A 66,723-nucleotide genomic window follows, 5' to 3' on the forward strand; every position below is an offset into this window, starting at 1 on the left:
ATTAAAACTATAAAACTCAGAAAAAAAAATAAGAGTGAATATTTGTGGCAGCCTGGGCAACATGACAAAATCCTGTCTCTACAAAGAATACAAGAATTAGCCAGGGGTGGTGGCGTGCATCTGTAGTCCCAGCTACTTGGGAGGCTGAGGTGGGAGGGTTGCTTGGACCCGGGAGGTCAAGGCTGCAGCGGGCTGAAATTGTGCCACTATACTCCAGCCTTGGTGACAGTGAGACCCTGTCTCACCAAAAAAAGAAAAAGAAAAACATCTTTGTGCCCTTGGATTAGGCAATGATTTTTTTTTTTTTTTTTTTTTTTTTATTTTTTTTTTTTTTGAGACGGAGTCTTGCTCCGTTGCCAGACTGGAGTGCAGTGACACAATCTCTGCTCACTGCAACCTCCGCTTCCTGGGTTCAAGTGATTCTCCTGCCTCAGCCTCCTGAGTAGCTGGGACTATAGGCGTGCATCACTACACCCAGCTAATGTTTTGTATTTTAGTAGTGATGGGGCTTCACCATGTTGGCCAGGATGGTCTCGATCTCTTGACCTCAGGATCCACCCGCCTCAGCCTCCCAAAGTGCTGGGTTTTACAGCCGTGAGCCGCTGCGCCTGGCCTAATTTTTTTTTTTTTTTTTCTGAAACAGGATCTTCCTTTGTCACCCAGGCTGGAGTGCAATGGCACCATCTTGGCTCACTGTAACCTCTGCTTCCCAGGCCTAAGTGATTCTCCAGTCTCAGCCTCCTGAGTAGCTGGGACTAAAGGCATGTGCCACCAACATCTGGCTAATTTTTGTCTGTTTTGTAGAGATGAGGTTTTGCCATATTGCCAAGATTGATCTCGAACTCCTGGTCTCAAAGCAATCGGCCTGGCCTTCTTTTTTTTTGTTTCTTTTTTTTTTTTTTTTTGAGACAGAGTCTCACTCTATCTCCCAGGCTGGAATGCAGTCACGCGATCTCGGCTCACCACAACCTCCGCCTCCTCGGTTCAAGCAATTCTCCTGCCTCAGCCTCCCGAGTAGCTGGGACTACAGGTGTGTGCCCTCACACCCGGCTATTTTTTTTTTTTTTTTTTAGTAGAGACGGAGTTTCACTGTGTTAGCCAGGATGGTCTCGATCTCCTCACTTTGTGATCTGCCTTGGCCTCCTTAAGTGCTGGGATTACAGGCGTGAGCCACCGCGCCCCGGCCTGGCCTTCTTATTGATGACAGGATCCAAGCAGTCTAATTAAGTGACTGTCTGGGTGGCAGCAGATGACAATGTATCATTTTCTCCACCGGTGCTGCAGTTCTCATTGGGATGCAACCCTTTCCCTTGCCTGGCCAGTTGTGTCACCTCGGAGATACAAAACTACGAACAGGTGAGGCACTGATGAGAGAAGAGCCACCCTTCTCAAGGGAAAACAGGAATGGCCAGGAGGAGTGTGCGTTCCCGGCCCAGGCTGAAGCAAACCTTTTCTCCAGACCGAAACCACTGTAGGAAAGGTTCACTGTGGAAAGGCGCTTCCACAGACGCCAGGGCGGAGAGGAGGTGAGTGGGGGCTTCTGCCACAGCCCCCGGGGCCTGGCTCATTCTTATTTTACACACGAGCTCTCTCCCAGCGTGTTTTGCTCCTTCTCCAGGGGAACAGCTTGTGCAAAAGTGTGGAAATGAGAGAGTGAGCCCTGGTGAGCAGAACACAGGGTAGCTGGGGCCAGTGGAGCAGGGTGGGGGAGGGCGAGAGCGAGGCTGGAGAGGCCAGTGCACCACAACTGCCCAGGGTGCTGACTGCAGCCACGAGGTCTGGATGGTCTCCTGGGGTGCCCCTGGGCAAGTCACCCACATCTCCGAGCCCATTCCACATCTGTAACTTTCTTCCTAGTGTGGTAATAAGCATCCCATGAGACAGTACATTGTGACATGCTTACCAGGGCTCTTGGAACAGAGAAGGTGCTGGATACATATGAGCTGTTACAGTAATGATGATGTTTCGTTGGCTTTCCCAGATCGCCCAGTGTGAGCAAAGCGTAACTGAAATGGCAGAGAAACTGGAAATAAGCCTTTATCTCCTCTCCTTCTAAACCCCATTAAGGTGATGATAGAGAAATAAAAGGAGCTGTCAGAACAGGAGGGGAGATGGGAGGCGGCGGGAAGTGGAGCCTGGGCTGGTGGCAGAAGCAGCTGGAGACTGCCAAGGGGCACTGCCGGAAACAGGCAGGCCTCCCACAGAGCCCAGAAACACCCAGGACCCAGAGGCTCCAAGTCCCGAAGAAGGTGGGGGACAGGGTGGAGGAAAAAGAGGGGGCTGGGTGGTTGACCGTCAGTGTAAGAGCTATTAGACTCCCTAGGCACCCCCAAAACCAAGCAGCCAGTCCTCCCTCCGTCACTCACATCCCACTCCCAGAAGACCAGCAGGTGATGGCTTCTTTCCACAGAAACTGGACCCGAGGGTATCCTGATGCTGAAACACCAAGTGGTTATTTGTTCAGGAAGGTGGAGATGCTTCTCTGGAAAAGCTGACCTCCAGAAATGGGCATTTTGAGCCCACCCCAAGAAGCTGACTTGCCACCAGGTCACCCCAGCAAAGCTCACAGACAACAAGCCTCAGCTCCCAACCAGGCACACGGAGCTTCCCAGTGACTTTTTAGTGCCTCACTCTTATAGCAGTTCTCTGCCAAGGATCACCAGGAACAAACAGGAAAAAAAAAAAAAAAAAAAAAAAAACTGGGGGAAACAGCAATAATGCAGGCAGCAGAGAAAAACCAAAACCAACAAACAGAAACGACAACTGAAGTTAAAGCTCTGATAAAAAGTTTCAAAGTAAGAGAGTAAGCACAGCAATGAAGAATAGGAAAAGATTAATGAGAAGATTTGAATAGCAATCCTGGAAGTCAGCATCTGATGAATAAAAGTTACGAAAATTGGGAAAAGAGAAAACGGAAGAAAGAACGTTATCAAAGAAGCAATAGAAGAAAAATGTTGAAAACCAAGGGATGTAAGCCACCAGCTTGACAGGGCTCACTAAGTGCCCAGTGCCATGTATTAAAAGGGCCTGCGCCAAGGCATGGCATTCAAAAAGTTCTGAAGTGCAGGGATGAAGTGAGGATCTGAAAGGAGGAGGAGGAGGGGGAGGAAAAGAGAGCTTCTTACAAAAATATGGAACAACTTCTCATCACGTTTCTCAGAACAACGCTGGAAGATAGAAAACTATAAAGCAAAAGACTTAAAATTTCTCAATGAAAGCAATTGTTAACCAGGATTCTAGGCCCAGCTGAACTATTAGTTAAGGGTGAGCACAGAGTAAGGAGTTTTCAGACATGTGAGACATGTGAACACTACAAAAAAAAAAAAATTTCTTTTTGAGACAGGTCCCACTCCGCCACCCAGGCTGGAGTGCAGTGGCGTGGTCTCTGCTCACTGCAGCCTCTGCCTCCCAGGCTCATGCTCCTCCCGCCTTAGCCTCCCAGTAGCTGGGACTACAGGCTTGCATCACCACGCAATTTTTATTTTTTTATTTTTTATTTTTTTACAGACAGGGTTTCACATACTGCCCAAGCTGGTCTGAAACTCCTGAGCGCAAGCAATCCACCGGCCTGGAGTACTGGGATTATGGGTATGAGCCACCACAAACCGCCAGAAAGAAGTATTTTCTCATTTTTTTTCAAAAAGTTACCAGCGGAAAGTTCCCCTAAACTGAGGGAATAAGCCAAGAACTCTTGCGAACAAGGACCCCAGTGCAGGAGAGTGGCAAGGAGAGTCCAGGTGGACAGCTGGGCTGCAGGGAGCGGAGGGCTGGCCTGGGGCTAGGGAGCCAGGCGCTTGGATGCATTGGCTGGTGTGGACGGTGACGTGAGAGGTGTCAGGCATGGCTCTTAGAAGGGCTGGGGAAGAATCAGCAATAGAAACATAGACAGCTAGGCCAGTGAGAAAACAGGCCATTATTAATTCCAGAAAATGGTAAAAGCATGAGGAAAAGAAACTAATCAGATTACAGGACTTGGATTAGTAAATATTTACATAGCCATGACAACATAAATACAGATTATCGATTTAGTGAAAACGTATGTGCTCTAACTACCAGGAGCTGGGGGAGAGGCAGTGTGGGAGCGTCGGGAGAAAGGCAGATTCCCACTGCCCTGCCCTCAAAGCCGAGGGAGACGTCTCTCGGAGGGGCTGAGAAACAGCATTTGGAACACGCTGGACTGAGGCATGCCGGGGAAGGCGGGGCAGCTTGAGGGCATGAGTAGCTGCCTCTAGAAAGTGGAGCTGGGTTGGAACTGCTGAGATGGGGATAATTTGAGGACTGTTGGTTTTCTTTCTCGGCCAATAGTTCCATTAGATTTTCTGAAACAACATTTTTGTGTTAAAGAAAAATAGACATTAATGATCAGCAGGTATAATTAATCCATCCTGGCAGAGAAGACACGGAGGCTAATGGAGCCTAAGGGGCTTGCGCAAGACCCAGGCATGGCCACCTCGGGAGGGAGCCGGAGCCCTTCACTGCCAGGCCACTCTTGGCGCCAGTGACCAGAGCGTGATTGCAGGGAAGAGAAACACTGCAACTTTACCACACTGACTCTCAAGGGGCAAGTCCACTTGACCCTCCAGCCCTGGAAGAACAGCTTTGAAAAAGTTACTTCCATTTACATGATGGCTGGTGAAGTCAGCTGAGCTCAGAAGAAACGTATGACCATAATTTGTGTTTATTTGATCCAAAAGCTTTACTTTCAAAGAGAGGGAGAAACATGGGACCAGGGGAAATTCTTCTCCGTGACCGTGAATTCCTAGGCCACACAGCAAGGAGGACAATTTCCATAATATTCCACCTTATTCTGCACACGTTTCCAGGAAGCCTTTGATGCTGGGTTTAGAAAGCGACTCAGAGCCTCTTGCTCTAAAACAAATCAGCTGCGCCCCACCTCCCCTTCCCCACCACTTCCATCTCCATTCCCATGGAATTTTGCAACCTCAGCTCCCCCCCACATTGCCTCCTCCCCAACCCGAATTCCAGTGGGGACAGCTCAACACTAGAGTGTGGGGTTTGGGGGTGCCAGGGTTCCCGCCAAGAGTGGGTTCACAGAGTTCACCAGCCATGGGAGTCCTCAGGCCGGTGGGAGACTTTCAAGTAAAAGGACCGTTGCAGAGCTGAACGGTGTGAGACGTGCCCAGGCTCTCCCAGCCCCAGTTTAAGGTTCAGAGGCCTTGGCAAGGGCTCCGCCCCTCTGTATCCGAGCCCCGGCACACCTTCTGCCATGCTGTGGTCTCCCTGGTCCTACTCTTTTCAGCCTGGCCTCTTGCTTCCAGGTCTTTGTCCGTGCAGTTCCCTCTGTCTGGAACACTCTTCCTTCCCAAGTGTAGTGATCCCGTTGCACTCATTGCTTGCGGTAGGTGAGTGTCTCCCTTCTAGGCTGCGAGTCTTGGAGGCTGGACTGGTTGTAAATTCTCTCTGAGCCCCCTGGGCACAGCGAGGGCTCCCCATAAAGTGAAAGTGGGTTAATGCCTGTTAAAGGAAGAAAGGGACAAATGTGACTTTGGGGCTTGGCAGCAGCAGTCCAGCCTCATGCCTTGGACAAGCCACCTTCACCTACAGAGTGGCTTCTCATAGGGCTGTCTCACGCCCCAACCCTGCCTTCAGATCCACTTGGGGCAACTACTCCAAATGCAGATTCCTGGCCTCCTCCGAGAGCTTCTGCCATTGGAAGCCCCTGCACCAGGGCTGCATTTGGGCTCAATGCCCTTCCCGTAGGGCGATCGCCTTCCCCTGGGCTGGTTTGTGTATCTGCAGCCCCTAATCCCGGTCCCATGCGATTTCTGCCTGGATACTCACAGCGTGAAAGCATGCAGTGGCCTGTGCCTCAGTTTCCTCGCCAACACAGTCATGGTGACTTCCCAGGTGCTTGTGGGGGTCAGGTCGGTGAATAAACATCCTCGGAGCCGGGAGGCGACCTTGCAGGCAAGACACTCACGGGGCCCCACGGGGCACGGGTGGGGCAGGGCAGGGAAGCACAGGCCCCGTGGGACCTCTCTCAGTCCGCGCCTCCCACCCATGCCTCCACTTCCACACCATCCGGGCGAGGAGGGCACCGCCACGGACCAACGGAAACGGGGGCCCAGAGGGCACTGGCAGGACTGGCCGCAGGTCTCTGGCGGAGGACAGGAGAGCTCCTACCTTATGGAAACTGAGTTTGCCGTGGCAGCCCGCATCCCCGTGGAAACACTGAGCAGAGACTAGTGCGTCTAGGTTTCTGCGGCGGCAGAGCGCTGCTTGGGCTGGGTCCTGGCGCCCCCTCGCGGCCGCTCCTTTGCCTTCCCCACTGGACCAGCAACTGGGGTTTGAAGCGCTGTGGAGTGGGGGTCGGGTCCCGACGGGTGGTGGGGGGGCGCCTGACAGGCTGTGGGGGCTGTCCCTGGTGGTGAAAGGGGCTAGAAGCCTTGATCTTCCCTTGGTGTCACTGTGCGACCTTCGACAAGCCCCTGGTCATAATAAACCCAGTCGTCAGGAAAGATGAGCCGAAGCAACCTTGGAGGCTGCTGATCCCCGCTGGCCCCCACAGACCCCTTCTCTCGCCTCCTCCTCCCTCTTCCTGTCCCCCTGGTATAGCCTAATTTGTAAAGGCTGCGTTGACACTCACTTGTCTCTTCCTTCCTGCCTCATGGTCACCCAACACCCTAGTTCCCCTTAGTCCCACTCTCAGCCCACTCCCAGAACCCAGGCCCCTCCCGCCTGTCCCTGCTTTCTTCCCATCCTCTGGCTGCCTCCTTTTCAGGCAGACATCCCTGTCCACAGACACCCCGCCCCTTAGGACTCCACAGCACATCCGAGCGGACAGCACCCCCTCCATCCCCAGTGCGGGGTGCCCTCCTGAGCTCAGCCCCAGGAAGCCGTCCCCGCGTCTCCTGCACCTTCGCACACACATTCCTGCTCAGCACCCCAAAACCCTTCTCCTACTTTCCCATCCCAGCACGTCACCCACTTGGGCCAGAGATCTGGGCGTTGTCCTGATTCTTGGCTGAGACTCCCCTAAAACGGGGTCTCACTGGCTCCAAATGGCATCTGGGTCTCCAGAGCCCTCTCAGCAGACAGCACATCTCACCCCTGTGAGCTGGCTCCATAGCTGGGTGTGCTGAGTCTCCTGGCAAGGGAGACAAAGTGAAACTGTGCCCTCCTGACCGACAGACAGGGACGGGAGCTGGCCCAGCCCAGGCCCCCCGTGGCCTCGCTGTACGCTGTGCCTGCACTCTCTGGACTCCAGGCCTCTGCACATGCTGTTCCTCTGCCTGGGACACCCTTCTATGCATTACTAATGGCTTCTTGTTCCTCGACACCAAGCCTGTGTGTCATTTTTGAGAAAGCATTCGCCGAAGCCCAGGCTGGTAACCTCTAAGACAGCCCGCGAATCCATGTGACCTGGCCCCTGCCTCTCAGCCCCTGGGAGCTTCTGTTAGCTCCTCAAATATGAAAACTTCGTTCCCACCTCAGAGCCTTTACACATGCCACTTTTTCTGCCGAGACCCACCTCTGTCTACCCTGTGCCCAGTTTCCACCCAGGAAAGCTTCCCTGCCTCTTCCAGCAGACCAGGGGCCTCCCATGTCTCCCAGTCCCAGTCTCCCTGAATCCCAGCACTGGTCCTCGGGGGTCCGTCTGCACACATCTGTCTCCTATGGAAATAATGCTAACCCTCCCCAGCACCTGCTGTCCCACGGAGGCCTAAGCACTTTGCATACATTCATCCTCCATCACATGTCATAACCCCATCATTATCCTTGGTTACAGATGGAGAAGTGAGGGCCTAGGTCCTCCATCCAAGGCCTGAGTCCAGCACACGGTCTGTGATGGGGAGGGCTTCCCGACCCGGAGCTCTGACAGAACAGGCGCCTCCAAATCTGGTTTAAATGGAAAGCAGCCTTGGGCCACTCCTACCCCTGCCAGCCCTGGATGAAGGCCGGGCAGCCCCTTTTATGCTGTTTATTCTTTTGAACAAATTGTGAGTTTTACAAGATATGCAAGGCCCGTGGTGGCAAACACATGTTCCCATGGGCACAGGGCTGTGAGTGCTGAAAGCCCCCCAGGCCCCTTCTGCCCTGCTCTGCTGCACCTGGGCCCCCTTGAGCAGGGTCACATCCTAGCTGCCACATGGACCACTTGGACCACTCCAGAAAGAGGCCGCAACTCCCCCACCCCACCCCGGTGTCCCCTTCACACCCATGGCTCCCACACTCACGGGCATGAGTCCCTTCCACCTCCACAGGGGCTGCGGCCTCACAGCAGCCCAGGAGAGGGTGCCGCTATCATTCCACTGGCAGAGAAGCAGCTTAGAGAGGGGAGGTAAAATGTCCAAGGTCATGCGGTGGCTCATGCCTGTAATCCCAGTACTTTGGGTGGCTGAGGTGGGCAGATCACAAGGTCAGGAGATCAAGACCATCATGGTCAACACAGTGAAACCCCCATCTCTATTAAAAATACAAAAATTAGCTGGCCGTGGTGGCGTTCACGTATAGTCCCAGCTACTCGGAGGCTGAGGCAGGAGAATCGCTTGAACCTGGGAGGTGGAGGCTGCAGTGAGCCGAGATCATTGCCACTGCACTCCAGCCTGACTGAGGGTGGAAGGGTGACACAGCCAGACTCCGTCTCAAAAAACAAAAAAACAAAAACTTGCCCAAGGTTACACAGCTGGGGGAGATGCTGGGAATTAGAGCTCAGGTCTCCTGCCTCCAAAGCTGGTGCTCCCTGCAACGACGTCATCTGTGCCATCAAGGCCAGGAAAGCAGAAAGGCCTGTTTCCCTCGTGCCCAGCGTGTTGCCCTGCATTTACACTGAAAAAGCCGGAAGCCCTTGGAGGCAGAGATGCTGCATTCCAGACCTGGCTCTGCTCCTCGGGAAGTCACTCACCTCCCCAGGCCTTAGTGTGCCCTTCTGAAAACAAACGGGATGACCCCGCGCTCTGTGGCCCTCATGCTTCCAAGAGCGCAGCCTGGCTGAGTGGCCTCTGGCACCCTCACCCTTCCCAGTCACACCACTCCGGATGGCGACTGCCGGTGAGAAGGTTCCTCACTCCCTCCTTCCACCACTATTGCAGGTAGCCCTCAGAAGCGTCCAAAACACTGAGGATGTTTTAATCGAACACGCATTCTCCAGCCAGAACTTTCATTTTCAAAATAAAGTGTCAAGTGCCCCATAAACCGTGAAACTATATAAAGACTCAAAATGAGGCAACCCCCTCTTTTCTGAGGGCCATATTTGGGGAGAACCGCTTGCCTCATATGGAAGCACACGCAACAGCTGCCCCTCCTCAAGGGCCTAGTGGGGCGCTCTGGCCGCTGGGGGCCCCCTTTGGGGCTCGGATCCTGACACACTTTGAGGCCTGGGGCGTATTCAGACCTCCTTGGCACGGCATTCAAGGCCTTCCCGCATCTGCTCTCAAACCACTTCCAGGGCCTCTCTTGCCCCACCCTCTCACCCTGTGCTGCAGCCACACCTGCTGCAGCCCCGCCCTGAGCCCCAGGAAGACTTTGCCATCAAGGGGACAGACGCTTGGAGGTGAGGGCTACAGAGCCCGATGGGTTCAGGCAGGCATCTGCAAAGATGCCATCGAGCCCAACCAGAATGAGGACGAGCCAGGTGAGGAGAGCATTCCTGGGAGAGGAAACGGCAGGAGCAAAGGCCTGAGGTGGGGACGAGCTTAAGGGAGTGGAGAAGGGCCGGTGTGGCTGGTGTGTGGTGGGCGAGAGAGAGAGGAAGAGGAGAAGAAGGTGCGGGGACAGGTGGACCAACAAGGACCTGGGCAGTAGCGTCCGCAGCAGCCCTGCTCCCGCAGCATGCCCACATTGCAGAGGGAGAGTGTGGGAACCCTGGTACGCCCCCTGGAGCGGGCTGCAGCAGGGAAGGCAGCAGCACACGGCCACACTGCGCTATGGGGGAATATGAGCAACACCATATTCAGTGACTGCAGCCGAAAACAGCTGTTCAAAAGACTGTCTAGAAATACACATGGACGCAATGAAATCCAACAAGCAAAGCAAGTGCAGGAGGCATGGGGATTCCAGGTACTGGATGCCGAGCCTGATGAGGTGAAAGTCAATGGGGGCCCGATGGCTGGAAGTCAGTTACTATGTGGGCCTGGATTTTGTCTGGAGCAATGGATGTGTGGGTGTTTATCTCATTATTAAAAACAAACAAACAAATAAATAAGTGAAGGTGGGCCACGCCTGGACCAATGATGAGTTTGTCTCATGTACCAACCTGGTGGGGGCCAGATGGCCCCAAATCTCAAGTCCCAGGCCAAGGATTAAGGGGTTATTTGAAGAGTAGTAGGGTCCATTGGCAGGCTGGGGACAGGGGACTGACCTGACGTGTGGCATGTGGGGCTGGTTACTGTCCCTCTGCAGCTCACATGCAGATGCAGCCTCCACCCTGCTCTGTGTGCAAGGGGCTGACCCCACGGACTGCATCTCCTGGCTCCTGCACTCTCTGGCTCCCACTAGGAGACCAGCAGGCAGGAGGTGACTGAATTTGGAATTCTCCTCTGAAAGATACATGGCTAGACCTCGTGCCACCTGCCGGTAGATAAGAGGCATGGCACTGGCAGGACCTCTGGACTTCGCAGGCTGCCTACACCACACCTGGGGATGCAGCTCTGACCTACTTCCTGGGGAACAGGTGAGGTTGCCAGTTTTAGAGGGGCTCCAAGTAAGAAAGGGCTCTGCATTAGGTCCAGCTCCAGCGCGAGCTGCCGTGACACACGGGCCTGTGACCCAGCAATGCAAGGGAGTGTGGAGTGTCTTGGAGCGTCTCGGGAGGGCTGGGTGGCGGGTGGGCCTGGAGCGCCCCCCAGTGTCACAGCACAGACCCCTCCGGCTTGGAGCCCTGAATGCTGTACTCATCAGCCGCTCTTCCACTTTGGAAAGGCAGCTCAGTCTGGCGTCTGGCCCTGGTAGAGACCGACCCCGATGGCCATGGGACACCAAACAGCTGTGTCCTGAGCTGCTGGCCAGATGTCTTCCTGTTGCGCACCCACCTCTGCCCCCAACTACTCTCCTTTCTCCTCCCCATCTCTGTGGCCCAGGAGGCTGACCTTTAGGGACTGCATTAATGGGCGTTACAGATCTCTGGCTTCTGGGCGGGCTCAGCATTGAGGAGCCACAGCGGGGGACTGGAGGGTGGGGGAGAGAGAAGCTTTCTGCTCCCAGCGCCCTTCCTGCAGGCTGTCCCTGGATGGGAGTCACAGCTGACTTCTCTACAGGACTCTCTCTTCCCAGGTTCCACCCACTGCCCCATCCCCGCACCCCTTCAGGCCTCCAGGTAAGGGTGCTCTCTAGGTGCCGCAGTCCCTCGTTTCCCATTTCCTGTCAAATCTTTTTATTAGTTCCTTTATTATGTCCCCTTAAATTGTCTTAATTTGAATGTACTATCGGTTTCCTGCTGTATGATGATACAAGGGCACATCATAAACCAGCCGTGCAGGCAGAATTCTCACATGGCCCCGAGAGCCCACCCCTGGCATAGATGGCCATAGAATCCCCACCCCTTGAGTCTAAATATGACAGGACAGTTAGCTCTACATTACATGATACAAAACTATCATAGCAGACTGGAGATTGCCCCGGCTTTGAAGAAGAAGCTGCCTGTGTTGAGAAGGGCACGTGGCTAGAACAAGAGGGTGGCCTCTAGGAGTTAGGAGTGACTTCCAGCTGGCAGCCAGCAAGAAAACAGGACTGCACTCCTGCAATTGTAAGGAGCTGGATTCTGCTGACAACCTGTGTGAACCTGGAAGGGGACCTTGAGCCTCGGATGAGATTGCTGTTTTGGCTGACACCTTGATTTCAGCCTGGTGAGACTCTGAGCAGAGAACTGTTATGCCGCTACCCAGTTTCCCCAGTTTCTGACCTACAGAAACTGTGAGCTAGTACATAGGTGTTGTTGTAAGCCACTGCGTTTGCACCAATTTATGGCAATAGAAAATGGACACACTAGGTTTTATCCGCTCCTCCAAATCACAGAGTTGGGTGTGAGCAGCCCCAGTGAAAGGACAGTCTCCTGTGAGCAGTGGCACTCAGCATGCAGCAGTCTTAGCATTTAACGGAAATACATGCACAAAACAAGTCCAGAAGTTACAAGTAAATTATATGAACACCTGGCCTAGCTTCCCTCGAAACCTGCTCCTGCTTCTTTGTCATGGCTTTTGTGAAATTCCCTTTGACCAGTTAACAGAAGAGAAACTTCTAGAAGCCTGGCTTAGAAATGGCTGTGCATGATGTGCCAGCACTCACCAGAAACATGGAGGCTGCATGACAGCTCCACTTGGGGGCTGTCCCAAAAGACAGTGGCAAAAGGAGATCCTCCTATAGGCAGATAACTTCAACTGGTTCCTTCCATTGCCCACTTCAGTGGGAGGAAAGCTAGCCTGAGCTATGGATTTGCATCAATGCATGGACAGGGATTTATGGGTGCTCAAGGAATGGGAAAAAGATTGGAAAACTGGTGATAAAAAGGTAGGTATGTAGCTAGACCTCTCAAAATAGGCATACCAGCACTTTGGGAAGCCGAGGTGGGGAGATTGCTTGAGGCTGGGAGTTCAAGACCAGCCTGGGCAACATAGAAAGACTCTCTATCTCTACAAAAATAAAGAATAAATAAAAATTTTTAAATTAAAAAAAATTTTAAGGCACAGTATGGGAAGATATTCATGTCCCACATAAATGCCCACCAGAAGACAATCACTGCAGAGGAGGCTCTCAATAATTAGGTGAACAAGAGGATCCATCCTGTGGGCATCAGTTAATCCATTTGCCAGCTAGTCCTGTCCTTGCTCAAAGGGCTCATGAACTAAGTGACCATCAAAGTCAGTGTCTTAATCTGCCTGGGCTTCAATAACAAAATACTACAGGCTGCGTGGCTGACGTGGCAGAAATGTTTCCCTCACAGTCCTGGAGGCTGGGAAGTCCAAGAACAAGGTGCCAGCAAGATGGGTTTCATCCTGAGGTTCTTTTCTTGGCTTGTAGGTGACCACCATCTCGCTGTGCTCACATGACCTCTTTGTGTACACCGGAGTGGGAGGGGGAAGAGAAAAAGTGGGAGAGAGAGAGGTGTCGGGGAGACAGAGAGAGAGAGAAAGAGAGAGAGAATGCACTCTGATGTCTTTTTTTTTTTTTTTCTTTGAGACAAAGTCTTGCTTTGTTGCCCAAGCTGGAGTGCAGTGGTGTGATCATGTGACCTCTCAGGCTCCAGAGATCCTCCCACCTCAGCCTCCTGAGTAGCTGGGACTACAGCCATGCCACCACACCTGGCTAATTTTCTTATTTTCTCCTTTTTTGTAGAGACGGGGTCTAGCCATGTTGCCCAGGATGGTCTTGAACTCTTGGGCTCAGTAATCTGCCCTCCTCAGCCTCCCAAAGTGCTGGGATTACAGGCATGAGCTACCCTGCCCAGCTGCCTTTTAAGGACGCTAATCTTATTGGATCAGGGCCTCGTTCCTATAACCTCATTTAATCTTAATTAGTTCTTAGAGTAATCTTGACCCCATCTCCAAATACAGTCACTGTAAGTTAGGCCTTCAACATGTGAATTTGGTGAGGGAGACATAAGCATTCAGTGCATGACCATAGGGACAGGGGTTTCTCACAGGCTTAACAACACAGACTTCCTTTCACCAAAGCCAATCTGCCCACTGCTGCTGAGAGCCCAGGCTGCCAATCACACAGACCAGTGCTGCCCACTCGGCGCCATTCCTCGGGAAACCACGGTGACGGCAAGTTGATGACACAGAATGGTTTCCATCAGGAGGGGTGCTGCAATCCATCCCCAGGGAATCTGGACAGAGATTTGCCTTCTCTGAGGGATGCTTCTGCCAGTACTGCCATCTGTGGCCATATGCAATGCCTTACCTGTCACCACACTGCCTCCGACCCAGGGACTTAATGGATAGTGAGAAAAGGATGGCCACAGGCTTGCACCTCGCAGCCAGTCTGAGGCATGGCGGGACAGCCTGCCGAAGCTTCTGCCGCAGAGCCGGTGGGGAGGCAGCACCCTGTGAGGCAGGGCCCAGTTCTGGGGGAGGGGGTGTCCTTAGCCAGGGACCAGTACATTGTGCTGTCTTGTCTCCCACCATGAGTGTCCCCAGTCCTTCTTTTCTTTTTTCTTTTTCTTTTTTTTCTGAGATGGAGTTTTGCTCTTGTTGCCCAGGCTGGAGTGCGATGGCACAATCTCCGCTCACTGCAACCTCCACCTCCCACGTTCAAGTGATTCTTCTGCCTCAGCCTCCCAAGTAGCTGGGATTACAGGCATGTGCCACCATGCCCAGCTAATTTTGCATTTTTAGTAGAGACAAGGTTTCTCCATGTTGGTCAGGCTGGTCTCGAACTCACAACCTCAGGTGATTTGCCCGCCTTGGCCTCCCAAAGTACTAGGATTACAGGCGAACCACCACGCCAGGCCCGATCCTTCGTTTCTTAATAACAGCTTTATTGAGATGTAATTCACACGCCACGTAAATGTCCTTTTTAAAGTAGTCAAGGAGATGGGTTTTAGCTGTGCCACCACCACCACAGCCCCTCGTTCCTGTACCTTAATAACCCACTTCTGGAATTCTTGTTTCCCATCTCTGCAGTGTAACAGATAATGATGGAGCTCTGCCCGGATTTCCCTTGGTTTCTTCTTTTCCCATTTTTGGGCCTCCTAGTTTTGCTATATTTTTGTTTCCAGCAGCCACATGTGAGGCTCTTTTTCAGAGAACATCCCTTGGACACCCAGAGCCCACCTGGTGCACTGGCTCAGGCAGCTGGAGGTGGCTGGGAATTTACTTCACCACTGGGGCAGCCCTTCACCCTGGAGGGAGTCAGAGGCTGACAGCCAAGTTCCCCTGCCTCATGGCCACCTAACTCTCAAGGGTGCACACACGCCAGAGCTCCCTTGTGCTCAGGCTCGGGCTGAGGCCTGCCTGAGCTTGGGTTCCTCCTGGGTCCTTCCCCTCCCTTGTCCTTCTTCCCCTTCTCTCTGACTTTTCCACGCTGGGAGCACTTTCTTAGTAAGTCACCTGTGCATGAAACCTTATCTTGGACTCTGCTTTTGAGGAGCCCGAACTCAGCAGGGTTGGAAGTCCTATTCCCCAAAGGCTTCCACCAGGAAACACAGTTGTGATGCCGTTACCTTAGCAAGTAGGGCTACTGTTGGTCACTCGGACTCTTTGTGCTGCTGAGCTGACAGGCAAACAGTTACCATAGTGCCCTGGGTGGGTGAGCTCAGTCACCACGCAGCAGCTGGACTCTGCTGACTCATGAGAGGAAAAGCGTTGCCTGGAACCTGCACGTCCACTGAGGCTGGGGAGAGGTGCTCCCACGTCCTCTAACCACCAGGGGAAACCGCAGCAGGCGACCAAGGGGGGCTGACTGGGACTCAGGCCTGGCAGGGTAGAAGAACTGGCTCACCTACCAGGTACAGAACTTCCACCAGCCGACGGGCTCTGAATGCGAGGGAGCAAGGGTTGGGTGCTGGAAGAAAGAAGCCATGACTACTGACCTCTGCTTCTCCATCAGCCACAGACCTGGTGACTACAGCCGCTGCCTGCAGCCGGTGTTTATTGGTTGATTTCTTTCCCCCATCTCCTGCCATGGAGGTAGGGCTCTGGTTTAGGCTCCAGGTGGGAGCGTGACTGAACTGCCATTGCTGCATGCTGGCTCGGTGGCTGATGCACTCCGTGTCTCTGCCCCCATTTTGGAGACTAGAGTTTCTTGCTCTGAAATAAGGGCGCTGAGCAGCAAAGGGTTGGACTGTGCTAGTCCTGTCTATCTGCCCCTCCCCAGCCTATTCTGCACCCTTCTCTGCCCTGTTCTTTGCCACATGCGGCTGAGCCAGGGCGTGTGAATAGCCTCGCCCAGGCCCCTTGGCCCGCTGCTGTCTGCTTGGGTCTGGACAGTGGATGGCACTAGCAGGAGACAGAGGGTGGGAGGAGAGCTGGGGGCACGGGCCCTTCTGTGTGCAGCGCTGCTTTTCCTGGCTGCAGCCACGTGTCTTTGTGTGCACAGCCGTACAGGGCAGAGCTTCCTCCCCGGGCTCCTGTTTGCCCTGGGCTCTGGGAACACTACTCGTCTCTTCGGCCCTGGGGTGGTCACAGGTTCCTGCTGCAGCATCTCTGAGGGCCCAGTATCTCTTGTTGTTTCCCTCAACTCTGCCCACAACTCTAAGAGTTGGTGACCTGTGATTAATCGAGAGATTGAATCTCTTGAACCTTCCAAGTTGGCCTGTTTCCTACCAAAACCCCTGCTGCCAGGACACCTTTTAGACATGCCGTCAGAGAGGCTGAGACAACAAAGGAGACGCAAGTCCGGAGCCCAGGCGAGCCCTCCCCGCACACAAGACGGAGCAAGAGCGTGGACCTGGATGAGCAGCCAGAGGAGGAACACCCACGAGGAGAAAGGAGGGGTTGGGACCCAACAGCCAGAGGGCAGGCAGAGAAGGAGGAGGGGGATGGATGAAGGAGGAGCAACCCAGGAGGAACAGGATGAGAGGAGAGTGCTGTCTGAAGTCTGGAGAAGTGTGTGCAAAATGCAGCGGGAGGTCAAGGAAGCAGACGACAGAGAACTGACCACTGATTTGGCCACGAAGTTGTGGCTGGTGATCTCAATCAGTGGGTGAAACGCGATCCTTACCCTGAAGCTAAGAAGAAAGAAGAAGTGCACAGAAGCAGCAAGGACAATGACGTCTTGAAGAAAAGTGCAAGCCATGCCTGGCAGCAAGGGAGAGAGAGCAAAGGAGAGCCAGCCTGGGCTTCTGGGGAGGCTCAGAACAGGCTCCATGGAGTGGGGAAGAGGCCCCATGGGAGGGTCAACCCAAGCAGAGGGTGCTGTGCCAGCAAGGCCTGGAGGCATTTGGGGAAATTCAAATGCAGTGGGGACAATATGGCATAGAAAACCCTGGGATGGTCAGCTGGTCTGAAAGTTGTGTAAAGACTTTGATTACTGACCTTTGCCTCTCAATCTCCAGAACAGCGGGGAAGGATTTTATGTGGAAAACGCTCAGATCTGGGTCTTCGGATGCTCATGCTGCAATGCATGGGGACAGTATCTAGCTCATCCCAAGGGCCCCGCACGAGGCCTGCGACGTCCTAGGCACCCAATAAATGCTGCTGCCTCCGTGGCTAGAACATGGGCTGTTTCTGATGTTGCAGATGGTGGCTGACATCATTCCATGACTGATGTGAAATTCAGTCCAAACTGAAAAATTAAAAATCCAAGAGCCAGATGTAGAAAAACACTGATCTAATTAAAGACTGACAGTGGACATGGCCAGGGCTTCAAAACCAGGTATGTTTCATGCATCAGAACAGGGGGTTATGAAGCCTTGCTTTCCCATGCAAACAGGGGCTGGGGCAACTGCTCCGGCAAGTGGTCAACAACGCTGGGAGGCGACTCACTGTTTGCTGGTAACTGGATTACAGCTGGAAATTCACTGTCCATGAATGCGGAGAAACAGCCAAGCCCACGTGGAGTGTTCCATGGACTGCCTCTACTACCAAGAAGAAAGAAAGAAAGAAAACAGACTTTCTGATTTCAATTAAGAAAAGAAAGATGAAGAAAAGACACCACCCAGCAGCTAATTACTCACAGGCCAACGCCTGTGCTAGCTCAAATGCAAGAGCTGACACGATAAAATGTTAGCATCTTGCGATCTGCTGTTAATAAAACGTAGCACAAAGGCACAGAGGAGTTTTACATCTGCTCACAGGATGCTACACAGTTCGGGGAGCCCTCCTCTGCCTGCCTACCCGACTGCTCGCTCACCAGGGCGGGCATGGAGCCCCTGGTCCTAGGCTTGGGAGAGGCAAAGGATGCTGCTATGTGGAGCCTGGACAGTTCCAGAAACGGTAAGAGGTGAGGCGAGGGCCTGCTTACACAGACATCCTCTGCAGACTGGCCAGGCCTCTACCCTGAATGCAGTGGGATTGGCGTGGTGGCCCTGCTTGACAGGAAAACCTCAACAAGAGAAACCTTCAGAAAATTAAGTTAGCAGTCATAGCCAAAGATTGGCTACTAAGGTCTCTTAGTAGGATCAAATAAGAGTGCATCAATTCAATGAAATACTGCACAGCTGCTAGCCAGGACGAAGTAAGGCTCTTCAAGCTCTACTGCTGAAGTTCGTAACTGGGTCCTAGAGAGAATTAAGGGCTCTTTGAACTAGGATGGTGGGAGTGGAAATCACAGCTTGAGTTTTCACTAACCTCTAACTGTTAATTCAGCATATCCTTTAAATATGGATATAGACCCCAAACCCCAGTAGAATTAGCTGTGACTTGGTCACCGATAGAAATCACAGATATTCTTGTCTCACTTTACGGTCGTGGCACGTATCTCAAAAGATCAATTACATCACCACTTTGAAACTATTAATAGTGATTAGACCCATGGCTAGACCTTGATATTTAACGTGTTAGCCAGGAAGAACATGTATTACTAAGTGACAAATGTATTTCTCTATTTTGACAAGTGTATTAAACCTAATTGGTTTCTTCTGTAACCTTATGTGTTTTGTTTTATCCACTTAAATCACTACTCTAAGAAGGGGTCGTTGGCTTCACCAGACTGACAAAGGCACACAAAAAAGCTCAGAATCCCTGATCTGGTGTTAACAAACGTAGTGACATGCAAACAGTGTGGCTCATATGCCACTGTATGTGTGTTTGTTCAAAAGACAGGTCAACGGAACGCAATAGAGAACCCAGACGTAGACCCATATCTGTCTGCTCAATTGATTTTTGGCAAGGCACCAAGCAATTCAGTGGAGGACTCCATGGTGCTGGAGCAACTGGCCGTCCACGGGCAAAAAAAGGAACCTCAATCTACACCTCACACCCAATACAAAAATTAACTTGAATATGAACTGTAAAACTGAATTGCAACACATGGATGGATCTTATCAATGTCAGTATTCTGTTTGTGACGTTGTTTGTAGTTCTGTACAGTGTTACCTTTGGGGAACTCAGTAAATGGTACATAGGATTTCTCCATATTACTTCTCACAACTGAGTATGAATCTATAACTACTTTAGAATTAAAACTTAATCTAAAAAAGCTTTTATACATATAAATAATCTCTGGAAGGGAACACAAAAAAGAGGGGTATCTCTGAGGGAGGTAAGTGAACAGGAGTAACAGAGGTGGAAAAAATATCCGTTCTTTGCTCACTTATGAATTGTTTACCATGTTTGTGCATGACCTATATTCGTAATTAATTATGTTTAAACAAAACAAACAAAAAGCCTGGAGAAAGATGAAGAAATAATCATGAAAAGAAACTCCTAGTAAAAATCAAAACTATTTCCCAGGTTACATTTGAACTAAAAGCACTAATACTGACAAGTTTCCTACTTACTTTGCGAAAGGGTTAAGGCTTACATTTTAATGTGCTGTTAATACTCACGTTTTTCAAAAAAATCAACTTCATGTTTGTTTGTTCATCATTTTCAAAATGAAATTAAAGGCTTTGGAAATTTTTAAAAAATGATTTCATTCCTCATGTAGGACCTAAGCTAGTTGTTCTTTCCTTTTGGCCTGTCCACATCCACTGAACCCCAGCTGGGTATCAAGTCCTGGGGGGTGCCACTTCCCCAAGACTCCCTCGCAGAGAAGCAGCAGAACCCAGGACAGCTAGGAAATCAACTCTGCCCTCAGGTGGAACTTGAACTTGCCACTTACAGACAGGGCGACTGAGAGAAAGAATGTAAACTCTGTAGGCCTCAGTTTTGCCATCTGTAAGAGGTACTTGGTGCCTGTCTGAGACAGGATGTGTAGGAAGCATTCAGCACAGTGCCTGGCGTGCGGGGAGCACCAGGGAGTAAGGAGCCACAGCACGGGCCTTGGTCATTTCTACCCTCTGGTATGGTCTCAAAAAGGTCACTGCCTTCAACCATCCTATGACACAGCTGCCGTCAAAGGCAGTGTTTCACACAAGTGCTCCTGCATCCTCAGCGCACCACTGAACCAATATTGCCAGAGGACAAAGCAAGGCTTGGAAAAATCACATGATGAGCCCAACAGTACACAGCTAGGAAGAGAAAAGGCAAAGGAGCAGTGTCCAAAAATCCCAGCCGTAGCCAAGGAGAGGAGGCTTTGGCTCATGCAGTGCCCCAGGAAGAGGGGCCTAGGCCAGGCCCACCAAGACCGTAGTCCCCAGCAGTGGAAGGAGCTGTGAGAATCTCCAGGACTGCAAAGAGAGGACCTCATCCCCCTCCCCACCAGGCCTTGAGGTCACATTTTGTCTCCAAGAGGGAGCAGAGCACCTCTTCCCCACTGTCCTCAGAAGAGTGGGCCAGGTGTGGTGGCTCACGCCTGTAATCCTAACACTTTGGGAGGCCAAGGCGAGAGGCCTGCTTGAGTCCAGGAATTCAAGGCCAGCCTAGGCAACATAGCCTCCATCTCTACAAAAAATTTAAAAATTAGCCAGGTATGGCAGCATGCCTGTAGTCCCAGCTACTCTGGAGGCTGAAGCGGGAGGGATGCTTAAGCCTGGGAGGTTGAGGCTGCAGTGAGCCATGATCACATCACTGCACTCCAGCCTGTGTAACAGAGTGAGACCCTGTCTCTAAAAATACCTCTCCCTCCCTTGCTCCACCCTGGCACAATAGCAAGCACTCTGCTAATCTCAGCTCACATAGTGGGGCTCATGGTGAAGCCCAGGCCACAGCAGGAGCTCAAGCAGCAGAGATGCTGAAAATCTCTGGCATTGTGGGGCGTTGTACCTGAGACCCTGAGGGCTCTTCCCACTGCCTCACCGAGATGCCAGCTTTAGGATTCCCTTGGGGCCTTGTATGCTACTATGGTGGGCGGGCAGTGGTTGAGGAGGTAAATGCCCTTAGGCTGCACTAGCTATGCTGCACCTGAATTTGCCCAGAAACTAGGGCGCCTCATCGGTTCTGTGTTCAAAAAAATCCCGGGATGGTAACTCAAAGCAAAATGTGTATTAAAAACTCCCTAACTGGTGCTCAGGGATGCATGTTGCCCTCTGCACGCCCTTGTCCACAATTCTGTTATACCAGGGGCTCTGTGTGACTTTGAGCAAATCTCCATCCCTGTGTGTGCCCCACTTTCCTTTATAGAACAGGGATGACAGTGCATCCCTTACATGGGTCATAGTGAGGATTAAACCAGGGAAGGAGCGAAGGGCTTGGCACAGGGTGTAGTTTCAATGAAAGCTGACTTTCTGACTCCTGTGTAATGTCCCAGCAAACAGAGCAAAAATGTAAGGCAAAAGATACTGTGGTAAGTGGCCAAAGGCTGGGCAACTGAACCCTCTACCCGGAAGCCCACACATGCCCTGGATCCATGCATCCTTTGACAGCATGCACTGGGCTAGCCAGGGCCAAGCCTCACACTGGGAGCTGGGGACAGAGACTAACGAGCCCTTGCCACTGCCTCCAGGAAGCTCCCAGGCCTGTGGGAGGGACATCTACTCAGTAGGGTCAGCGGCCTTGACTTAAGGCCCCAACGGGCAGAACTCCTAACCCAGGCTAAGGCTGAGGCCTCGTGTCCTGAAGAAGCTGTAGCTGGAAATAAGTCTGAAAGGACAATAGGTGAAGCTGGGGGAGTCTAGGCAGAGGGCTCTCCACGCACAAAAGTGCAGAAAGGAAAGAAACTACAGGCAGGGGCGCCCAAAGACGACTCGATGGAGTTTGCGGTCGCATAGCCCAACCTAGAGGGAAATCTCGAGTCTCTGGGATGCGCTTCAAGCTCGCCGCTGCAGAAACCTATTCCTCCAGCCCAGGGAGCAGAGGTGTAGCGACTGGCCCACGAGCTCCTCCGGGAAGGTCGGTCGCTAGGCAACAGGCCTGGGCGGGGTGGGGGGGCGGAGGGGGCATCCACAACTGCTGCTGTTGCGCCTTCTCCCGGCGGCGTCCTGCCAGTTCACCCCATGTCAGGGAATCCCGGCTGGTTGCCTTCCAGAACATTTTCCTGGCCGTCCCTGATGAAGAGTGCTGCCCCTGGGGTGCCAGTCTCTCGGTTTTTCATTCTTTTCTGCCTGGACCTGGACGACACCACATCCTCCAGGGCCTGAGCTGGGCCAGCCAGCGAGGGAGACGCGGGAGAGGCTGGAGAAGCCAGCAGGTAGGTTCTTATTATTTTTTTATTTATTTTAAGACAGAGTGTCACTCTGTTACCCACGCTGGAGTGCAGTGGCATGATCTCGGCTCACTGCAGCCTCCACCTTCCAGGTTCAAGTGACTCTCCTGCCTCAGCCTCCCCAGTAGCTGGGAGTACAGGTGTGTGCCACCAAACCCAGCTAATTTTTGTATTTTTAGTAGAGATAGGGTTTTGCCATGTTGGCCAGGCTGGTCTTGAACTCCTGACCTCAAGTGATCTGCCCACCTCAGCATCCCAAAGTGCTGGGATTACAGGCATGAGCCACTGCGCCAGGCCAGAAGGAACAGGAGGGAGCCACAGAAGGTTTGTGTGCAGAGCAGCAACATGAGCAGACCTGGTGTTTCAGTGCTCATGCTGTTGCTGCTGGAGGCCCGCCTGGAGGAGCTGGGCATTCTGGGAGCATGGCTTGGGCTGGCCAGAAAGGCTACAGGGAGCAGGGTCTACCACCTACCAGGGGAAGTAACCGTGGTGAGCCAAGGGGAGCAGCAAAGGGCAGGCTGGGTGCTTACAATTTGGGGTTCATACTGGGGGGAAGGGAGGAAGGCAGGCCTCCCATCCTGAAAACCAGTAAGCCAGGGGACAGCACTGAGACAAGCCCCTGGCCCCATTTGGTCTTTTCACCCCAACAGGTGCCTCTGAGGCTCCAGGAAAGATGCTGACCAATTTCTGGAGATTCGTCAGCTCCCAGGACTACAAGAGAAATGAGAAATCCTCCCATCCTGGAGTCCTGTGGGCATGAACCCCTCCAACAGGACATTACTATTCTCTGAAGGCCAAAGCTTCCCGTCTCCCCACAAGCTAACTAAACATCCCATTACCTTGCATTGGTCTGGAATGGTTGTGGTGTCTATGTGGCCACAGAGACTGTTTCAAACTTTTCTGTGTGTGCTGATCAGACAGGAAAACAGCTTTATGTAAGTAATGCAACGTGATTGGAAAGTCTTTCAAAATGTGGAGTCTAAGATAAAACTTCAAGTATTATGAAAAAGTAGGGTTACCTATCCAGCCCCACCCTGCTGTACTGGCAGGTCAGGAGTTCGGTTAGGGATGGTGACTGATGTTAAGTGGAACCAGAAGGCATGTCTTCTCCCACCCTCTCAGGGTCCTGCAGCACTGTGGCCCCAGGGGGAAGACCAGCACTGGCATTAAGTGATAGCTTCAGCCCCCAAGCCAGGCTAGTCCCAAATCATTGCATCATCCTGTCCAGGCTGACCTGCAGGCCTCAGGACTCAGCATGTCCAGTCTGCCCTGCTGAAAGCACTCTTGTGCCTGTAAAGCAATAACTGAAAAATTCCCATGATAGTGCCTGCCTCCAGTGCCTTCCAGCAGAGCCCAGGCCCTGGGCCCCAGCCATCACACTGACATAAGAGAATAATTAGGGTATCACTTCTCAGTGATGCCCCTGCCACCTATCCCAGGACTTAGGAGGATGCCTGGACACCTCTGCCCATAGGCAAAAGAGGAAGTAAAGTTGGCCTGTTCTCTTGGGTGCCAGCCCTTCTCTCGACTGAGAACAGGACACTGCCCTGACCCTGGAATCCTTCACACCAGGTCCCCATCCTCCTCTGCATCCTTACTGGGAGTACCCATCTGTCTCTTTTCCACCTAATTATTGCCCCTTACGATGTGGTTGAGGCCCTGACTCCTGCAGAAGGCTTTCTCTGATCACTTCCCACAGACTCCCTCCCTCTCTGTTCTAGTGTTAATCCCGTAAGACTCTCTGTCTGTCCCACTAGATGTCATGCTCCTCATGGGCAGAGCTGGGGATTGTCAGGTTCTGAATCTAGTAGGAGACATAGGATGTTTTTTTAAATGAAAGTATAAGTGCAACCAAGGTAAGAAGTCCAGGACCCTAAAACAGAATGGGATCAAGTTCTGTTTTTTTAAACGCATGTTCCTGCGCAGGGACTCTGAAAGGAGCTGGAGGAGGGAAACTAAAAGTCATCTTTACATTTTGTGTGTCTGCATCAGATTTCCTTAAAAGGTCTCCACTGCTTAAAAATAACAACAGTAATGATACATAAAGTAGTCTATTAGCCTGGCCCAATCCTCCCACTTGATAAGGCGGGGGGAGGTAGAACAGGGAGGGCCTTGCCTAAGCAAGTGCATCAAGGCCACCCACAGGCCACAAACCCATGCCCCCCAACCTCCTGCCAACACTGCCTTCCACCAGGATCGAAGAGAGAATAAGCTTCCACGAGGATTTCCATTGCTTATTTTATTTCAGTAGCCAACTGCCCCCAGAGAAGAAACTGCTCATGTCACAGGCGATCAGAGGCACCATTCTATTACCCGGGGACTTCCTCAGGGCTTATCAACAGCCTACTTTTTAAAGTTGGCAATCACTATAAAAACATCAAATAGTCAAACTAATAAATTTTTTAAAACCAGAAACGATGCCCATTATGGCTGAAACTTTATGGAGGGGAAATAAAGTAGCCCCAGCAGCCAGGATGCTTGCTAGTAAAGCCCCTTGGAGGAGGGGCAAGGGGCTGTGGCCTGGAAGACGTGGGAGACAGAGCAGCAAGGCAGGACGCTGCAGAACCTGCTGTCAACGACCCTGGTCCTGGCTGCTGGCTCCAGCCACCTGGATGAACTGCAATGTTGATGTCTGTGGTCCCCCCAGTGCCCTGGAGGACCAGGCAAAGGCAGCAGAAGGCTGAAATAGATGGGGCCTCCTGTGCTGGAGTGGGGCCTGAGGAAATCAAATACTGCCTTAGGGCTTATTCCAATAAATGGCAGTGCAACCCAAGAACAGTTAAATTCATTCCTAAATGGGAGCTTCTCCCAGCCACCCACTCCTCAGAGCCCTAGCCCTCCCCTGGTAATGGCTTCCTCCACATTCCTCTTCAACTGCACAGCGCAGGACAGAAAGAAACTTAGAAATCACTCTCCCTCCTATCTTGAACTCGGAATCAGTTGCTATCTATGGCTATCAACCTCCTTCCTCCCACGTATCACTGAATGCAGACAAGAAAATCATTGCTGGCGTCCCCAGTGCCCCTCTCTCCTGGCCGGAGGGCAGGCCTGGGGCCTATTTGGACTGCTCCTGAGACGACGGCTGGCTGGGCTCATCCGGAGGCACCTCTGCATCCTGGTCATCTGTGAAGGACAAAGAAGGGGGCTGGATTTAGAAAGAGGGCAAACTACAACTACCTATTTACGATGAAGATTTTCTTTCTTTCTTTTTTTTTTTTTTTTTTGAAACAGAGTCTCACTCTGTTGTCCAGGCTGGAGTGCACTGGCACAATCTTGGCTCACTACAGCCTCTGCCACCCAGGTTCAAGCGAATTCTGCCTCAGCTTCCCAAGTACTGGGATTACAGGTGTCCGGCACCACGCCCAGCTAATTTTTTTGTATTTTTAGTAGAGATGGGGTTTCTCCATGTTGGCCAGGCTGGTCTTGCACTGACATCAGGTGATACACCCACCTTGGCCTCCCCAAAGTGCTGGGATTACAGGTGTGAGCCACTGTGCCCAGCCCAGATACAGATTTTCCATAAGCCTTTCTCGTCATTCCCAGCCCCAGGGGATAATACATTTTCTTGAACTTGTTAGGCATCAGGAACCTGGAATCTTAGCCTTGGCTATGTGATTCAGATTCAAGTTCCAGGTCTCACGCTACCCTTCACAAGCTGGGAGGAATCAGCAAGATACTTCACAGCTGAACCTCTGCTTCCCCTTCTGTAAAACGAGATGTATCCACCTTGCAGGGGCAGCATGGGGACCAAGTGAAACAGACAGCAATAGGCCACCTTCACCAATGCCTTCATCACTCCAGGTTCTGTTTAATCCTCAGAATCCTCATGAGGTAGGTACCATTATTAGTCTGCTTTTACATAAGATGAAACTGGAGCACAAAAGGGTGAATAAGCTTGCCCGAGTTACGGAGCTGGGCAAGTACTAGAGCCAGGACTCATACCCAGGCCACTCAGCACTGGGGCCAGTGGCTTTCAGCCATATAACTGTACCACTCCAGCTATTGGATCTAGGCGCTGCACACACAGGAAGTGTATAACAGGCCTGTTTCCTCTTCAGTGAAGTGGGGATACCGCCAGACTCCCCCAGCTCATAAGATGATCTGACAGTCATTTTAAAGGCCTAGTTGAGTTTGTCAGTTCTTTCCAAATCACAGGAGCCCCAGGGGAAGAATGAAAGGAAAAAAGTCCTAGAAACTTGAAAGCTCCAAGGGCCCTCAAAAGAAAACCCAAAACATTTTCACACCCAAAAGTTTCCTCGACCTTCACAGTAAGCTAGTAAAGGGACCCCTTTTGCAGTTGAAAAGCCTCAGTGCCCGGGATCATCCAGTGCCCCAGTGGCAGAACTTGTGAAGGACAGATTCTCTAGCTCCTGGTCTGGCTCCCTCAGAGTGGCCTGGGGCAGAGGCATAGCCCTACCACACTGGCTCCTGCCACTGCTCCAGGCTCTGCATCTGCTACCTAGTCCTAGCTGGAAAGGCCTGGCACCTCTGGTCTTCCAAACGTACCATATGCCTGCTATCCTCCACAGCTCTGCCCACAGAGCCAACAAGGTGAGTGAACAGGCACTGGATGGACTGGGAGCTAGACTGAGAACTCTGTTCAAATCCCAGCTCTGCCATTTAAACTTACAAGAACTGCTGGAGGCCTGGTTTCCTCACCGGGAATCCCATTCCCACCTCCCTTAGATCTGTGCTTATGGGGACTGGAGAAGGGGTTAAGAAAGAGCTCATCCTAGGGCTCAGCGTCTTTTAAGTTCCATGTCCCTTCTTTCCACACCTAATCTCTCTTCAGATTAGGTACCTCTTCCTCCAGAAAGTCTCCCTGGCTCTCCTGGAAGCTCACTCACCAGTGTTCTCTTTGTCGGTATCAATCAGGACGGTCAGTGAGAAAGATGATGGAGGTGGTGGTGGTGGTGGCGGGGGGAGGAAATGGAGGGCAGAGAGGTATCCTGGTGGGAGGAACTGTGGTTGCGGTGGAAGAGGTGGAAGGGGCGGCAGTGGTGGCGGTGGCGGGTAGTAGCTTGGCTGGAAGTCTCCCACTGGTTCCGATGCCTGCACAGCACACACAGCAGAGAGGGGAGAGGGTTAGCCAGCTGGGCTGACCAAACATAGCTTTCACCCCTGAAGTTGCGGACTCCTGATGGATTAGATGCACAGCTCCAAACACACAGGCACAGGCATTTGGAAGGAGGCATTGGCATTCAACAAACACCTGCCAAATTATTGAAGGCAAGAAGCAACACAGGCAACCGCAGATAAGCATGGGAACAGCTGAGTGGTCAGAGTGACTGAGCCCTTCTGTATGTGCCAGGGGGATTGTGCTGGGGTGCTCATGAACCTAGGAGGGGGTTCTATTACTAGCCTGGTAACGATGAAAAACAGGTTCAGTGAGATGAAGCTACGGGCCCAGGGCCCCAGAGCTGCTTTGTGGTAAGGGCAGAACTGGATCCCAAGTTGGCTGACTCCACAGCCCACTCAGCTGATTCTGCGGCACTGCTCTGCACTGGGGAAGGGTCTGAATGCATCCCAACCCCACAGGACCCCCTGTCTGGCACGTGTGGTGACTTAAACTCAAGTGCTAGGGGGCCTTTGGGAGAAGAAATTGGCAATATGGGTGTAGTGGAGCTGTTTCTGAGGCAAGATATATTGGTGACTTCAGACAAGTGGCCTCACTGACCAACACTTGCTGCTTCTCTTCCTTCTTCAAGGGATGGACTCCAACCCCTTACCACAGCACAGGGCTCCATCACAGGATCTGGAGGGGGATGACTACACAGCTCTGAGCTTAACTGAGAAAGACACGAACGTCCTAAGAAATAATACTGACTTTTGTATGTAGCTCCTGTCATTTGCTTTTCAATGCTTCAGAGCAACGCTTCCTGAGCTGAGTTTCAGGGATCCCTGGTGTCCTACAAGATATTTCTTAGTATTCTTAAAAGTGTTATTTGTTAAGTGAGTTTGGGGAACCCCACATAGTACTCCCTACATTAGTGGGTCACACAAGAGTATATTAAAGGCTTAGAAGAAGCTGTAAAAATCTCCTTAGATTAACCCAGCATTTCCTAACTTCCTTCAACCACCAGGAAGGGGAGAAAGCCCACTTTTAAGCACCTACTATGTGCCAGACCCTGAGCTAGGTAGTTCACATGCATCGCCTTATTTATTCTACTCAGGAGCCCTATGAAATAGGTCTTCCTACCCCCATTTTACAGACCAAGACCAAGACCGAGTGAGGCCCTCAGAGGTCAGGTAACTGCCACAGAGCACGCGGTTGGGACACGATGGAAGGCGCAGGATTGGGCCCTAGATCTGTCCACCTCCAGGGCCTGTGCTGTCCTGTGAATAGGAGAACAGAAGAAGCCAAGCAGCAGCAGGTGGGGCAGGGACAAGAACAAGGAGGAGGAAGCTGCTCTGGGGAGCACCTCCATGCCTCGGCAGGGGGCAGCAGGACAAGGATGAAAGTGATTCAGGGGCTCTTGGGCTTGAAACAGCTCACAAATCAATGCCTGATCCTCTCTCCAGACGAGAGAGGGTGACGGGGGATTATTAGTGTTTTAATTCCAAGCTGCCCAGCCAAGCGTTTCCCTGGATCACAGCTCCTGCCTGGGGCCTGTGGTGGCTGCTCGGGCCCAGATAAACCAACTGAGATCACACTCTTAACAAAGGCCGTCTGGCAGGCCTGTCAATCAGAGCCCTGCCCTGGACGCCAGGCTCCAGGCTTCTGCGTGAGCAGACGGAGCATGCTCTACTTGGCCAGAGCCCCACTCTTTGTGTGGAGGCTGGAGATGCCTGGTTCTCCCTGGACAGTGCCCACAGATGTCAGGCAGGCAGCAGTGGTGGTGCAAGTCAAAAGCCAGGTGTGTTCTACCTCTGTATGAGAGAGGGAGGGGCAGCAGGTAGTGCCTGGGCTCCAGAGTCAGGGCAGGCGAGGTACCAGCACGACCTGGTACTGTCACCAATCAGCTGTGTAACTGGAATCTCAGTCTCTCTCTCACCAGTTTTCTGACCCTGGCCAAAGACTTGGCTTCTCTGAGCCTTTTTTCTTAATGCTACAATGGGGTATAACACCTACCTTGAAGGTTCAGTAGGCGCCCTGGAATTATCAAAGCCAGTGGCTTTCAAACCTTCTTTCCTTGAACCAATGGAAAATTAAGTACAATTTTACAACATCTAAGACAAGTGGGAGAGATGCTGCTGCCGCCAGGCTGAGGCAGGAGTGAGGACCCGGTGACCTGTGTCTGACCTGCCCCGGCACAGCCCGAGCCCCACTGGACAGGCTCCATGCTCTGCGGCTAATGACTTTCATTAGGGAGGAAGGGGGCTTCTAGCCATCCTAGTCTGGAAGGAGCTGGTAACCAAGCCATAAAACCCAATCACACTTGCCTTGCAGTACACACCACAGGGGTGACCTGAGGTTACACACTCGGTACTCAAAATTCCCAGCTCAGTGAGAACACTAGCTAGCAACTAACTTTTATTAATCTTATAAAAGGATTAAATTTCATTCTCTCAACAGGTATTTCCTAAGGTGCCAGGTGTTTGGGGGAAGGGTTCCGTATTTTTCATCACTCAGCTCAAACGCCACCTCCTCCTGAAAGCCCTCTGCAGTCTCAAGTGTGCTATACCTGTGGGCAGGGAGCCTACCTCTGGTCCTGGCTCTGCCCTAAATTTTGTGGTCCCAGGAAGTGATATTCCCTCTCTGGAGGCCAGCAAAATGAAGGGCCCTTCTAGCATCAGCATGAGTCAAGGCAAGTGTCACCTGGAAAGTCCAGAGCCTTTCAGCCCACAGCCCTGAAATGCACAGGCCACCGTCCAGGCCGAGTGGTGCAGACTGGTCCACACGTGTATGCTCCAGATACACACACTGTACCTGGGCAGTGCCTTGCCTTCCACCAGCATTCGGGGGCTGGCACGGAGTCGGGCACACGGTTTATGACAGTTGGCTTCCTGGGACTGAGGATCCATCAAGGCGGCAGGGGCAGCTGGGAGGAGGAAGAAGCTGGCAAGGAGTGAGGGGTGGGACTCACCAAGCCTCCGCCTTGGTACTGGCTGCGGGACACATGCCGGAAGCCCTGCTGCAGGGGGACGCCAGGAGGGGCGTCCGGGTAGCCCAGCGGGAACGGGCAGTAGGGGTGCATGCTTGAGCCGCCGGGGTACTCAGAGCCCAGCGCACGGTTCGGGCTGATGCTCAGATGGCGCCCTAAAGAAGGCAAGCAAGGGGGGAAGTGTTAGACACCGCTGGGAGAAGATTCCACAGGGAGGCCCAGGGTGGCGGCGCCATCAGCGCTCCGTCCACGCACAGACAGCCCGCCCCGCCCTTCCTTCCGCTGGGCCCTCACTGGGTCTCTATCCTCCAGCCAGCCCCGCTGCTCTGGAGTCCTCCGCAAGGCCACCAAGCCCGCTGTAGGCGGGGGCCGCCTGCAGACCCCACCGCGCCCTCGGCCGGCAGCTCCCGGCTGCCCTGCACGCCGTCAGCCCGCACTCTGCCTCCTCAGTGCCGAGCTCCTCCTCCTCCGGGTCACAGCGAACCCGGCCATGGCCCGAGCTCCGGACACCGATTTGTGTGTCTCTTTGATCAACCTTGTCCCTCCCACAAGGACAAGGTCCTTGAGGGGCAGAAATGTGACCCCCGTCCTCCATCACGAATGCCTGCCTCATGGTTCGGCTCGGCCCTGCTTGTCTGTCGAGACGGGACAAAGAAAGGCGGTTTCTCCTAGAATTGAGTCCCCGTTAGATGGGGCGTTTCCTGGGGATCTCGATTTTCCTGGATAGCCAGCCGGGAAGGCGGGACGAGCCTGCGAGAGCATCCGGACCAACGCCCTGGCACACAGAGGGCAGGAGCTTGCCCAGCGTGGCAGGGCGAGTGGCCCCCGGCCCCCTGCCTCGGCCCAGGCCCGTCCCACCACACGGCCATGGGGGGACACCAGGAAAACGCATCCGCACCGAACCCTGCGGCTTTTAAAGCTTCAAATGTACATGTAACTTGAAACTGTACTTCAACACCATAAGCTCCAAGACGCAGGGAACAATAATTTATGTACAAGGTGAGGCGAGAAAAGGTAACATCTCAACAGACCAACTGTCCTTTCTAGTGGAGTAAACAAACGGTCTCACCTCACCCGCACGTGGGGACAAGGCAGAAACAGTGCGCAGGCGCACTGGGCCAGGGCCGGGGAGGGGCCTCCCGACCGCACAGGGAACAGGGAAGGAAAAGTGCGCAGGCGCAGTCGTCCTTGCGCCAACCCGCCAGCAGGAAAATTCTGGAATTCTGGAGGAGGAGCCTCCAGCCCAAGGAAATGGCGGGAAGAGGTGCGCAAGCGCCGTAGGACTGGGCTCCTCGAGGCCTCCCCGCAGAGGAGGAAGCTCTGCTAAGTCGACTGGACGCCATTTTGTTGTTGTATGCTAGAATGGCACAAACTACAACTAAATGTTAAAAGCCCTCTGAACTGCCCATTCCTTTGTTTCTTTTTTCTTTTTTTTTGCGAAAAGGTACCCAATCTAAATCCCTGTTCTAAGAAGGGTTTCTCCAAGCAGAATGTCCGCTACCCATGGAAAGCATTCTCCCCACCCTGAATGAACCCCTACACCAGCTGCCCATCCAGGCTGGCCTGGGCTGCCAGCTCCGGGAGCCATCCGCGGGACCAAGGCCCCAACTTACCGAAGTCGGCGAACGGGGGGCTGGATATAGGCCGCAGCGGCCTGCGCAGGTCCAGGAGGCCGGGGCAGCCTCTACCTGTGGTCTCCGCCCCGAAAGCGGGTCCCGCAGGGCTGGGCATCGCCACAGCGGCTTGCTCGCTCGGCCCCACGTGGCCGCGCCCACCCAGAACGGGCCGGAAGGCGCTCGGACCGGGGCTCCGGCCCCGCGGGGGCCGCTCGAAGATGCAAGCTGCCACGCGGCCCTCGGGTCCCGGCTCCGCGTCTCCGGAGGGGGTCCCCGGAGGCAGCGGGCGGAGGCCTGGGACGCGGATGGGGCTAGGGGCGGCGGCCGCGGCCCCAGAGGCCTGCTCGGGCCCCAGCACACACTGGGCCACCTCCTGCTCCTCCTCGGCGGTCTGCCTCTTGAGCACCTTCTGTGCGGCCATGATCTTCTGGCGTTCGGAGATCAGGTAGCACTTCTCGCAGAGGCACTGCTTCCAGCGGCACTTGCCTGCGTGGCCCTTGACAGGCACCAGGAAGCCGTGGTTCCTGCATCTCGAGCACTTGGGGGTGCGCAGCATCTTGTCGGCCATTGGCAGGGTCAGCCTTCGTAGCACAACCGCCACCTCTGAAAGCTGCAGAGCAAGTGGCGCTGGAATGAGCCGCGCCCCACAAGTCCCTGGTTCTGGGGACATTGGATACACTTGTAACAAAGCGGCACGCAGTGTCCCAGGAACTGCAGCAAGAACCTTGCATTTTCACTCCTTTTGGGGGGTGCACAGTTTGGAGAGTTTCTGTGCATTGGGGAATTAGATGCAATGGATTGGATTGAATAAATTCTGCATGGGATGCTATTGCATGTATGTCATTTAGCTTATCTGAAATCTTAGGCATTTAATTTTACAAACTCTGTTCCCGCCACCGATGGAAGGTATTTTGTAACTTCAGGAAAGGCGGAGTGATATTCAGTGGTCCACATATTTAAAACTCAGGATGAATGTAGCTCTCAGGAAAAAACCCATTCCAGTAGAAAAGCACTATAAGAGGCACACCGCATTTTTCCTCCCCAAACCTTCTGCTTCTGTGGCATTTCTCTGCCCTGCAGAGATGTTTCCAGTATATCCTCAAGAGCTCAGTGCAGTGTGATGGTTGCTCAAGGGTGTGCCCTTACAGTAATTCCCATTTCTTGAGAGTCTTGGTGTAGAAGTGCATTTCTGGGAGATGGCACATTGCTGATGTTGATGCCTTCCAAAGTGACCATAGAGTATTTTAAAGTAAAATAGAATATTCTAGCACTAAGCCTGGCATAGTGACGCCTGCCTGTAGCCCTAGTTACTCCGGAGGATCCCTTGAGCCCAGAAGTTCGAGACTACCCTGACCAACGTAGCAAGACCCATTTATAAAAAAAATTTTTTTTTTAATTCTAGCACTAGTTTGAGTCATTGCTTAACCGCATCATGAATTTCGTTATCCTTGTAAAACAACCAAATCTTGGGACATCTAAAAAGCTAGCACAAACGTCATAGTTTACCCAAGGACATTAAATTATTATTATTATTATTATTATTATTTTGAGACAGACTCACTCTGTCACCCAGGCTGGAGTGTAGTGGTGTGATCTCAGCTCACTGCAGCTTCCACCTCCCAGGTTCAAGTGATTATCCTGCCTCAGCCTCCCAAGTTGCTGGGATTACAGACACCAGCCACCATGCCCAGCTAATTTTGTATTTTTGGTAGAGACGGGGTTTTGCCATGTTGGCCAGGCTGGTCTTGAACTCCTGATCTCAGGTGATCTGCCCACCTCAGCCTCCCAAAGTACTGGGATTACAGGCATGAGCCACCTCGTCCGGCCATTCAGTCATTCTTTAAAAACAAATTTGTGACACCCTGAGGTCTGCTGCCCCCGTCTGTTCCCCCGACACCAACTGCCTCTCCTCCCCCCCTCCTCCCTTCTTCTTTGTCCTAAAAAAGGAAAAAATGGCCACTAACAAGCTGAAAAGCTTCTAATTAGGATCAGTCGCATTTAAGGAGGTAGTCACGGTTACTAGGTGGCTAAAACTTGTGCATTTTTCATTGCCCTTTCTTTGAATTTCTCTCTTTCTGGTGGTAGAATGGGAGAAGCCCAAGTCTGGTGTCCACTTTGATTTCCTTGAATCTCTGATTGTAGTTGTACCTTGCATTTCTCACTAGCTGCCTGGGAATATGAAATGGTTGCTATTCGGGGGCTTATTAGACCCTGGAAAGTGAAAAAAAGGTTTGTAAAGTCTTTTTCTGCTCTTAAAAAAAAATCCTCATTTTAATAAGAAAATAAATGTTTCCTGTATTGCTTGGCTCTTTAGGAACTTCACTGGTAGCTTTGCATCCATTTAAAGAGGTCTAGGTTTGTTTCTCCTTTGCTCTAACAACCTCTCAGTTTAAGTTTTTATTTTAAAAATATGATTAGTGGCTGGTCGCTGTGGCTCATGCCTGTAATCCCAGCACTTCAGGAGGCCAAAGCGGGAAGATGGCTTGAGCCCAGAAGTTCCAGACCAGCCTGGGCAGCATGGTGAAATCCGCCTCTACAAAAAATACAAAAATAGCCAGGCGTGGTGACTTGCACTCCTGTAATCGGGAGGATTGCTTGAGCCGAGAATGTTGAGGCTGCAGTGAGCCATGTGTGTGCCATTGCACTCCAGCCTGGATGACAAAGCAAGCCCCTCTCTCAAAAAAAAAAAAAAAAAATGGTTAAAGGACAGACAAGCTCTTTTTCTGAATCTAGCCAACAAAAAATGTATAGTGTTTTCACTGACCTTGTCTTTTGAAAGTGACACTTAAAAATCATAGTTTCAGTACTGCTGTCAAAAAATCTGGGGCATAAGTTGCATTGTTTCATAATACTGCAAATTGTAAGGTCATTTTCTGCGTTGTTAAATTTGAACATCAGGTGACACTGGATAACAAGGCTTAAAAACGAAAACTACTCATTTATATTTCATGCTTGACCACCCAAGCTCTCTTCATTTTCTCATTAATATTAATAATTTAAAGCAAAAATCTTCTTCAAAGCAAGCTATTTGAGTTAACATACTTTAGCCTTGTTAACTACAAAATGCTTTCACAGCTTTTGGGGCAAAATATACCCAAGGTGATGTGAATTTGCATAGTGCTTTGAGAACATTAATAAACAATCATGTATTTTTTTAATCAGTACTCATAAGATGCAGAAACCCCAGGGTTTACACAGTAAACAAATCTAAGAAGAAAAACACTAGTTTATTTCTCTCTTTCCCCCTAAAGTCTCAATTTGTGTAGGTAAATTTCAACCGAGTTTTATTCATCTCATTCTTGGAAACAGGCAAATTGATAGTTTTGTTCTGTTTAGGTTGATGGCTGATTACTTCTTAGACTGCTGCTTTTTTAAAAAAGAGATATATATACACACACACATATATATATGTATATATACACACACATTTCTTTAAACTGTTTTTTTTTTTTTTTTTTTTTTGAGGCAGGGTCTGGCTTCATAACCCAGGCTGGAGTGCAGTGGTGTGGTCTCTGCTCACTGCTACCTCCGCCTCCCCGGCTCAGGTTATCTGCCCACCAAGGCACACATCACCACACCCGGCTAACTCTTGTATTTCTTTTTTAGAAGCAGGGTTTTGCCATGTTGTCCAGTCTGGCCTTGAATTCCTGGACTCAAGTGATCCACTGGCCTAGGCCTCCCTAAGTGCTGGGATTACAGGCATAAGCTACTGTCCCTGGCCTTGAATTGTCATTTTAAAAGATAGTGACATGATGTAAAAGCAGAAAACAGGAAGTTTAAAAAGGATGGGAGCAGTTAAATACACAGTGAATGACTTCCTTTCCCACACTTAAACCTTGGGGTATTTACATTTAAGAAAGTTGCCAACTTACAATTGCTGCAGAATCGCAGTTTGACTAATTAACCACAGTGAAGCTGTTTGGTGGTCAGAATCTGACTTCCAGCTTTTTTTCCCCAGAGTCCCTATTTTCCTAATGCCTCTTCTATTTGGTTAATATGATTGCTGCTGGTACAGTTTAATTCATATTCATTTTAAAGAGCCTTGCATTATGCAGTGCACGGGGGTATCATTTATAATCATTACATATTGCATGCACTAGAATGTTTCCTTGCTGGCAGCACTCAAGAGTAAGGAAGGGCTTTTTTTTTTTGCCTACAGCATCTTTCCCCCAGCAGCTATAACCCAGTTATCTGCTAGCTTCCCTTCTTTGAGCTCTCTCCAGAGAGCAATGAGAACTTTATTGAAGATTTCATAGAAGAGGTGGAGGGGAGGGTTTACAAGATACATCCTATGGCAGATGCTTTAAAATCCTGCCTTAGCATTTCTGTTCTCTCAGGATCCTCCTCTGGTGAGCCACACCCAGTGGTCTGTCTTCCCACAGACCAGTGCTCTGTCCTCCCACTGGCCAGTACCCAGCCTCTCTAGTTCCCTTCTCCCTTCTCCATTTCTGTCGGCTTCTGTAAGGGCTGTGACTATCTTATTTCCCTTTATGTCTAGCACAAAATTGATATTCAGGAAATACTTGTTGAATGTATGAATGAATTCTCCCTCTCCTGCCAATATCAAAGTTATCTCCTCCCAGTTGGCTTCATCAACTTTCCTCAAACATTGTACAAGTGCTCAGCAAAACACAAAGCCCACAGTGATCAAGGCCACTCTTCTGACCAGCAGAAGTGGTAGACTGACTTTGGTCTTGAGCTCACCCCCTCCCCTAATGGCTTAATAATAGCAATAATAATATTTAGCACTTTCTAAGTGTGTATATGTGCCAGAAACTCTTAAGTCCTATATATGTATTAAGTCATATAATCCTACTAACAAGCATCCAAGGTAGGTTACTGTTATTATCACCCCCATTTTATACACGAAAAACTGAGACCAAAGAAGTTTAGAACTTCCCAAGATTTCACAGCCATTAAGTGGCAGAGTCATGATTCAAAGCCAAGAAATTTAATGTCAAAGACTTTGTTATTAACCATATATTTGCTAACTCAAATATTTCTTCTAAACCAAACAGCAATCTCCCCGAGAAAGCTTTGGTGATGAATAGAAATGTCTGTATCACTGTATGCTCTATTACAGTTAGGACAAAGTGGGGTAAAGGGGTTTAGCAACCTGGGGAAATTTCCTAGGTGCCCTGCTTAGCTGCTTTCCTCTATCCATGATCGATATTTATTGAGTGCCAACCACGTGCTAAGCATGAGGCATGCCGAAGTAAGTAAAAAGGCAGGATCCTTGCCTTTAGGTCTACATTCTAGCTGGCAATCCAGACTGTAAACAAGTAATTCCAGAGTAATAAAAGGCTTTGGGAGCCCATATGGAATCCTAAACTCCCTTGAGAAATCAAGAAGACTTCCCTGAGGGGCTGATTTTTAAGCTGATGCCTAAGGATTAGTAGCCAGCCACAAAAGCAGAAGTGTGTCCCACGTGCTCGGTGGCCTGCAGTGTGGCTGTAGTACAGCAAGGCTGAGACACTGGTGAAAAATGAGGTGGAAAAGTAAGTTGCAGCCAGGTTGTAGAAGGAGTCCTTGAGGGAAATTGACCAAGGAGAAGAGGAAATGACATGGCAGAGCCAGGCCAAGCTATAACTTTTGTTATTCTTTCAGAAACCAAAACAATCAGTAATTATGACTTGTGCAGGTATTGCAGGATTAAAATAAGAGTTGAGTGGGGTTTTCCTTGAGGTGGTTGTTCCAAGTGGGGCACACATTTGAGGCTAGCCATGGCCCAAACCAGCACTGGGCCAGGCAGGGTTGCTCCTGTTAACCCTGGGACGCCATTGACAGTTTCATCTGACCTCTCCTAGGAATCTTAGAGAAGTGAGGCAAAAAACACTAATGGAAGGCAAAGGAGTACGAGAAAAGAAGAGCGTGAGGCAGTCAAACAGACCAACGCTGTTGGAGAAGCTGTGAAAGTAAAGACTGGAACAAGCGATTCTGTGGAGCAGAGGAGAAGTATGCCATCCCGGCAGAGAGGGCATGCTCAAAGTGCTGCTACTGTTTGACCCAATAGCACTGGTCTTTGTTCTGTCTTGTTTGGATTTGCTAATTGGATGAATAAACATTTTTTAGCATGCACAGAAACTTCCTTCCTTCCTTTTTTTTCTTTCTCTTTTTTTCTTTTTTTTTTTTTTCTTTTTGCAACAGGGTCTCAATTACCCAGGCTGGAGTGCTGTGGAGAGATCATAGCTCACTGTACCCTCCAACTCGCAGGCTCAAGCAATCCTCCTGCCTCGGCCTCCCAAAGTGCTGGGATTATAGGCATGAGCCACCTTGCTCAGTTCACAGAAACTTTTATAATATGTATATGTAGCTGACTACATGTATTTTTGATAGTACTATCAAATTTCTATACATTTCTATTTTTTTTCTGAAAATATGAGAGGCACATGTCCCTATAAACTATATTGCTAATAGGGAATAATAATAACCTTTCATATCTCTGTCCTATGGTAAAATGCAAATTCAGTTTAACACAAGAGGCATGAATTGAATGCCTACTATATACAAAGCACTGTTTTCTAGTAAAAGCAGCATCAAAAAGAGCAAAGGAAAAAGAAAATTAAATTGAATCTTCCTTTTTCTATGTGTGTTCCTTGTCTAGTTTCTTAGAACACTAAATTTCAATTTGTCAAAAAAACAAAAAACTAGCACTTTTTTTCCTGAGTAATGCTTCTATGAGAAGGGCAAACACAATGATTTATCTTTCAAGAGACCCTTCTAAACATTTTATGTCAGAGAATCAGTGCAAGTTCAGTCCATTTTTGTAACTGAAAACAGATGGCAAGTAATACCACTCTAAAGACAGGCAAGCTGGGTGAGAACATGATCATTAGTTATTGGCTGTGTTATCTTAGCTAAATTATTTAACTTCTTTGAGCCTCAGTTGCAATAGTAATATTTAATGTGTCCCAAATCCCAGAGTGTGGCACATTTATCCCATTTAGTGATATTACTATTTAATGAATGCTTACAACTTTGCAGACATGGCCTTATTTAAACCACAGAACATCTATAAGGTAGGTAATTTTATTATGTCCATTTGACAAATAACATTAAAGCTTAAAGTTCAGAAATATCTTACCCAAGGTACATAGGATGTGACAGAAACATATGAATAACCTTCAAGTCTGAACTCCTAAGTACTATCCCGTATTGCCATCATTTAGTTATTTCATTTACTTTAAGGTGAGATGCCTGATTCTTGTAGGATCAATGAGATAATACATTTGAATAGTCCAGCAGAGTCTGGTATCTGGCACATGGTTAGCAGGCATTACATGGTATCAAGGAGGAAGAAGGGGCAAAGGGAGGAGAGGTGAAGAGTAAGTAGTATTTCTGACTTACCCCAAGCCACCTCCAATCACAGAATTTGACTTAGCTACACAGTGGCATCAGGCTCTCCAAGCAGAGATTAAACCCCAGATGTCCAATACCATACCTATTATCCATTGTAGCTATGGAGCACTTAAAATGTGCTCAGTTAAATTTAAGATGCTCTGAAAGTGTAAAATAGACACCAAATTTCAATGACATAATATAAAGAATGCAAAATATCTCAACAATTTTATATAGGTTATGTATTGAAATAATATTTTGGATATTTCAATTAAATAACATTTTAGTGTGGCTTTTTACTTTTTTAATGTTGCTACCAGAAAATTTTAAATTATATATATGATCTCTCATTATATATCTGTTGGGCAGCAGTGCACAGAGATCTGTGTGCTCAGCCCTTCCACTTCTGATGACCAAGTTTTCCACAGCAGCTCATATTCAAGGTGTTACATCATCTTCAGGTAGAGTATACCACATTCGTACACCCTGTCAGGTCTCCATATGCAAGCCTGGAGCCTGAAAGTCTGAAGCTCTGCTTGCCTCGGCTGATCGTTTCCCATCCACCGCCTGTGTTTGCCATTGTCCCTAATCTCGGAGCTTCCCCAGACAAGCCCCTCACCCTACCCTGCCATTGTAACTAACTTGCGGTAATGTATACTCCTTGTCCCTACCCCCACCACTGTAACTGCTCTTACTCTGTTACTTTCCACTGCCCACCCCAAACCTATAAAACCAACTCCTATCCCACTGCCCCTTGCTAATGCCCTTTTCGGCCTTAGCCCACCTGTACCCAGGTGGATAAACAGCCATGTTGCTCACACAAAGCCTGTTTGGGGGCTCCCTTTAATAAAGGGCATGTTTTTAACACACTCCTCCATCATGGTGGTTGGATAACCTTCACTAGCATGAATCTCTGCTCTTTACCATTTAGGGCCTTTTTAATGGAATCAAAACACTGTCTCATGCTTCATAACTGGAATTATTACTATTAGAAAATGCCAGCTAGAAGAGGCTAATAAACCTCCAGTTTGCATTTTGAATCTTCAAACATACAATGTTATTTTTATGGGAATATTTTCATATTTATCTTGTTAGGTATAAATTACTAGTAAAATACTATGTAAACTAGAAAAGAAAGAAGGGTGATATTATTTACTAAGGTTACAACATGCCTGCAATATAGAATCCATCAGTTTTGTCTAAGAGCTTGACCGGAGGGCATGGGTCAATTATATATGTGTCACCTGATAAATGTAGTCCCATGGACATTTTATATTGTAAGAATTCTGGAAAATTAATTTTATTTTTTTTTTATTTTTTTTATTTTTGAAGAAAAAGAATTAAAAAAAAAAAAAAAGAAAAAGAATACAAGAAAGGAAGAAAGAGGAAGAGGAAGAGGGAGAGAAAACAGGGGTGTTGCTTTATTGCCCGGGCTAGAATGCAATCTAAAACTGGGTATGCCTGTAATTGTGTTTAATAATAGAGACATAAAAAAAAATGAGGGAATAAAATAATTAACAAGCAGCCAACCAATATTTCATTTAAACCTGTAAATACGTGTGATGTAGTACTGATAAGAGTGTATATTTTGTGTATTTAAAGTGGAGAGTTCTATGAATGTTAATTAAGTCTACTTGTTCCAGATCTGAGTTCAAGTCCTGGATATCGATGTTAACATTCTGTCTCATTGATCTATCTAATATTGATGTTGAAGTCTCCCGCTATTATTGTGTGGGGCTCCAAGTCTCTTTGTAAGTCTTATATATCTGGGTATTTCTGTATTGGGTGCATATATGTTTAGGATCTTTAGCTCTTCTTGTTACATTGATCCTTTTATCTTTATGTAATATCTTTCTTTGCTTCTTTTGATCTTTATTGCTTTGAAATCTATTTTATCAGCAAAAATTGCAACTCCTGCTTTCTATTTATTTATTTTAGCTCTCCATTTGGTTGGTAAATTTTTCACCATCCCTTTGTTTTGAGTCTTTATGTATCCTTGCATGTGAGATGGATCTGGATGTAGCATACCAATGGGTCTTGGCTTTTTTTGCCTGTCTGTGTCTTTGGATTGGGGGATTTAGTCGATTTAAATTTAAAATTAATAACAATATATGTGTGTTTGATACTGTCATTTAATGTTAGCTGGCTGTTTTGCCCATTAGTTGATGCAATTTCTTAAATATGTTGATGTTCTTTATTTTTTGGTATTTTTTAGAAAGGCTGATACTAGTTGTTCCTTTCTATTTGTAGTGGTTCTTTCAGAAGCTCTTGTAAAGCAGGCCTGGTGGTGATGAAATCTCTGAGTGCTTGCTTGTTCACAAAAGATTTTATTTTTCCTTCGCTTATGAAGCTTAGTTTGGCTGGATGTAAAATTCTGGGTTGAAAGTTCTTTTCTTTAAGGATGTTGAATATTGGCCCCCACTCTCTTCTGGCTTGTAGGGTTTCTGCTGAGAGATCTGCTGTGAGTCTGATGGGCTTCCCTTTATGGGTAACCTGACCTTTCTCTCTGGCTGCCCTCAGTATTTTCTCTTTCATTTCAACCCTGGTGAATCTGGCAATTATGTGCCTTGAGGTTGGCCTTCCTGAGGAATATTTTTGTGGTGTTCTCTGTATTTCCTGGAGTTGAATATTGTCCTGCCTTGCTAGGTTGGGAAAGTTTTCCTGAATAATATCCTGAAGCGTATTTTCCAGCTTGGATTGATTCTCTTCGTCACATTCAGGTACACCTATCAAACGTAGATTAGGTCTTTTCACATAGTCCCATATTTCTTGGAGACTTTGCTCGTTCTTTTTTATCGTTTTTTCTCTAATCTTGACTTTTTGTTTTATTTCATGAAGTTGGTCTTCGACCTCTGATATCTTTTCTTCTACTTGATCAATTCGGCTGTTAAAACTTGTGCATAGTTCGCAAAATTCTCGTGTTGTATTTTTCAGCTCCATTAATTCACTTATATTCCTCTCTAAATTGTGTATTCTTGTTAACATTTCGTCAAACCTTTTTTCAAAGTTCTTAGTTTCTTTGCATTGGGTTAGAACAAGTTCTTTTAATTCCCAGAAGTTTCTTATCATCCACTTTTTAAAGCCAGCTTCTGCTAATGGAACACAGTCTTTCTCCATCAGGCCTTGTTCTGTTTCTGATGAGGAACTGTGATCCCCTGTAGAGGGAGAGGCGTTCTGAGTTTGGGTATTCTCAGCCTTTTTAGGCTGTTTTCTTCCCTTCGTTATAGATTTATCCATCTGTGGTCTTTATAATTACCGTCTTTATAGTTGGGTTTCTGAATGGACGTCCAACTTGTTGATTCCCGGCGCTAGAATCTGAGCAACCCACTGCTCCGGCCAAAACAGCAGCGTTAAGATTGATGGTGCTTTTCTGACTCTGCACCAAGAACCGCCACACCAAGGCAGCGGCAAAACCGCCTCACCGGCCTCAAGAGTCACGCTGGCGACAGGTGGGGCTCCTCCGCTGGGAATCTCCTGGTGTGTGAGCAACAAAAATTGATCTGAAAGTGTGGCGTCCTCTCGTTCTCTGCTCTTTCAGTGGGAGCTGCAATCCCGAACTGCTAGTGATCAGCCATCTTGGATCTCTCTCCTAATTTTAAAAGTATTTGATTAATACCCTTCTTCTCCCCTAGAACCTACTCCAGGTAAACAATTACTACCACTAGAAGTAATAATACTGCTTTGCACAATAATTCCTTAAACAAGAAGGCATGAAGATTTGTTATGAACAGCTATTTCCTGAGCATATAGAGATTATTACCTCCCTCCCACACATTTTCTTTAAACATAGTTAAACTTACTTGGCCTAATCAGTTTGGGGATTGTTGCTTTTTCCTCCTTAACTTGCCAGATAAGTCAGAAATATTTATTTTAAGAGACAGTTTAAGGAACTCCATCATTCCCAATCTGTCAGAGTTTTACAAATAAATATCAGTTGAATGTCTATCATTGTTTCCAATCTGGTCAAGAAAAAAGAAAAAACAGTATACAATTCATCAGAATAATTAGTTGACCGGGGTTGAATAATTCTAAGAATAAACATTGACCCCCTGGTACCTCATAAACCCCCTGGAGTGAGAAGGATTATAAATTAATGCACAAGTAAAAGGGTCCAGATACACCCTTAACATTATTGCAGGCATGTGGGACACATTTAGATAAGTTAAAACCAAGTGTGGGTTTAGAGTTTGGCCATCTTTCATCAATGGCTTTCTAAAGCTTTATTCCTTTGCTGTGAGGATTGCCGGGTGCAGGGAAGTGGGTAGGAAGAATGGGATAGCGGCAACAGTGCCCCCTGCTGCCCGATGGCCACCTCCTTTCACGGAAACGAAGTTTCAGGGATTCTGAGAGACATGGTACCCCAGGGAATAATGAGACTCCTCTTAAGGAAGTCAGGAAGGAAAGAACTAACATATAAAGGTTTTACAGCATTGCAAGCATTGTATCATTTAATAATATGAAGCACATTACAAATTTAGGAAAGAATATGATGTATTTCATAGATGAAGAAACTGAGGTTCAAGAATATAGGATAAACTTTATAAATTTCCTAGCCAGAAGTGGAGTAGTCCAGGTGTGGATCAGGTATACCTGGCTCCAAAGCCTGTGCTTCTTAACACTGCAGCACACTGCCCATAGCTGGAAGCCAAGGACATAGCTCAGACTCCTCAAGTATGGTGACCAAGTGTCCTGATTTGCCTGGGACTGAAAGAGTTTTAGGGACATGGGATTTTTAGTGGTAAAGCCTCCCTGTTTTGTCTAGGACAAGCTGGGACAAGTTGGTCACTACAGCTGGAATTCAACAGAATAAAGCATGAGGCTGGAAGGGTTTATTTGGAAAAGGAGGAAGGCTGCCTGGTTGTCTGTCCTGTCCCTCTCTGAGGTAGCCATAGGTGAACAATCTCTGTCCTGCTTATTTTATGCCTTGACACGTCCTAGGGCATTGTCAGAGAAGTTCACATATCTGCCAGTTATGATTTCTTCAATTCCTGTCCCAAATCATCAAAGTCAGTAGGAATTTAGTTAACCGAATCATCCACTTGAGTGGAGGAGAAAGAGCAGAGACTGGCAAGACAGAAACATGAGTTCTGAGAGGATTAAATTGGGCCAGAAAATGGGGGTAACAGAAGTGACATTTGTGGAATGCTTGTTAACATATAGGGCACTGAGCCACAAACTTTCTGCACAACTTCTCACACATGCATGCACATTGTCTCTCCTATTGCAACCCTAAAAGGTAAAAGGTAGTTATAAGGAACTCAAATTTCGATTTACAAAAGAAAAATAAGCTTAGAAAGAGGCTAAATAACTTAAGGTCACACAGCTAGAAAAAAAGTGCAACTCAAAATTTGTTTCAGCCCAAAGCTGTGAGACTTTCTCTGCTATTTCATAGTGTCTGACTGTGATATTGTGATATAATGAGAAATATATATCTGGTCTTTGTCCTGGTTTCTGGCTCAGAGTCCCTAAAACCCTTGTAATTTCCTCAGTGATAGGAGTGATAGAAGCATCATTTGTTATGATATTTGCCCTTTATCCCCAGTTCCCGACAGGAGCATCTAAGACCCTTGGAATCTCTGGAGTGATAACAGCGTCTTTTTGTATGCTAATGACATGATTGGTGACTGGGGTCCCTTAGATACCCTCAGGATGGGGGCTGCTCACCAGGAAGACCAGGGAATGATTAGAGAATTCGAACTTTCAGCTCCCACCCCCACCCCTGGGGAGGGGAGAGGGACTGGAGAATGAGTTAATCACCAATAGCCAATGATTTAACCATGCCCAAGTAATGAAACCTCCATGAAAATATTGAAAGTACAGGGCTCTGAGAGCCTCTGGGTTAGTGAATGTATTGACGTGCCAGGAGGCTGGCAGGCTCTCAGAGGGTATGGAAGCTTTTTTAACCATGCCCCTTTTCCCCTTAGTCTGTCCTATGCCTCTCTTCCATTTGGCTGTTCCTGAGTTGTATCTTTTATGTTAAACCACTAAGTGTAAGTAAAGTGTTTTCCTGAGTTCTGTGAGCTAGTCCAGCAAATTATTGAACATGAGGAGGAGATTGTGGGAATCTCCAATTTATTGCCAGTAGGTCAGAAATGTGGGAAGCTCTGGACTTGCAATTGGTGTCTGAAGTGGAGACAGTCTTGTGGGACTAAGCCCTTAACCTGTGGGGCTTGATATTAATTCCAAGTAGTGTCCAAATTGGATTGAATTGTTGGATACAGTTGGTGTCCAGATTGTTGGAAAACTGACTGGTGGTGTGGAAAAAATCCGTACTTGGTGTCAGAAGTGTTGTGAGTAGAAACATCACTATACTGACAAATCATAGTGTTTAATAAATATTCAATTCCCCTTCCCATGAAGTTCCTAAAGACTTAAATTTATTAATTGCAGTGTCCTGCATATGCTTTAAAAATTATAAAAAGATTAAGGATGAGCTTGCTGTTAAGAAAAAATATTTATACATAAAGAAAAACCTTAGACAAATTAAATTTAGCAGAGCTGAATAGGGTAAAGAACAATTTGCAGATCGGGCAGCCCCAGAGCCAGAACACATTCAGAGACTCTGCCACTGCTGCATGGTCGAAGAAGATTTATGGACAGAAAAAGGAAAGTGATGTATAGAAAAGAGTGAGGTACAGAAACAGCCAGATTGGTTACAGCTCACTGTTTCCTTACTTGAACATAGTTTGAACAGTTGGCTGACTTTGATTGGTCGAAACTCAGTGGTTGGCACAAGGGTAGGTTGCAGTCTGTTTGCACATCCAGTTAGGTTACAGTTCACTATGTATGGAGAAACTTTTAGGCCAAACTTAAAATATGTAAGGAGGCAGGTTTAAGTTAACTCAAACAAAATAAAATAACATACTAAAAACACTATTAACCAAACTTGTATGGTGGGTATAGAGATTCACTATGGGGAATGAAGTCATCTGATTAAGTTCATTCTGAGAAAATAATTCACACAACTACTCCAGTTCATTTTCACAGATAAGAGAGTTAGACCAATACCCTCCCACCGCCCCCCCCACCAAGTACTGGACAGAGCACTGTTCCATGAAATGATACGCAAACAAAGTAAGCAGTGTTCTTATAATCCTGTCAGAAGTATTTCTTATACCGTTAAAAAATGGCAATTTACCAGTCCAGATTACATATAAATGAATGTCTGGCACACACAAGGGAGGTGAATTAAGCAAAGAAAGTTTTCTGGCAGACGTAGTTTGTAATTGATTCTGTAAGATGATGTGGATTGGTAGAGGAAAGTAGAGGGGCACACACAAAAACATGGACAACAGGAATAAGGACATCTTGCATAAATGTATATTTGTGTAATTGTAGTAGAGAAAGCATCAATGGGCCATGGGCCTAAGTATTCATGGCTGAAAATCAAATACCCTACATGCAAATTAAAATTTCATGAGAAGGAAGTGAGCCAAAATGATGTAGAGATCAAAGAATATCTGCCAGATACCTGAACCAACAGGGTTCTATTGGTAAAGAGCAATGGGCAGTTGGCTTTTGGGTAGACAACAGTATCTGCCACGCTATATTCATTAAATGGGAAGAACATCTATCTTGCATACTTGTGGTAGGATTACAGATGTTAATAGCAACTGGCAAAGAGTAAATACCTAATAAGTGTTTGTTATTGTTTTCTCTAAGCACTCTGTGATTATGTTTTAGAGCTTTTGAAAATTCTGTTTGGGGACAATTTGGGATATTAGCTTGGTATACATTTAAAATGTGTCTGGCATATAATAGGCACAATAAAAATCTGTTGAATGGATGAATAAAGGAATATATTTTCACTCGTTTCTTTTTAACAAATAAAAGAAACAAAATCTATATTTGGCCTTCTGGAAAGGAAAGGTCTACTTAATTCATCAATTGAAGTTTGCAGGAAGAACGCAGTAAAAGTATTATGATGATTTCTATACAGAAATGTTGCCCAACATCATGTAACTACCAAGGAAATAATAATTGTAGTTGTGTGCTCTGTAATGGTAAAATATTCTTATAGGCTCCTTTCAACTGTTACTGACTTTATAACTGGGTTATAGTAAAGTTATTTGCTATGGCTTGGATATCTGACCTCACCAAACCTCATGTTGAAATTTGATCCCAATTGTTGGAGGTGGGGCCTAATGGGAGACATTTGGGTTAGAGGGGTGGGTCACTCCTGAATGAGTGGGTGCAGTCCTCACAGTAGCAAGTGAGTTCTTACTCCGTGACTTCCTGAGAGAGCCTGTTGTCTAGAAGAGCCCAACACCTCCCTCCCCTCTCTAGTCTCCTCTCTTGCCTTGTGATTTCTCACCATCTCCTCTTGCCTTCCACCATGAATGGAAGCAGCTTGAGGCCCTCACTAGAAGGAGATGTTGATGCCATGCTTCCTGTACAGCCTGCAGAACCATGAGCCAAATAAACCTCTTTTCTTTATAAATTATCTAGGTATTCCTTTATAACAACACTAATGGACTAAGATATTATTGAACTAAGAATTGTCTAAGAAAAGTTTTGTTCTGACGATTTCCTGATTGGTTTCTTTAACTTGTACAAATACCTTGTTTTAAACAATATTTTAAGGCCAAGTGTAGTGGCTCATTCCTGTAATCCCAGCACTTTGGGAGGCCAAGGAAGGCACATCACTTGAGTCCAGGAGTTTGAGACCAGCCTGGGCAACATAGTGAGACCCTTACCTCTATAAACAATTTTTTAAATTAGCTGGGCATGGTGGCACATGCATGTAGTCCCGGCTCCTTGGGAGGCTGAGGTGGGAGGATTGCTCAAGCCTCAGGAGGTTGAGGCTGCAATGAGCCATGATCATGTCACTGGGTGAGAGAGTAGACCCTGTCTCAAAACAAAGAAATATTTTAGTGGTACAGAACAAGTCTCCCATAGAAATGAGATCAATTGGACATGACCTCTGCTTTCATAAAGCTGACAGTGACCCTTGGTACATGTTAAAAAAACATCCAAGTTGTACCTTTAGGAAATGAAGGCCTAAGGGTGCAGTAAATGTAGCTGCTGGTATTACTCTAGCCCTCTTTACTCCTTATTTTCTCTAAACTCCATTTCTGATAGAGTCCAGCATTTCCCAAAACAGTCTCTATGATAGACTACGTCTATGAAATGTGAATAGGTATGATATAAAAAGGGGTTCTGGGCCAGGCGCGGTGGCTCACGCCTGTAATCCCAGCACTTTGGGAGGCCGAGGCAGGCAGATTGCCTGAGCTCAGGAGTTCGTGACCAGCTGGGCAACAAGATGAAACCCCGTTTCTACTAAAGTACTAAAAAATCAGCCAGGCATGGCGGCAGGCACCTATAGTCCCAGCTACTCAGGATGCTGAGGCAGGAGAAATGATTGAGCCTGGGAGGTAGAAGTTGCAGTGAGCCAAGATTGTGCCACTGCACTCCAGCCTGGGTGACAGAGCGAGACTCCATCTCTACAGAAAAAGGGGGGTGGGATTCTGGCCAGGTTCAGTAGCTCATGCCTGTAATCCCAGCACTTTGGGAGGCCAAGGCCAGGGGATCACCCAAGGTCAGGAATTAGAGACCAGCCTGCCCAACATGGTAAAACCCCATCTCTACTAAAAATACAGAAATTAGCCAGGTGTGGTGGCACACACCTGTAGTCCCAGCTACTCGAGAGGCTGAGGCAGGAGAATTGCTTAAACCCAGGAGGTGGAGGTTGCAGTGAGCTGAGATCTCACCACTGCACTTCAGACTCAGTGACAGAGGGAGACTCTCAAAAAATTTAAAAAATTAAAAAATTAAAATAAATAGAAAAAGGGTTCTGAGATCCAGGAAAATTAGGAAACCTTAAATTAACAAAGCCAAAGTCTTTTTACTAAACAATTTCTCACTCTTCAATGTGTTTATGTGTCCTGTAAATCTCCAAGAGCAAGCTCTGACACAGCGTTTTGCAACTATTTGTTCATTATAGGCCATCTCTCCCCCAGGAGTCTTTTTAGACGATTTTACTAATCACCCTTTCCTTCCTTCTCACTCTCCCCCAAAATTAAATACTAAGGAATAGATTTTACTAGGGGGCCACAAACCATTGTACTAAGATTCTTTGCCCCTTAAGAACCATTTGACCCCTTTGGGGATGATAGCACCTCAGTTCAGAAGCATGACCTAGTGTGAAATGCTTCTTGTATTAGTCTGCTCTCACATTGCTCTAAAGAAATACCTGAGGCCAGGTGCAGTGGCTCACGCCTATAATCCCAGCACTTTGGGAGGCCGAGGTGGGCAGATCACCTGAGGTCAGGAGTTTGAGACCAGCCTGACCAACATGGTGAAACCCTGTCTCTACTAAAAATATATAAATTAGCTTGGTGTCATGGTGTACACCTGTAATCCAAGCTACTTAGGAGGCTGAGCAGGAGAATCGCTTGAACCTGGGAGGCAGAGGTTGCAGTGAGCTGAGATCACAGCATTGCACTCCAGCCTGGGTGATGTGAGTGAGACTCCATCAAGAAAGCAAGAGAGAGAAAAGAAAAGAAAAGAAAAGGAAGAAAGAAAGAAAAAGAAAGAAGAAAGAAAGGAAAAGAAAGAAAAAGAAAAAAAAGAAAGGAGAGGGGAGAGAGGGGAGGGGAGGAAGAAAATACCTGAAACTGGGTAATTTATAAAGAAAAGACTAATTGGCTCATGGTTCCATAGGCTATACAGGAAGCATGGCAGCATCTGCTTTTTGCAGAGGCCTCAGGAAACTTACAATTATGGTGGAAGGCAAAGGGTAAGCAGGAACATCTTAGATGGCCAGAGCAGGAGGAAGAAAAGAGAGTGGGGAGGTGCTACACACTTAAACAACCAAATCTCACGATAACTTACTCACTATCACTAGAACAGCACCAAGAGGATAGAGCTAACTCATTCATGAGAACTCCGCCCCCATGATCCAGTCACATACCACCAGGCACCACATCCAACACAGGAATTACAATTCAACATGAGATTTGGTGGGAACATAGATCCAAAGTATATTACTTCTCAAACTCATTTTGAGGAGGGAGACCCAGGCATTTGGGATTCCCTCCCTCTCTGTCGTCCACTGTGCATCTCAATAGAAGAGAGAGCAGGCCAGCTGGTGCCTCCTGAATCTCCTTCCTGAAAACGACAGGCTAGGCCTTGGGGAAATTCTCCAGAAGGCACTATTTTTACTTAAAACAAGATCAAACCAGAAACCTTTTCATATGTGAGTCCTAAAACTATGAACCTAAGATTCTTCCACATGTAACATCTAAAGTATAAGCCTATATAAAGGCTGAACCTCCCTTTGTTAGAGGAGTTTGGCTGTTAGGCACATATGCCACCAAGCCCCCAGCTGAAATAAATTCCTTCCTCCTGTATTCGGTGTCTGAGAGATCCTTTCCCGAGGCCGCTCCTGCTACACTTTGACCACAGACTTTTTTCAACTGGACCGGTGTTCCCAGGAACACACTATGGGAAGCCCTAATTTAGCTAGTATGGGATATTTTAACATTTCATTGGTCTCTTCTGACTCACAGGCAGAGACTTCTCTTCAATAATTAAATTCCTGGCAGAAGACTATTACAAGGAGAGGAGTTTTATAAAAGGCTGTTGATTGAGAAAACTTGTATCTGCCACCGTTCTCCCCTCTGGCCATCATTCCCAGTTTGGGATGAGAATTTTATACTAGTCAACTTTTTAAAAAAATTATGGTATAATATACATACAGTGTATAATGTGCTCTAATCTTAAGAGTACAGCTTGATAAATTTTCATGGGTGAATGCTGAAGGAAACCAGATTCTGTCACATCAAAATATGCCTTTTTGACTTTTTTTTTTTTTTTTTTTAGCTAAAGGCAATTAAGAAGCAGATGTAGGGAGAGCTCTGCCTTCTTTTTGTCTGGCTAAAAGCAGGACAGAGAATTACAGAGACAAAAGTTCTTTCTCCCCACCCACCCTGCTTTCCTGCCTAAAGACAGGATGTAAATTCTTCTTTACAGCCTTTGTCAGCTTAGAGACAGTGCCAGAGGAATTGAAGCAGACTTTACTCCATTAGTTTCCCCATAAATTTACCTTCCTACATTTTCCCACCTCTAGCAGCTTGGGACTGCTTTTCCTTTTTCTTGTTATGTTTCTAAAACGTATGGTGCTATATTAGACATACTATATAGGCCAGACTCTTAAGCTACTGCTTAGAGTTACTTTATCCCACATTTTGTATACTGCATGTGTTATTAAACTTGCTTGCTTTTCTCTTGTTAATCTGTCTTTTATTGCAGGAGTCTGTCCCAACTATAAACTTATGAGGGCTGATGGAATACTATTTTTTATTCCTGTCAATACACACCCAGTTCAGGATATAAGCACTGAATTACTGATCAGAAAACCTCATCAATATGAATCATTATGGCTCGGCCTGGCACCTGCTGCCATGCACCTGGGAGGGATGCTAAGCCGTGGGCTGACACACATGGCCATCGTGCCCCTGGACCTGGTCAAGTGCCACATGCAGGTGGATCAGAAAACCTTAAAAAGGAAAATAAATCCTTGCCTTCCCATCATCCACATACTGTAGTATGTAGTTTTCAAACTTTAGTGAAGTTTAGTGAAGAATCCACCTATGAGTGTATTAAAATCACTTATTTCTACTCATAGAGATTCCCATTCACACAGTCTAGAGTGTGAGCTGAGATTTTTAATAAAGCACACCAGGTGATTCTGATGCAGGTGGTCTGTGAATCACGACCGTGAGAAACACAGGCCTGCCCTACAGGATAAAAGTCAAAGTCCCAAATAAGACACTAAGGCCTTTCCTAATTCAATCCAATTTTATTTTTCTAGGCTCAACCCTTGCTGATTTCTATCATACTGAATTAATCACCTCTCCTCAGTAGGAAATGCACTTGGTTTGTTTCCTTTAAGCTGAAATTGCCTTTCTATTCTTTTTTATGTGGCAAACTCCTACTTACCCTTCAAGACTCAGCTACACTGTCACTTCCTCAGGGAAATCTTCTGAACCTCATCAGGCAAAATTAGTTGCTCCTTCACCGTTCATCTAGAACTTTATTCAAATTCTGTTACAGGCTGGGCATGGTAGCTCATGCCGGTAATCCCAGCACTTTGGGAGGCTGAAGGAGGCGGATTGCTTCAGGTCAGGAGTTTGAGACCACACTGACCAACATGGTGAAACCCCATCTCTACTAAAAGCACAAAAATTAGCGGGGTGGGGTGGCACATGCCTGTAATCCCAGCTACTCAGGAGGCTAAGGCAGGAGAGTCGCTTGAACCCAGGAGGCAGAGGTTTCAGGGAGCCAAGATCATGCCACTGCACTCCAGCCTGGGCGGCGGAGTGAGATTCTGTCTCAAAAAAAGCAAACAAAAAACAAATTCTGTTATAGTACTTATCAAAATACTGATTTTTTTTTCTTTAAAAAAATCTTGTTTAGAAGCAAGCAGGAGTGTGTCTGGTTCTTTGCTGAACCTCCAGCCCTGCACAGTGCTCAGCACGGAGTGGGTAAAGGAATGGATGATGTATGCTACTAATTTATACCTGGAGTCATTTAGTTCTCATTTTTCAGGCCAATGAAACTGCAAGATTCCCAAAAGAACAGGGCTTTTGACTCACTTTCGTATTCTCCAAAATCAGTAGTCAATGAAAAGAAAATACCTGGCAAGTGAAAATAATCAGCACACCCCCCTCCTAAAGTCAGCGAGTGCTCCATGCTTCCTAGGCTCCCACTACAACCGTCGTTGGGAGACAGGAGTCGTGTGTGAGCTGGAGGAAACTGTCACCTACCTGCTAGGTGAGAACGTTATGTAAGGCGGGAAGCCACAGGCTGTCTCTGCGCATTCGCACCATGGAACGCCGCTGCCATGGAGATGACCGTTCCCCTAAACCGGCATCGTTGGGTAAGGACTTGAGAAAGGCCTCTCAGGAAGGCAACAGTGCATGGCGACTCTTCACCCCCTCGCCTACCTCCTCATCTACGTACTCGCCTATTCCTGCGTTTACTCGTGTCTCTACTTGTTGGTTTATTTTCTTCGAATTTTTGTAGAGGACTAGGCAGCCGAGCTGGACCAAAGTCACCAAGGTAGTGAAGACTCGGCCCACCACCCAAGGTGAGCTCTGGGACCACTGAACACTGGCCAGGTGCGGCGGGCGCGGGTTCCTGCAGCTACCAGGAGCCCATTGGGCTGAAAGGGCAAAGGGGCGGGACGTGTTGGGGGCGGGGGAAGGGGCGGGGCAATGCCGCCTACTTAAACCGTTGGGCCACGTAGCGCACTGCGCAGGTGCAGGTCGAAGCGCTGTGGGCCGGGTGGTCTGCTCTCGCCTGGACCGTTGGGTGGGCGGGCTCGCGGGGGAGGTTCAGGACAGGGTGTTCCTGCACCCAGCGCGGCCATGGATAACCCTGGCGGCCGCAGTGCGCTGCAGGCAAGAAGCGTGGGCGCAGGCGGCTGCAGGCCGTGGGCGGCAGCCGCGGAGGAGGCCAGCGTGGAGTACGGCTCCGCCCGGTACCTGCTGCTGTGCGGCTTGGGCGGGATGCTGAGCTGCGGACTGACGCACACGGCCATCGTGCCCCTGGACCTGGTCAAGTGCCGCATGCAAGTGGATCCCGGCCGGTACAAGGGCATCCTGAGCGGCTTCGGCGTGACAGTGCGCGACGACGGGCTGCGCGGCCTGGCCCGCGGCTGGGCCCCGACCTTCTTCGGCTACTCTCTGCAGGGCTTCTTCAAGTTCGGCCTTTATGAGGTCTTCAAGATCCGCTACGCGGAGCTTCTGGGCCCAGAGAAGGCCTACGCATGGAGAACCGGCCTGTACCTGGTGGCCTCGGCCAGCGCCGAGTTCTTCGCCGACATCGCGCTGGCGCCCATGGAGGCAGTCAAGGTCCGCGTGCAGACGCAGGCAGGCTACGCCAGCACCCTGCGGGCCGCGGCGCCCAGGATGTATGGCGAGGAGGGCCTGTGGGCCTTCTACAAGGGCGTGGCGCCGCTGTGGCTGCGGCAGATCCCCTACACCATGATGAAGTTCGCCTGCTTCGAGCGCACGGTGGAGGCGCTCTACAAATACGCGGTGCCCAAGCCCCAGAGCCAGTGCACCAAGGCCGAGCAGCTGGGCGTCACCTTCGTGGCCGGCTACATCGCCGGCGTCTTCTGCGCTATCGTGTCCCATCCCGCTGACTCGGTGGTGTCTGTGCTGAACAAGGAGAAAGGCAGCACGGCCCTGGGCGTCCTCCGAAGACTGGGGTTCGTGGGCGTGTGGAAGGGCCTCTTTGCGCGCATCCTCATGATCGGCACCCTAACGGCCCTGCAGTGGTTCATCTACGACCTGGTCAAGGTGTATCTCAAGCTGCCTCGCCCTCCCGTGGCACAAGCGCCCGAACCGCTGAAGAAGAAAAAGTAGGCATGGAGTTGTGAGCCGTTGTAGACACAGTGGGTCCAGATTTCCATCAACTAGGGAATCAGATGCACACAGCGCTAGTGTGTAAGATGTTAACATTTTGGGGAGAGGTTACTTAATATGCAGTCTGAGTTCTCTTTAAATGACTGATTGCTTCTTTTTGGCAATTCCAGAGGATTGCAAACGTTTCGTTTGGGGGTTTGAACCATTATCTTTGGGGAGTTGGCATGGTTGCTTTAAACTCAATAGCTCTTCAGCAATTAAAAGGAAAAAATTCTTGACAGTAAGTAATGTTAGGTAGTTTAGGGTCTCTAGGTGTTATCTCCTTTGATTCGCCCTTTCTGTAGAGATTATCCAAGCATAACTACTGAACAGCCTACAAATGAGGTTTTAAGGTCAGCACAACTATATGGACGGGGAACAAAGTGAGATTCTGGTACGTGGTGTTCATCTCAATAGAAATCCGGCACCTATTGAATAGATGAAGGACTCGTCGCATATTTCCTGTTCATGTCCATTACAGGTAAAAATTATTAAACGTTAAATTGTGACTTATACTGCCTGGTAGCTTAGAATGTATTCGCTGTTTTCAAAGAGACATGAGAAGATCTGCATTTTCTCCTTTTGCTTTGTCCCTTCTCTTCCTGATGTTGCTGATTAGAACATAGCTCTCTCCAGGAAGTGCCACAATTGGATCAATGTGGAAAGCCAGAAAGAGATGAAGGGCAGGCTCTGGGAATAAATATGTAAAGAAAAGCCTCTGTTCTCCAAAGATTTCTTTTGTATAACTCAGCTTTCAACAGCCATACATCCAAAGAAGACCATACCCCCCTGACATTTAAAAAAAAAAAAAGTGAAGAAAAAACCCCAAACCCTGCAAATTCCAACTACTGTCTGTTGAATATTAAAAAATGGTTTTGGTTACTTTGGAGGGAAAATCTCACGTTAAGTATAGTAAATGCTCCACTTAATTTGGTAGATGTTTCAGTAATCTTTAAAATGGTTGAGATTCATAAAATTTATTGAAATTAAAAGCATGTTTTTGGGTCTCTGTAGCCTTCACATCTCTGATTGGGGAAATTTTACAATCAGTGAAATTCTGTGGATTAGAGATGTTTGTAAAATGTGTATAAGAAAGTTCAATAAGGCATTTGATATAACTTACCAAAATGTAACGTGATTGCCTTAAAAAGTTATTTAAATTAGACTACAAACTTAGAATATGTTAATGTTTAAACTTTGTAATAGTAAACTGTTTAGCAGTTAACAGAAGTTTAAAAGTGTCTAGATTTAAGTATGTCTGAATTGTCTTGGTTGAATAATAAAGAGATGAAGGAAAAAGTCAACTTTTGAATGAAATGGAATGAAATTTATTCATATTTAATTCTTCTATTTATCATATTGGGAGGGATCATTATCTATTGTTAAGACACCTCAGTTTTCCTTAGGAGGTTAGTGTCCAAGTTTGTTGAAAAGGAGTTATCAGTGAAGGAGAATGTTAAATTTAATGCAGATTCATTTTTGTAAAATTTTTAAGCAAATACATTTCGGTCTGTTGTCTTGTAAAATGTAGGAAGTACTTAAACAATTTTTATGTACTTTTAGTAATATAATTTTGGAAATTGCTGCAAAATCTGTGGCTTTCAAGGTAGTAAGAGACCACTTGTTCTGGTCTGTGGTATTTCATGATTGTTCTGTTGATAATAACAGAAAATTTTTGTAATATATATGGTATATGGGTTTATTGGCCAGGCAGGTGGCTCACATCTGTAATCCTAACAGCTTAGGAGGCCAAGAAGGAAGAATCACTTGAGGCCAGGAGTTCAAGACCAACCTGGGCAACATAGTGAGATTCCCTAGCTACTTGGGAGACTGAGGTGGGAAGATCACTTGAGACCAGGAGTTTGAGATTACACGAGTTTGAGGCTATGATCGTGCCACTGCACTCCAGCCTGGGTGAAGAGCAAAAGAATTTACTTAGTTTGGGCAGCAGTTTTCATATTCAGTTCCTGTACATTCTATTCCCCCCTCCCTTTTTTTTGGTGGCTTACAAATGTCTGAATAAAGAGGGAGGGATCGCTGACAATAGAGAACAGAGAATAAAGGTAATTTAAGTAAAGATAACAAGAATTCAGAATCATTAAGGTTTTTCCTAGTTATTATTTCCTTGGAACAATTTAAATTTTTATTCAATGTTTTACCTTGACTATGTAGGAAACCAGAATATGCTGCCCCAAAGTATGAAGGATTGTTGAGCACCACTCTGCCCTCCACCTATTTGCCAAAGAGCAGGACATAAATTAACAATGACAAAAAGTACCTTGCCTACCTACCTACCAGACAGAACAAAGATTAACCACCGAAAACAACTTGACACTCTTACAGGCATAGAGATGATACTAGAGGAATCTGTATTAACAAGCTTTTACTAGCTAGCCTTTATGTGCAATTTATTGCCTTCCCCCAAGGTGCTGTCCCTAAAGTCTCAAAAGTCCTTTCCTAAATTTTCTCTTAATAAATATTTGCTGGGTTTTCTTTGAGACAGGGTCTCTGTTGCCCAGGCTGGAGTGCAGTGGTGTGATCACAGCTCACTGCAGCCTTGACTTCCCCAGGCTCAGGTGATCGAGCCTGAGCCCACCTCAGCCTCAGCCTCCTGAATAACTGGGATTACAGGCACACACTACCATGCCCAGCTTTGTGTGTGTCTCTCTGTGTGTGTGTGTGTGTGTGTGTGTGTGTGTGTGTTGGTGGAGACAGGGTTGTTCTATGTTCCCAGGCACATACCACCATGCCCAGCTTGTGTGTGTGTGTGTGTGTTGGTGGAGACAGGTTTTTTCTATGTTCCCCAGGCACATACCACCATGCCCAGCTTGTGTGTGTGTGTGTGTGTGTGTTGGTGGAGACAGGGTTTTTCTATGTTCCCCAGGCTAGTCTGGAACTCCTGGGCTCAAGTGATTTACCCACCTTGGCCTCCCAAAGTGCTGGGATTACAGACGAGAGCCACCATGCCTGTCCCGCTGTTCTTTGTTGAAGATGATATATAAACTGAAATTCAAAGCCACCTCTTTGAAAACTACTCATTCTCAGTATCTCATGTATATGTGAAATAATAAGCTTCTCTTTTTCTCTTAATTTGTCTATTGCAACAGGTTAACTCCAACTAAGAACTTATGGGGGTTATTCTTCCCTTATATCTGTAATTAACATTTTCTGTGAAATCATGCATATCTTATTCGAATAATAAAATCCATAGCATACATCTGGCATTGTTAGGCATTTTACATTCATTTTCTCATATAATCACAATTCTTGTTTCTATATAAAACTAAGACTCAGATGCTAGATAACTTGCTCAAAGTAATGTAGCTAATGAGTGGTATAGTCTAAGCCAGAGTCCATATGTTCGTTGTTACTCCAGCTTAGCACCTTGATATAACCAATGACTATCATTTTCTTGAACTGTTTTTTATAGTACCTTAAAATTATTTCTTAAAAAAATTTCAGGTGGGGGGAAGTGGTGCAGGCTTGTAATCCTGCACTTTGTGAGCCTGAAAAAAAAACTATGTGCATTCGATAAAGCTTTCCTCATTTTGTACCAGGGAGGAGTTTGCAGCGTGTCTTACTTGTGGAAAACCTATGGAAAAATTGTCTAGAAATAAACTGTAAAATAGTCAATATTCAATTTATTATTTAAGTCATTTGCTTACCAGCTCAGTGCCTCAGTTCTAACTTGAGGGGACTGATCATAAATGCAGCACTTTTGCGTGCGTGTGCGCGTGTGTGTGTGTGTTGTGTGTGGTATTACAGTTTCAGCAAAAGGCTTTATCACAGTTTTTTTCTCTAATCTTAGTTCCTACAGCTAAGGAAACTATATTAGCCTATTTATCTTTTCCCCCACGTGGTGATCAAAGTAGCTTTCTCAAGTATATGAAATTAATTTCATGATAGCTGTAATCTCATCCATTGATCTGTCCTTTGAGAAGTAAATAAAGGAAGTAGGTAAAAATCTTAAAAAGCTAAGGTCATATTTACATGTTAATATCACATGATAAAGATGAGAAGGAATCAAAGTGTTAATATTATGAGTACTTTTTCTTGCTGCACAAGTCTTTAGAAAGTCTTTCTTTTGAGCCTTTGGAAGGCAAAATAATAAGGCAAAATAATCACTGAAGTCAGATCACATTTTGATAGACACCCATTCAATTACATTATGCTTGCTTTTTGTGGTCTTGAAGATCAGTTATTTTTTAAATCATGAGCAAAGAACCATTTGAAAGGTAATTTAAATTTTATTATCACTTAGGAGACTTTGTCTTGGTTTCCTGAATTCTACTATTTGGGTTGGTGTGTGAATAGGGTAGGTATTAACGATGTGATTATAACTACATGTGTGTGTGTGTGTGTGTGTGTGTATGTGTCAGTATATTTTGAGAGCTTCAGCCAAAATTTCAGCAGCATTGTTGTAATTCTGCCCATGCCCAAGTCTAAAACACTACCAACCAATATCTACCATGTGCCATGCGCTGTGCTAGGCAGAAAGGTTTTGTGATGAGCGTAATACACGGACCCTTCCCTTGGCGATCTTACAGCCTGATGGGAAGAATAAATTATGTAGGGGCAAAGGGGAAAACTTCTCATTCACCCTCTGAAGTTTCACTGAAAAATCAACTCATAAAAGGCAGATTACTAAGAGAAAAGGCATTCAATTTATTAACATGTACATAGAGTACGTCAGAATGATGACCCAGTACTCCAGTGGGGTGCAGAAGCTTTTATACCATCTTGAGGTTACAGAAAGAATGGGGTCCTGGATTGTGGCAAATCAGGTTATGGCGGCATACACACACAAACACACACAAGGCTATGGGAGGGAGAGAAGAGAAGGCCTGACTAGCAAAGGTGGTCTTGTTATGTAGGTGAAATTCTACAGGTAGTAGCCCTCAGAGAAAATAGATGGTGTTTCTTTCAGACCTTTAAAGGTGTCAGACTCTCAGTTAATCTTTCCTAGATCCAGACAAAGGAAAGCCTGGCTGCATCAATGCAAATTCTCTACAGATGTAAATCTCCCCCACAAAAGACAGCTTTGCATGCTTACTTCTGTTTGCTGGCTCTCTGACAGCCATCTCAAAATACGTCAAGGAAATATATTTTAGGGTGAAATATTTTTATTTTCTTCAGTCCCCACTTTGAAGCTTTAAAAGGTTTCACACATCAAAAGCCAAGCCAATAGCTTTGGAGCGATTTGGATTAGAAGTTGTCAGCTACAGATGTACAAAGGAGTGGAAAAACAAATTAGGATAAACAGAAAAGAGTAAATTTAAGTGTATCGTTCTGTATTTTCTTGGATCAGTCTCAGCCCTGAGAATAGATGAGTTTGGTTAAACAGTTGTGACCTGTTCCAGGAGGTGTCATTGCAGACTGGCTCTCTCTATATGATGCTGGCAAACAGATCTTTAATAAGAGGCATTTCTATGGAAACAGAAGAAAAAAGTTAATGTCTAGAGTAGTCTATAGACAAGCTTTCCTAGCATCTCTGAAGCACCTTCAGATTGCAGTGGCAACTTCAGACTATAGTTCGAATCAGGTGTTTAAATGAACTTTTTCAGTAGGCCATACTTCAGCAAGCATGAAAGCTGTTTATATGTAAGTTGCTGAAGTTTGTTTAAGTTGTCTAGCTTCAGTTTGCTGGGCTTTAAGGAAGGCACAGTTTTAACTATTTCTAATGATTCCAAGTCAGAGAAATTTGAAAATGTTAGTTTGGAGACATATAGCCAGAAAGGAATTCAGAATTGAGTCCAAATTATAGGAAAATAACAAAAACTCAAAAACAGTGGACAAGGCTAGAACCTAATAATATGTGTCCTATGATTTTTCTTTTGAAACATAATTTTTCTGTCTCCTGTCCCCTACTTTGATCAACGACAAATCATATTAAGACAAATTTATTTGCAAAATAAGTTTTAGTCTTGGCCAGGCGCAGTGGCTCATGCCTGTAGTTGCAGCACTTTGGAAGGCTGAGGCGGGTTGATCACAAGGTAAGGAGATCGAGACCATCCTAGCCAACATGGTGAAACATCCTGCATCTACTAAAATACTAAAAATTAGCCTGCCATGGTGGTGCGTGCCTATAGTCCCAGCTACTCAGGAGGCTGAAGGAGGGAATCTCTTGAACCTGGGAGGTGGACGTTGCAGTGAGCTGAGATCACGTCACTGCATTCCAGCCTGGTGATGAAGTGAGACTCTGTCTCAAAAAAAAAAAAAAAAAGTTTTAGTCTTATTATGCTTGGACTGATTATTTGCATAAAATGTAGTAATAATAGTGATTGGCCATATAGTCTGTTTTAAAATCAGAATCTCAGATTAGACTTTTAAAATCCTCATGGCTAGAAAGCCAAGCCAGGGATTCGCCGTTAGACTGCGCTTGTGGTAGCTGTATGAACTGGGTGCATTCCTCTTTCTTTGAGATTCCAAAATAACTTCAGTTTCATAGACCTGTCAGAAAGTGACATTTTCACTTAACACAGGTTGGAAACCTTATGGAACCTCATAGACAAGGTACAAGGCCAATCTTTCCAAGGGGCTTTTAATCAGCTCTATAAAGTCAACCTCTATTTGTCAAAGCAATCTGGTCTTACTGGAAAATATGACACTCCAGTCAAAACCTTAGTAAAATAACCAACCTCTAATGTGCCCTGTTAGAAAAGAAAACAGATTCATATTGAACTTATACAAATTACTATATTGCCATAAAATAAGAATACTCACATATAGTTTCCAAACTCTGGAGAAATCAGAGAAAGATAAATGCTTCCGATTTGCCCACAAAGGTATACTCTACCTAATTGTTGTAAAATACATACAGCTCAAAAGAAAAAAAGTTTTCTTGACTCTAGAAAACAAAACATAAAAAGAATAACAAAAAAAACCCTCAAAATCTTTTTTTGTTTTAAACAAAAAGTTCATAAAAACTACTTTAGTTCTTTATTAGTTTAGTTATATTTAATTAATTCTTATTCCACTTGATATTGAACTAGCAATTTTTTTTTTTAGAGGGAATCTTGCTCTGTCACCCAGGGTAGAGAGCAATGGCATGATCTCAGCTCACTGCAACCTCTACCTCCTGGGTTCAAGCGATTCTCCTGCCTCAGCCTCCCTAGTAGCTGGGATTACAGGCATCCAACACCACACCTGGCTAATTTTTGTATTTTTAGTAGAGATGGGGCTTCACTCTGTTGGCCAGGCTGGTCTTAAACTCCTGACCTCAGGTGATTCACCCACCTTGGCCTCCCAAAGTTCTGGGATTGCCGCACCTGGCCTGAGCTAGCAATCTTCATAAACATATCAACCTTTTAATTAGAGGTTTGGAAGTTTTTACCTAGTCCAATAGTATGATCTCTAAAGTTGTCAGAAACCTGTATTCAAGAGTACTTGGGAAAGTCCTTTGCAATAATTTCTTGAAGAAGAAGCAAATTTTAGACCGTAGCCAACTATAAACCAGTTTTTGAAAAGAGTCAAAACAATAATTGTCTATGGATGACAAAATCCAGAATAGCCATGGTTAAAGATATAACTGACAAGGAAATGTGGTTATTTTTGTGGCATTTAACATAATAACCATAATAATAATAATAACTATTATTATTATTTGAGATGGAGCCTCGCTTTGTGACCACGCTGGAGTGCAGTGGTGTGATCTCAGCTCACTGCAACCTCCGCTTCCCTGGTTCAAGTGATTCTCCTGCCTCAGCTTCCCAAGTAGCTGGGACTACATGTGCACACATCCATGCCCAGCTAATTTTTGTATTTTTAGTAGAGATGGGGTTTCACCATATTGGCCAGGCTAGGCTGGTCTCGAACTCCTGACCTTGTGATCTACCCTCCTTGGCCTCCCAAAGTGCTGGGATTACAGGCATGAGCCACCATGCCCGGCCTAACATAATAATCATAATTATTACTGATAATTCATACTAAGACATCAGAATTTTAGGAGTCTTACACAATTTTGGAACATATATTAAAACACATTTATACAAATATAACCCAAATAAAGTTAAACTCTATTTCGTATTTGCCAATACCAAACAAGTCTAATATCTCTCTCTTAGACTTTCAGGGGTCCTAATATCCAAAAAGTTAGTTTGAGGTCAGAAAGATTGAACTTAGAATATGAAATTTTGATTTTGGAAAGTTTGTCAAATACCAAAGATTAAAGCATTTGCTCAAAATAGGATCATGGGTCACTTGGAAAATGATAGTTATTCATTTAGCCAAAGTAATAATTCAGAGATTTCAAAAAACAAAATCTTTTACTCTTTAATAGAGAGGAGACTCAGTTTCCCAAGCAATCAAAAGACCTAATAAAGATACCATGAGGCAAACTGAATGTGTCTTTCCTCTCTCCCCTTTATATCTTTTCTTGTGGTTTACTCAAAGGTAACACAAATCTTTTCCTATCTCTCTTATTAATACAACACAAAAATCTTGTTCAAATGAGAAGACTAAATTTTACCTTTGTATCAGTGTGTTATTAATACTAAAGCCAACCTTAATAAACTTTGTAAACAAGTCTATCCAATCCCAATCAGTTTTGACCACAAGGTAAGGTTTCCATAAACCTTTTACAACCTCTTACAATTTTCCCATTCTCTTTCTTTCCCCATCTTTCTATATCCATTCTTTTTATTCCTTCATTTAAAACAACTTTTAAAAACCTCAAAACTAGACAAAATTACTTTCCCTTTGACAAAATCTACATTCTCATGCCTTTTTATAACCTTTTGAAAACAAAAACACAGCTCTTTTCTTCTGTGTCCTCACCAGAATTTCCCTTAATGCCTCATTCATAGTAACCCATGCATTTCTAGCCGGCACCTCTAAATTCTTCCAGGCTTTACCCATTATTCACTTCCAAAGCCCCTTTCACAGGTATTTGTATAGTAGCAGCCCCTCTCCGGTACCAACTTTCTGTTTTAGTCTGTTTTGGGCTATTTTAACACAAATACAACAGACTCGGTGATTTATAAGCAGTAGAAGTTTATTTGGCTCACAGTACTGGAAACTGGGAAGTCCAAGAGCATGGTGCTGCTGAGGAGGCCAGAATACTGCATCACTTCACTGAGGAAGGTGGAAGGGCAAGAGAGGGAGACAGTGGCAAGAGAGGGCAAATTTGCTTTTATAACAAATGTGCTCTTGGAATAACAAACTCATGATAGCAATAATAGGCTAATAATAATGAGGGCTCTGCTCTCATGACCTAATCACGTCTTAAAGATCCCACCTCTCAACACTGTTGCATTGGGGATTAAGTATCCAATGCCTGAGCTTTGGGTGACACATTCAAACCGTAGCAGGACATGATTATTTAATGGACATCAAGTGTTTTTCCAGGGTGATAAAAATAGTTTTGAAAATAGAAAGAGGTGGTGGTGGAACAACATTCTAAATCTGCTAAATGCTGCTTAATTGTACCCTTCAAAATAGTTACTTGTATGTCATACGAATTTCACCTCCATAAAAATAATCATGAGACACTTTATTCATAGTAGCCCTAAAGTAGAAACAACTCAAATGTCTTGTCAGTTAACAAATGGATAAAAATGTTGCTTATCTATACGATGGAATGTTTTCATCATAAAAAGGAATAAATTACTATTTGCCATAAAAAGAAATAAAATACATGCTGCAACATGGATGAATCTTGAAATCATTACTCTAAGTGAAAGATGCTAAATACAAAAAGCCAGATATTGTAGATTCCATTTGTATGAAATGTTCAGATTAAGCAACCCACAGAAACTGAAAGTACATTGGTGCCAGAGGCTGGAGTGGTGGGTGAAGGTGGGAGGGAGGCATGGGGAGCGACTGCTAATGGATAAAGAGTTTCTTTTGGGGGTGACAAAAGTGTTCTGAAATTAGTGGTGATGGTGCACAATTTTGTGAATATGCTAAAAGCCACTGAGTTGCACACTTTAAAAGAATGAATTTCATGGTATATGAATTCTCTTTCAACAAAGCTGTTTTAAGACGTTATGGGACTAGGAAATGCACCTGAAATAACTATTTCTTTCTAAAAGTACAACCTTTACCTGAAGCTTCAAAAATCAAGACCGCAGCTGCAAAAGTAAACATTAAATTTCATACAAACAAGTAGAAAACAATCTACCATGTTATAAAGAGTGGAAATTGCCTCTAAGGAATGAATGCTCTTAGTCTCTAGTGAAGCAGAGACCATTGATTTTGGAAAATCACAATATGAAAAGTTGAGCTACCACTAATTTTGCTCTTTATTGTAAAGGAGGAAAGAGGAGATATGTGTACAGCACACAAGAAAATCTCAATTAACCAAAATGTTCAATAATTGGTGGTTTTATTCAATTAACTGCAAGCTAACTAGAAAAACCCTTTGCCTTCCAATTCTTGATGAATTTTTGTCTGTATATTTGATCATTTTTTATAACAGATATACTGATGATGATTACTAATTCAGAGATCTGCAAAGCCTTATGGCCATCAGTTATAAAAATCAATGTTTGGTAGATAGCACCATAGGCACAGAAGGCGTAGGGCTTTTGGATGGATGTACACTAATCTTAGACATACTGGATAAGGATATGAGTATGTGCATATGTTTATTCCCCATGTTAATCTGTAATCTTGTCATTTGCCTCTTTGGTAAAACAGAGTGATGAAAAAAAAATCTGGTAACTTTCAGATTATTTATTGAGTACCTACTATATTACCTCTACATTAATAGAAGTATTACTTGTATTATACTAGATACTTTCACATGTTATCTTATTGTTTTCTTTTCTTGTGTTCCAGTAGGTTGTATTTCAAAAATCAGTGATTTCATTTGTAAACTATATGTGGTCTTGTGATACCATGGTGATTCAAAATAATAGGCTATATCTATGGAAATTACATTCCTAAATTATATTCATATATGTCAGTGTATCTATCTTTCCTGCCATAAAGAAATAAAACATGTTTTTAGAAAATTCTGTAAAATTTAGTATTCTGAAAAGAGGTTCTGTGGGTTAAAAGAACCCTGTGCCTTTGCAAGGCTGGGAATTCACATACACATGATTGTTAGGCTTCAGACATGAATCGGAGCTGCTGACAGGGTGATTGTCAGTTTGTGAGAGGGGTGATGGAAACCTGGCAAAGAACCCCAGGCCTTTCCTCTCCAATAGCATGTGTGCTCTGGCAGCGGTGCAGCTTACTCCCTGAGATGAGGATTTGTCACTGCAATCAATGTCTTAGACCTCAAGGTCTCCCTAGCCCCTCTTCACCAGGAATATAAAGATGTTTCTCGTCATGCTGAATCAGTACCCACTCATCTTATCTGTGTTGTGTTGTGGAACTTTTGCTCTTTTAAATCATTACTTATGTTTGATCAGTGTTGTTACTATTTATAGCAGCCATTTACTGTGCCAGGTATTGTGCTAAGTACTTACAATGTATGGTTTATTAGAACCATCTTATGAAGTTGGTATTTGTATAATTTAGGGTGTGTGTGTGTGTGTGTGTGTGTGTGTGTGTGTCTGTAAGCAACAGAAAACCCAATACACAACAGGTTAAACCATAAAGACATTATTCTTAACAAGAAACCTGGAGATGGGTGGACCTAGTTTGGCTCAATAGCTCATCAGCGTGTCCCCAGGAACCCAGGCTCTTTCAGTCCTTTCACTCTGCTATCGTTAGTGTGTCCATGATGTTTCTCCTCATGTTCATAAGACAGCGGCCACAGCACCAGACGACATGTCTCAACAGCGGTATCCAGAATGGGAAGCAAGGGGGCAAAGGCAAACAGGCTTTCTTTTTTTCTTTTAGATGGAGTCTCACTCTGTTGCCCAGGCTGGAGTGCAGTGGTTTGATCTCAGCTCACTGCAACCTCCTCCTCTAGGTCTAAGCGATTCTCCTGCCTCAGCCTCCCGAGTAGGTGGGATTGCAGGTGTGTACTACCACGCCTGGCTAATTTTTGTATTTTCAGTAGAGATGGAGTTTCACCATGTTGGCCAGGCTGGTCTCGAACTCCTGACCTCAAGTGATCCATGTGCCTCAGTCTCCCAAAGTGCTGGGATTTCAGGCGTGAACCACTGCACCTGGCCCAAATGGACTTTCTCTTCATGTATCATTCATTTCAAGAGGAACATCTTTCTCAGAAGCTTCTGGCATATTTCCCCTTCAGCCTCACTGGGCAAAATTCAATCACAAGCCTTCCCATAGGTGCTGTAGGCCAAACAGTGGCATGTAGAAACAGAGTACTTAGAT

The 66,723-nt window shown here is 46.8% G+C and overlaps 1 protein-coding gene and 1 pseudogene across 3 annotated transcripts; one reads left to right on the plus strand and one right to left on the minus strand.

Annotated features, from left to right (window-relative positions):
• Positions 1-24,304: 24,304 nt before the first annotated feature.
• Positions 24,305-53,366, minus strand: DMRTB1 (DMRT like family B with proline rich C-terminal 1). 2 transcript variants are annotated; one of them, XM_032296963.1, is made up of 5 exons: positions 52,849-53,366; positions 31,739-32,351; positions 30,108-30,280; positions 26,928-27,132; positions 24,305-25,203 (listed from the first exon to the last, which is right to left on the minus strand). In XM_032296963.1, exons 2-5 carry the CDS (start codon positions 32,307-32,309, stop codon positions 25,136-25,138), a joined length of 1,017 nt encoding a protein of 338 aa, XP_032152854.1. In that variant the 5' UTR covers positions 32,310-32,351; positions 52,849-53,366; the 3' UTR covers positions 24,305-25,135. The 2 variants fall into 2 exon arrangements, with proteins under 2 accessions (XP_032152854.1, XP_032152852.1); XM_032296961.1 differs by lacking the exon at positions 52,849-53,366 and having other exon boundaries at positions 31,739-33,119.
• On the plus strand, positions 53,332-55,781 carry LOC116564020 (annotated as a pseudogene). Its single transcript, XR_004274686.1, has one exon. The product of XR_004274686.1 is annotated as a phosphate carrier protein, mitochondrial pseudogene (transcript).
• The last annotated feature ends 10,942 nt before the right edge of the window (positions 55,782-66,723 follow it).

This window comes from Sapajus apella, unplaced genomic scaffold (assembly GCF_009761245.1).
Source record: "Sapajus apella isolate SASKATOON/1434 unplaced genomic scaffold, GSC_monkey_1.0 scaffold36, whole genome shotgun sequence".
In the NCBI taxonomy this organism is placed as follows: Eukaryota; Metazoa; Chordata; class Mammalia; order Primates; family Cebidae; genus Sapajus; species Sapajus apella.

What these genes read in the sequence shown, in the direction of transcription:
- DMRTB1 (XM_032296961.1), bottom strand. Translation starts at nt 32,411, where the DNA reads ATGTCCCCAGAACCAGGGACTTGTGGGGCGCGGCTCATTCCAGCGCCA. An exon ending in CCCCCCGTTCGCCGACTTCG is followed by an intron (nt 30,281 to 31,738) that starts GTAAGTTGGGGC and finishes TGCCTTCTTTAG; the next exon opens with GGCGCCATCTGAGCATCAGC. An exon ending in AGTACCAAGGCGGAGGCTTG is followed by an intron (nt 27,133 to 30,107) that starts GTGAGTCCCACC and finishes TGTGCTGTGCAG; the next exon opens with GCATCGGAACCAGTGGGAGA.